The following is a 72,089-nucleotide window of genomic DNA, read 5'->3' as shown; positions in this document are numbered from 1 at the left end:
TGAGGAAGAGCCGCCACACCCCGGGGGCTGAGATGGGGAAAGGGCTGGAGCGCCCTGCGGGGCCCCGGGAGCAGCCGGTGGGTCAGGCCGGGTCTCTGGGGAGGGGCTGCACCTGCTGCCTTTGGGAGCCCACCCGGGAGCGCGATTCCAGCGGCGCAGGCCCCAGAGCCCAGGGCGCGGGGGGGCACAGCCCAGGATCCTGCGCTCCCCCCGGACAGGCAGAGGCGGGGAGGGCACAGGACAGCGAGGACGCTCCTGCTGCCGCAGCCCGAGCTGTGCAGATCAGCGCCCCCCCATCCCTGGAGCATCCAGGCCCCTGCGGACTGGGAGACAGCGGGTGGTTTCTGGGGGTGGTTACTGCGGGAGCTGACTCCAGAGCTGGAGACCTGGCCGCCGCCAGTGTGGTTGTTCCTCCTGGTGTCACCCTGTGCCTGGGAGGGGGGCCACCAGGGGACAGGGGCCTCACCGCGTAAACAGCTCCCACTGAGCCCGGCACCTGGCAGGAGGGCGGGGCAGCTCCCCAGGTGCACACACCTGAGAGTCAGCACAGCAGCCCCTCTCCCAGAACACCAGCTGGAAGGACAGGGGAAGAGCAAGTTCTTGACCAAGCAGCACTGGAAGGCTCCAGGGGAAGTCGAGGGATTTACAGTATATAGAACCAGACGGTACCCCTTAATTTTCTCCCTTTGTACAATACAAATCATTTTTATAGCAGACTAAAACTTTCCAATATTTTTTCTTTTCCCACCTTAACTACATTTTATCAGCTCTTCATTTTTAAGTTTTTTTCCTTTTTGACTTTCATATTTCTACAATTACATGTCTTAGATATATTTTCCACTTCTAGATTCCCTTCAACATAATTTAATTTTGGGAGATATACGAGGTATGTGTTTTTGTTTTGTGTTTTCTGTTTTCTCTTGTTCTACAATGGTGGAAGTTAATACCTTCTAAAACATGTCTAGCATGCACTGAGAACCGAGTGGGATACCATGCTGGTTCATTCTGTGAGATTATATTCTCTCTTCATTCCCATTATACCCCTCACATTCTTGTTTATGTTTTGGTGGTCAATGTTGGAGCCCTCTACAAGTATTGCTGGTTTATATAAATTTGGAACTAAGCATCTTTTAAAATACAGAACTTAATAAACTCAGAAACAAGAGGATCACCCACTAGGACACCTCAGGTATACTACATTCTCACTCCACTACAACTTCACCACCATCATCTCCCAGTCCTCCCCTCTTTCTGTTTTTTTTTTTTTTTCTGTTTTCTTTTTTTCCTCTTTACTTTTCCTTTTATTCTTCTCTTTTTTTCTTTTTTCTTTCTTTTTTTCTTCTTGGAATTTTTGGCCTTTTATTTCTTACTACTTTGTTTTTAAATTTGCTTTTCACTTTAGTGGTCCTTTTATTTTGGTCAGATTGTTGTTTTCATTTTCTGGTCTCTGACCTCCTCAGAATCATCTAGGGTGAAATTTACTGAGACTGTGGTTGATTTCCTCGACTCAGCCCACTCATACAACCAGTCTGCACTAAGCAAAATGACTAGAAGGAAGAACTCACCACAAAAGAAAGAATCAGAAAAAGTTCTCTCTGACACAGAGTTACAGAATATGAATTACAATTTGATGTCAAAAGCCAATTCAGAAGCACAATTATAAAGCTACTGATAGTTCTGGAAAAAAGCATAAAGGATTCAAGAGACTTCATAACTGCATAATTTACATATAATCAGGCCAATATTAAAAATCAATTAAATGAGATGCAATCCAAATTTGATGTCCTAATGACAAGGGTTAATGAGGTGGAAGAAAGAGTGAGTGACATAGAAGAACAAGTTGACGGCAAGGAAGAAAACTGAGGAAAAAAAAGAAAAACAAAAGACCAAGAGGAAAGGTTAAGGGAAATAAATGATAGCCTCCAAAGGAAGAATCTACATATAATTGGGGTTCCAGAGAACGCTGAGAGGAACAGAGGGTGAGAAAGCATATTTGAACAAATCAAAGCTGAAAACTTCCCTAATTTGGGGAGGGAAACAGGCATTCGGATCTAGGAGATAGAGAGGTCCCCCCCTTAAAATCAATAAAAACCATTCAACATCCCAACATTTCACATTGAAATTTGCAAATTCCAAAGATAAGGAGAAAATCCTTAAAGCAGTGAGAGAAAAAGAGATTCTTAACTTATATGGGGAGAAATATTAGATTAACAGCAAACCTCTCCACAGAGACCTGGCAGGCCAGAAAGGGCTGGCAGGATATATTCAGGGTCCTAAATGAGAAGAACCAGCAGCCAAGAATACTTTATCCAGCAAGGCTCTCATTCAGAATAGAAGGAGAGATATAGAGCTTCCAAGATAGGCAGAAACTGAAAGAATATGTGACTACCAAACCAGCTCTACAAGAACTATTAAGGGGGACTCTGTAAAAGAAAGAGGAAGCCCAAAGAAATAAGCCACAAAAACAGGGACTGAATAGGTATTATGATGACACTAAATTCATATCTTTCAATAGTAACTCTGAATGTGAGTGGGCTTAATGATCCCATCAAAATGCGCAGGGTTTGAGAATGGATAAAAAGCAAGACCCATCTATTTGCTGTCTACAAGAGACTCATTTTAGACCTAAGGACACCTACAGCCTGAACATGAAAGGTGGAGAACCATTTAACATTCATATGGTCCTCAAGAGAAAGTTGGAGTAGCAATCCTTATATCAGATAAATTAAAGTTTATCCCAAAGACTGTAGTAAACGATGAAGAAGGACACTATATCATATTTAAAGGGCCTATCCAACAAGAAGACCTAAGAATCATGAATATGTATGCCCTTAATGGGGGAGCTGCCAAGTATATCAGTCAATTAATAACCAAAGCAAAGACATATGTAGATAATAATACACTAATAGTAGGAGACTTCAACACGGCATTTTCTGCAAATGACAGATATTCTAAGCACAACATCAACAAAGAAACAAGGGCTTTAAATGATACACTGGACCAAATGGATTTCACAGATATATACAGAACTCTCCACCTGAACGCAACTGAATACACGTTCTTCTCAAGTGCACATGGAATTTTATCCACAATAGACCACATACTGGATCATAAATTAGGTCTCAACTGATACCAAAAGATTGGGATTGTCGTCTGTATATTTCCAGACTACAATGCTGTGAAACCAGAACTGAATAACAAGAAGAAATTGAAGGAAATTCAAACACGTGGAGGTTAAAGACCATCCTTCTAAAAGATGAAAGGGCTAACCAGTAAATTAGAGAATTAAAAACATTCATGGAAAAAAATAAAAATAAAAATAAAACATTCATGGAAATTAATGAGAATGAAGATACAACCGTTCAAAATCTTTGGGATACAGCTAAAGCAGTCCTAAGAAGGAAATACATCACAATACAAGCATCCATCAAAAAACTGGAAAAAACTCAGATACAAAAGCTAACCTTGTACCTAAAGGAACTGGAGAAAAAACAGCAAATAAAACCTACACCCAGCAGAAGAGAGTTAATAAAGATTCGAGCAGAACTCAATGAAATAGAGACGAGAAGAACTGTAGAACAGTCCAACAAAACCATGAATTGGTTAATTGAAAGAATTAATAAGATAGAAAAACCATTAGCCATCCTTATTAAAAAGAAAAAAGGACTAATATTAATAAAATCATGAATGAAAGAGGAGAGAAAACAACCAATACCAAGGAAATACAAACGATTTTAAAAACGTATTATGAGCAGCTATACGACAATAAATTAGGCAACTAGAAGAAATGGATGCATTTCTGGAAAAGCACAAATTACCAAAACTGGAACAGGAAGAAATAGAAAACCTGAACAGGACAATAACCAGGGAGGAAATTGAAGCAGTCATCAAAAACCTCCGAAGACACCAAAGTCCAGGACCAGATGGCTTCTCATGGGAATTCTATAAAATGTTTAAAGTAGAAATAAACCTACTCTACTAGGCTGTTCCGAAGGATAGAAAGGGACAGAATACTTCCAAACTCTTTTAATGAGGCCAGCATCACCTTAATTCCAAAACTAGACAAAGACCCCACCAAAGAGGAGAATTATAGACCAATATCCCTGATGAATACAGATGCAAAAATTCTCAACAAGATACTAGCCAATAGGATCCAACAGTACCATAAGAAGATTATTCATCATGACCAAGTGGGATTTATCTCCAGAATGCAAGGTTGGTTCAACACTCGTAAAACAATCAAAGTGATAGATGACATCACCAAGAGAAAAAAACATATGATCCTCTCAATAGATGCAGAGAAAGCATTTGAGAAAATACAGCATCCATTCCTGATCAAAACTCTTCAGAGTATAGCGATAGAGGGAACATTCCTCAATATCATAAAAGCCATCTATGAAAAGCCCACAGCAAATATCATTCTCAATGGGGAAACACTGAGAGTCTTTTCCCTAAGTTCAGGAACATGACACGGATGTCCACTTTCACCACTGCTATTCAACATAGTACAAGAAGTCATAGCCTCAGCAATCAGACAACAAAAAGAAATAAAATGCATTCAAACTGGCAAAGAAGAAGTCAAACTCCCCCTCTTCACAGATGCCAGGATATTGTACATCGAAAACCCAAAAGACTCCACCCCAAGATTGCTAGAACTCCTACAGCAATTTGGCAGTGTGACAGGATACAAAATCAATGCCCAGAAATCAATGACATTTCTATACACTAACAATGAGACTGAAGAAAGAGAAATTAAGGAGTCAATCCCATTTACAATTGCACCCAAAAGCATAAGATACCTAGGAATAAACCTCACCAAAGATGTAAAGGATCTATACCCAAAAGACTACAGAACACTTCTGAAAGAAATTGAGGAAGACAAAAAGAGATGGAAAAACATTCCATGCTCATGGATTGGAAGAATTAATATTGTGAAAATGTCTATGCTACCCAGGGCAATTTACACATTTAATGCAATCTCTATCAAAATACCATGGACTTTCTTCAGAGAGTTGGAACAAATAATCTTAAGATTTATGTGGAACCAGAAAAGACCTCAAATAGCCAGGGGAATATTGAAAAAAGAAAATCAGAGCTGGAGGCATCACAATGCCAGATTTCAAGTTGTACTGCAAATCTGTGATCATCAAGACAGTATGGTACTGGCACAAAAACAGACACATAGATCAATGGAACAGAATAGAGAATCCAGAAGTGGACCCTGAACTTTATGGTCAACTAATATTCGACAAAGGAGGAAAGACTATCCACTGGAAAAAAGACAGTCTCTTCAATAAATGGTGCTGGAAAAATTGGACATCCACATGCAGAAGAATGAAACTAGACCACTCTCTTTCACCATACACAAAGATAAACTCAAAAGGATGAAAGATCTAAATGTGAGAAGATTCCATCAAAATCCTAGAGGAGAACAGGTAACACTTTTTTTGAACTTGGCCACAGTAACTTCTTGCAAGATACATCCACGAAGGCAAAAGAAACAAAAGCAAAAATGAACTATTGGGACTTCATCAAGATAAAAACCTTCTTCACAGCAAAAGAAACAGTCAACAAAATTAAAGACAACCTATGGAATGGGAGAAGATATTTGCAAATGACATATCAGATAAAGGGCTAGTATCCAAGATCTATAAAGACCATTTTAACTCAACAGCAAAGAAACAAACAATCCAATCATGAAATGGGCAAAAGACATGAACAGAAATTTCACAGAGGAAGACATAGACAGAGCCAATAAGCACATGAGAAAATGCTCTACATCACTGGCCATCAAGGAAATACCAATCACAACCACAAAGAGATACCACCTCACACCAATGAGAATGGGGAAAATTAACAAGACAGGAAACAACAAATGTTGGAGGGGATGTGGAGAAAGGGGAACCCTCTTGCACTGTTGGTGAGAATGTGAACTGGTACTGCACTATGGCAAACTGTGTGGAGGTTCCTCAAAGAGTTAAAAATACAACTGCCCTATGACCCAGCAATTGCACTACCGGGGATTTTCCCCAATGATATAGAAGTAGTGAAAGTCCTAGACGCCTGCATCCCAATGTTTATAGCAGCAATGTCCACAATCACCAAACTTTGGAAGAAGCTTCAGTGTCCATCAAAAGATGAATTGATAAAGAAGATGTAGTATATATATAAATATATAAAATATATATATATATACACACACAATGGAATATTACTCAGCCATTAGAAATAACTAATACCCACCATTTGCTTTGACATGGATGGAACTGGAAGGTATTATGCTGAGTGAAGTGAGTAAGTCAGAGAACAATCATTATATGGTTTCACTCATATGGGGAATATAAAAAATAGTAAAAAGAGATTATAGAGGAAAGGAGAGAAAATGAGTGGGAAAAATCAAAGAGGGTAACTAAACATGAGAGACTCCTAACTTCGGGAAATGAACAAAGGGTAGTGGAAGGGGAGGTGGGCAGGACAATGGGGTGACTGGGTGATGGGCACTGGGGCACTCGATGGGATGAGTACTGGGTGTTATATGTTGGCAAATTGAATTACAACAAAAATATGCATAATAAAAAAATAAAAAATCAATACAAAGAAATAATCATGCCTATATTTATTAATCAGTGCAATCTATAGGAACTCATATGAAACATTAGAGGGGATGCTGAGATGAATAAGACATGATGCATGCCATCTAAGCACTTATATTTCAGTTAAAAAAAGTACAAGGCAGACTTTGAATAATATTGTCGAAAATGAGCAAAAGGGGATGCTAAGGAAAAAGAAAAAGAAGAGAAAATTATTGGTTGTTTGAGATCTTGAAATGGTCATGACAAGGCATCATTTGATCAGGGCTCATAAGGATAGGAAGGCTTTTGTTAAAGACATGGGAGAAGCAAATATTCCAGAAAATAGAGGCCTGGAAAGCTAATAGCATGTATCAAGAATGGTGAGAATTTCAGGGTTGTGTGACTTGGCAGAGGCAGTTGGTAATGTTACTGAAAACAGCTTTGCTCAATTGGAGCTAATATATGCATATTATTAATATATGCATTAATATATGCCCTGCATATGGACATTTGTCTTTATACCTGTGGATGCCTATGCTCCCTTCCTTAGGCAATAACAAAGTACTTGGCTAAGTACTACCTTGTAGTCCAGTTAGGATTATCAGTATTATCAATATTACCTTTCATCCTCCCCCACCCCCCACCAAAAGTTAGACCTGTAACCCAATATAGGTCAATCCATCTTATCACTTGGGATTTTGAGTATTGATCAAGGAGGCATATGAAGATGAGTCAGTTGCTTAGAGCACTTTCACACAAAGATTCATGAGTCTCACCATTAATCCACCCACTCTATTATTCCCCCCAAGGTCCAGCTCTTCAGTATCCTGCTAATAAACTTCCTGTGTGTGTAGTGTTTACAAAGTTTTGTTTTCATTTTGTTTTGCCTAACAATCAGAAACAGTTTCTACTGAGTACAAGCAAAGAACTCTAATTGAATAACCTGTCAAAGTAGTCTGTACATAATTTGCAAACAATGGGGACATTTTATTGAAGATTCATATGATAAAGATGTCATTTAGGAAATTTGAAGCAACGAGAAAGTAAAGAATCAGAGTGCAAGCAAGAGGAAATGTCATGTTGTGTGGATTTAAGAGGATAGAGGAGAAAAGGGATGTGAGACGTTATGGAAATAAAAGTGATATAGGTGGAATGAACACTAGACATTATTGATTTTACAATAAAAAAAAAACTGGGTTTGAACCCTAGGTCCTGCCCAGCCTCTGACTTATTTAGGTAGGTTACTTACACACACTGAACCCTTATTTCCAAATTTTTATAATGCAGACAATAATAACTCTTAACTGTCATGTTTTGAGGATTTAAGTCACAATATATGCAAAGTGCTCAAATTAATCTCTGTCATATAGTAGGTGCCAAATAAATGTTCTATATGACTATAATTTCAATAGAACTTGCAAGTTACTGAATCTGACACATAAGCTAAATGGTAAAGTCAACACTGACCTCAAGTTTTGACTTGGGGAGATGTAGTACATGATGGTAATGGGCAAGGAAGATAAATTTTTAGAAGTAGGTGGATGAGAAAACCACACAACATTCAAAAGAAATTTAATTTTTAGCATGTAGATTTTTGAGATAAAGAGGAAATAAATAATTTTCTCAAGATTTAAAAGAATACTGAAGCATGAAGAAAAAATTTTAGACTCATCCTCATAACTGTGGGAAATTGAAAGATGAAATATCCACGTGGACAACTACACAGGAAATACTGATGGTAAATTCTAGCATATGTTTCATAGAAAGGATGACTGAGTAAGGAGAGTCATGAAGTATATAGAAGGGAACATAACAGCATAGAAGCTAAAAGAAAAGACATCCAGACACAGGGTTTTCTTACTTCATTGCCTCAAATGTCTCATAGGCTGCAGAAAGGACACAAAAGATGGGGATTAAAAAGAATCGATTTAATTGTCTCATTAGTGAGACTTCTCAGATATTTGCTTCAGCAAAGTCATACAAGTGGAACTAGATGTAAGAGACTTTGAGAATAATGCCTCATTATGTTTAAGGATAGCTTTTATTTGTTTTAGAAGTTGTTTTGGGAGTGGCAGAGGGTATAATAAAAAAAGGAAAGCAAAGGAAAATTTTATACTAATAATTACTACTGGAATAATTAGAACTGATTTGAGAGTATAATAGCAATTATACAGTTTAATGTAGTCATCCAAATTAATGTGTGAACAAATCCTTTTACAAAAAGAAAGGGCATTTAGAAGCCACATACTCCAAGTGCCAACATGGTGATTCTATTATGTTTCTGCCAATTGTCACAATGTTGCAAATGTTTATAATATTTTTTATAATAAAAACATTTCATCTTAATAACAAATTCAAAATCAATCACAGAATCATAGTCTTTATTACTGGCATTTTCTGATTTTAATAAACACTGAAATTTAAAGATCTATTTTGACAGGATTTTCAAGACAGTTAATTTATTTCTCATGTCAGCTTTCTCTAGAAATAAATTCCTTTCTCTTTCCAAAGAACCCATCAGTATTTTTTTTTCATCACGCTAGCTCACTTTTTCTGAATATGTACTTTTAGTTTTCTGCTTGCAGTCATGATATATTTAATAATGAGAGTCATTTCCTAAAACTCTTATTAGATAAGATAAGGGATGCCTGGGTGGCTCAGTGGTTAAGTATCTGCCTTTGGCTCAGGGTGTGGTCCTAGAGTCCCTGGATCAAGTCCCACATCAGGCTCCCTGCAAGGAGCCTGCTTCTTCCTCTGCCTATGTCTCTGCCTCTTTCTAGGTGTGTCTCTCATGAATGAATGAATGAATAAATAAATAAAGCACTTTATATTTAGATCATTATAAACTTTCAAATAAGCTGAAATGTAAAGGCAGACACATTAGCAATCATCTCTTTTTGAACCCTGGGCAAACTGTAGCCACAATAACTCTCAATAACTCAACGAATAAGAATTCATTGGCATTCTTGCTGGGAAAGCTTGAACCAAACCCTGGCACTAGAGAAGAAAGTCTTAGATTGACTTGTATGTCTCTCCATGGATAAGCATGGACTGAATCCACAATTTATATTATATTATCTATATATCATCATTTCCCCATAAATATTCAAAAAAGACAGACACAGAGAAAACTATCCAACCTTATTTATCATCGTACTCATATCTAGGTATTTGCATTAGCAGTTACTAATTTTTTTCTGAAACAAAAGATGTGTTGGATTTTTGGAGATGTTGCACAATTTCCTAGAGAAAAGGATTATTTTAAATGAAGATCTAAATTAAAGATTTTCTATTTGTTTGCTTTCTTCTTTCACTTTCCTTCTTTCTTGTGGCTAAATCTCAAGACTCTTGGTGAGCCGAAATCTAAGGTATTGACAAGGAATGTGAAAGTTGACCTCTAAGGTCAAGTTTATACTAACAAAGCACATAATTATTAGCTCGTTCAAATATAAACAAAAGCTTCTGATTCTATCTCTGGGTATTTAGGGCTAGAATAAAATGTTTGTATTGGTGATAGTCAAGAAAATCAAATTAACAGGAAACCTACCTGATTGGATTAATTTTATTTTCTTGATGACATCTTTCCTCTTTCATTTATTTAACCTATTCACTGATGTAGCAAACACTTATTTTGCATTTAAGATATTCTAGGTAACTTGAAAGGTACAGGGAAACATGGCTCTATCCACAGGAGCATATTGTTAGGAATCATTTCACAGAGAAGGGCCTAGTGAAACTAGGTCTTTTTTTTTTTTTTTAAGATTTTATTTATTTATTCATGAGAGACACAGAGAGAGAGAGAGAGAGGCAGAGACACAGGCAGAGGGAGAAGCAGGCTCTATGCAGGGAGCTTGACGTGGGACTTGATTCCGGGACCCAAGGATCACGCCCTGGGCTGAAGGCGGTGCTAAGCAGCTGAGCCACCCGATTGCCTGAAACTTGGTCTTGAAGACATAAAATAATTGCAAATCCTCTTCCTAGCCAGTGAGGCTATCTCCTTAATTCTGATGGGAAAAAAAAAAAAAATGAACAAACAAAACAGTTAATTCTTCCTGAATACTTATAATACATGCCAACGTGTGGCTTGGTCTCTCTGGGATAAGGCACTAATGTTTTGTGGTAAAAATTTATAAGCAACATTTTGAACAAATAACTTTGGTGGAGAGTCTGTGCTTCTGCCAACTTGTGGTGACACCACACTTTTTGATTCATCAGGCATTTGGATTCCACAAAGAAACTATAATTATATGTGTGTTTAACCTCAGGCCCAGAAAATTGTCTTTTATCATTGAAAGGCTTTTAAAAGTTGAAATGTGAAATGAAGAGTTCCAGTTCTCCCAGGAGCTTCCTCTTGTCTGCTTACCTACCTCCCCATTTCTGCTTTACTTTTGGGACAATGGAAAAAAAAGAGTTTAAACCAGGTAAAAATAAAAAGAGATGAAAATGAAGGAGAAAGGGGGTTGGAGGGTACCGGTGTCCAACCCGAGGGCATGGTGTTGTGCAACCAAAGAAATGATTTTCAGAGGTACATGGCTCTCAGCTCTGTCAACGTCCTTCCCCAAGCAGCTTTGTCAAAGTGAGGTGCATGTAGGGACAGGCTCTCTGCACAACATCTGTGCTCTGTGAGTGGGCCCTGCTTACCACTTCCCATTATCTATGCAGTCTGAAGATGGTAGGCATTGACTCTAGATTTTCAGAATCAGAGTTCTGGGCTCCTCTGGCTTACCAATGTGTCCTCGTTGTTTCAGATTTTAGAAACACATTTGTATTCAGTTCTCCTTCAGGGAGAACAAAAGCTGTTGCTGGTGGAGATAAAGCATTGAAGAAGTTGTAGGTAAACTTTAGTCTTCCATCCTTCTGATATATCAGTGGAAATTCACAGTATGGACTTTTAATATAATCTTCTTTCTAAGCAACTGGGAATAGATGTACTTTTCATTTAATTCTTTAGTTTGCCTTAATTTTATATGGCTTTTGTTTCCTTAATCCAAGTATACATAAAAATGTATATTCTTAAAAAAAAAAATGAGAAGAAGAAACAAAGTTCACTGATTGAAATATTTTCAACTTTGGAAATTCCAGATGAGAAACATCTCCTTAGTATGAAGGCTCATGAGCTATTCAGCTGTTTAAGGAGTACAGGAATGAGTGGTATGTATGAAAGAGACAGTCCTTTCCTCTCCTTTTCCTGTGTGTTTCAGGATCCTTTCCTGACATGGAAGTAGATCAAAAAGTAGAAAAGGCATTAAAAATATATAACTCCATGAGATGGAATTACTTATTTCAAGCACATGAAGTACATTTTGAAAGCAAACCTCATTTCATCTCCAGGTGCATGCAAAGGATAAAGAAAAATATTTTCCATAGGATACTGGAGAAAATAAAATAACCTATAATATTACAGAAAATTGTATGTTTAGATATCTAGCCAATAACACCCAAGCTATGATTTTGCAAAATATAGAATAATGCTCATATCACTTGTGCTTTAAAAAAAATACTAATTCCTGGTAATCTGTTCAAATTCTCAGAAAAACAAGAATGGTGGCATGCTACTATTTAATCATCAAACAGTTACCATTAAGATCAAGGCAATAGGTAGGAAATTATCACTTCTCCTCTCTCATTTAATGTACTGAGTTCTTTAATAATTTCAAAAAAATGTGGATGTAATGAACGAGTAATTTCATTTGGATTGTAAGTGCAAGAGTGCTCTCATGTAAAAACATATCACAAGATCTTTCTCCAAAACCCCCTACTTTACTGTTTTTCAAACTACAGTTTGCAACTCAGTAGTGGATTTAGATATAAATCTAGTGAGGTAGAACACGTTTTTCTTTTTATGAAATAGACAAATTAGAATAGAAAGTAGAAGGGTGCATTACATGTAGAAAGATAAGTTTCCAGGATCTTCTGTTCTGACATTGTGTGCCTATGTGTGTGAATTGGACCTTAATGTAAAATACATGTCTCACTGTGAATCTCAAATTGCTTTGAAAGCTATTGCTTTCTACCACATATTAGCCCTTTAGGCAAGTAGCTAATTATGACTTTCATCTTAATATGAGGAAACTGAACCTCTTGAAGAAGAGGTGCATTGTTAAAGATCTTCCAGGCACATGGAAGAACAGAAATTCTGTTTTTATTGTTAAAATAAAGAATAATTGCTCTTTTTTCAACATAGACTTATCAGGTCCATCTCAGTTACACGAATCGAGGAATGTATTTGTGTATGTGTTTCTCTAACTAAAAAGAAACTCAGAATAAACCCTAAGCATTACTACCATAATTAGCTCCTAATTAATATTCTTATTCCTGATATTGATGTAAACCTACATGTCCATTGTTTTTCATTGATGTTATTTTACATTGCTGGCAGTCTAGTGACTCTTCAGAGAATCTCATCGATTATATTCACAAAGTTCTTAGTATCAATTGCTCTACAATTAAGAAACCCTGTGAAGATCATCAAGCCTCACTTTTGACAGTTCAGCTTTGGACCTTTTAGGAACTTAGCAAACCACTGTGATAAGTACGGCTCAAGTTGGTTATTCATATAAAACTCATGTTCCCATTTTGTTCTTGTTGAATGACTTAAACTGTTTTTGTATTCTTGCTTACCCATTCTAAGCTTCTCTTCTCTGAAGCCTTTTTTTCAATCACTTGAGTTTCCAAAAACTTCTAGTAAGCATTCCTTCCATAAAGGCATTGGGATCATCACTATACTGATACAAATAACTAAGACCTATTTTTGTAGAGCTCTTTGTCTAATGGTCAGAATATTCAGTTTCTGACAATGAAAACAAAGATCTGCAAATAAAAGTTCTGTGATCATTTTTTTTTCTATTTTAGAAAGGTCATTGATGACATGTATGCCTTGCAAGAATAGCCAGTATGTGCCCCATCATTCTTTTCTTCCTTTGAATGATAGGACAATCTCCAAAAAGTAGCAACAATTAAAATTGTTGAATCCTTATTAAGAATCTTCCAAACATAATAGAAAATATATTGCAAGAGTAAAATAATACAGAAGACATAACTAGAATAAAATCAAGGACACTTTTCTAGGAAACATATATATCATTATTAATTTGTAGGAACATTGTGCCTCCATGATAGATCCACAGTGGATGGATGACAAAAAGATTCATGTTATTTTATTATCACTTAATCTTTGGAAAACTGAAAGCCATTTATTTATTTAAGATCATCCCATGGCTTCATCCTCTCCTTCCACATGTGCAGTCTCCTAAAACCAAGAAAGAACTGAGCTGGTTGCTAAGTAACAACTAAGGTATTATGAATGGGTGCAGAGATGCAGCTCTTGAATCAAGTATTAATCAACAGGTTTTAAAAACAAAGAAGTATGATAGTAAAATCACCCATTAAGTCATATGTTTGAGGAAAGGGTCAAAGCTAAATTCTAGTTTAGATAGGGATGATTTTGTAGAAGAAGGATTTTTTTCCTTAAAATATTAGGTTTTTAAAAAAATAAATTCAACTTAATGAACCATTAGGGAAACACTAATGTTTTGTAAATGACTTGTAAACAGAAAGCATTTGAAGTAGATTTTTAATCCAGCCAAAAAGTCATAAGAAGAACAAAGAAAAAAATTCAATGAAGAATTAAATTGAAAATTGTGTGTGAAAGTTAAAGAAATTGGGAATGCATATTACAATTTTTTTGGTATCTCCAAGGGAGCATATTCTTGATTTTTGAGACTTGGAAGATTCCAGATAGCATATCTGAATAAACTATAAACTTATCCATCAAACTCATATTCAAAATTATGGGCAGATTGGACCTACTTTCCCATTTTAACGCTTGCGCCTCATACATTCTAGGTTTATAGGATTAAAATTAAAAATGCCCCAAATGGAAACACATGATTTGGTTGCCATCTGATGTATCAGTGGCATCAGGATAGAGCAGGAAAAGACTGAGAAGTTGGTTGGAACCCTCAGTCGAGGGTGCCTATGACTGACTCCAGAGAAATTGCTATGGTGATAGGAAAAGGAAAGAATGGGGAGGCCTGGGTGGCTCAGTGACTGAGCTCCTGTCTTTGGCTCACCACACGATCCCAGGGTCCTAGGATCCAGTCCCACATCAGGCTCCGCACAGGGAGCTTGCTTTTCACTCTGCCTATGTCTCTGCCTCTCTCTCTGTGTCTCTTGTGAATAAATAAATAAAATCTTTTTTAAAAGGACAAAGGAGAGAATGGGTGAGATTATGAAGTTTCTCACACATTTTTGTGTAGGAGTGCCAGTCCATCAATGGAGATCACATACTGGCTAAGAGGTCACTGGGTTTGGGGATCAGAGAAATCTGGATTCAAACCCTGGCTCTTTACTCTCTAGTTTTGTACATTTGTGTATTAGTTAAGCTTTCCTTAAAATTTAGCCATGTTTGGTGTGTTTATTATTATTTTGCAATTTTTAAGCTTTTTTTAAATTGAAGTGTAGGTGACACACAATGTTACTTTAACTTTAGGTGTGCAACATAGTGATTGGACAACTCTACCTTATGCTATGCTTACCCTCAAATGTAGCTACCTTCTGGCACCATACAACACTACTAAAACACCATTGACTGTGCTCATTTCCTTTCATTTCCCCTGACTTACTCATTCCATAACTGAAAGCCTGTACCTTCCACTCCCCTCACCCATTCTGCCAATCTCCCTACCTCCATCCCCTCTGGCACCCACCAGTTTGTTTGCCACATTTATGGGCTTGTTTCTGCTTTGCTTATTCTTTTTTTTTTTTTTTAATTCCACATATAAGTGAAATTGTATGGTATTTTCCTTTCTCTTTCTGAATTATTTCATTCAGCATAATACTTTCTAGGTCCATCCCTGTTGTCCCAAATCGTAAAATTTCATTTTTTTATGGCTTGTAACATCCATTGTGTATGCATGCCACAACTTCCTTATCCATTCATCAGTTGATGGACACTTGAATTGTTTCCATGTCTTAGCTATTGTAAATAATGCTGCAATAAACATAGGGGTACATGCACCTTTTCAAATGAGTGTTTTTATTTTTGTCAAGTAAGTACCTACAGTGGAATTACTGGCTCATACAGTAATTCTGTTTTTAATTTTTTGAGAAACCTTCATATTGTTTTCCATAGTGATCACACCAACTTATATTCCTACTAATAGTGTACAGGATTCCTTTTACTCCACATCCTTGTCAAAGCTTGGTATTTCTCGTTTTTTGGATTCTAGCCATTCTGATATCTCACTGCGGTTTTAATTTGCATTTCCCTGATGATTAGTAATGTTGACATCTTTTCATGTCTCTGTTGGCCATCTGTATTCTGTATGTCTTCTTTGAAAAATCTATTCAGGTCTTCTGCACATTTTTTCCTCAAGTTATTTTGGCTTTTGTGGTGTTGAGTTGTATAAGTTCTTTATGTATTTTGGATACTAACCTTTTATTGGATACATCTTTTACTAATATCTTCTCCCGTCCAGTAGTCACCTTTTTGTTTTGTTGATGGTTTTCTTTTTTTTTTTTCATTTTTCTTTTGATATAGTCCCAAATATTTACTTTTGCTTTTGTTTTGCTTGCCTAAGGAGACATATCTAGAAAAAATGTTGCTAAAACCAATGTTTAAGAGATCACTATGTTTTCTTCTAGGATTTATATAGTTTAGATCTCACATTTAGGTCTTTAATTCATTTTGAGTTTTTTTTCTCTTTACTTTTTGCATATGGTGTACAAGAGTAGTACAGTTTCATTTTTTTTTTTGCATGTAATTGTCTGGTTTTCCCAGCACCATTTACAGAGGAGACTATTTTTCTCCTATTGTATATTCCTGCCTTCTTTACCATAGACTAATTGACCATATAAGTGTAGGTTTATTATGGAATTCTCTATTCTGTTCTATTGATTTATGTGTATATTTTTCTGCCAGCACCATACTATTTTGACAAAACTTTGTAGCTTATCTAGAAATCTTGGGTTGTGATACCTCCAGCTTTGTTTTTTATCAAGATTGCTTTGGCTATTTGGAGTTTTTGTGGTTTCATACCAATATTAACATTTGTTCTACCTCTGTGAGAAATTATCCATATATATATATCTTGGATATATCCATATATCCAAAATATCCATATTTTGATAAAGATTGCATTGAATCTGTAGATTGTTTTAGGTAGTATGGAAATTTAACAATATTCTTCCAATTCATGAGCATGATAGGTCTCTCCATTTGTGGCATCATTTTTTTAAAGATTTTATTTATTTATTTATTTATTTATTTATTTATTTATTTATTTATTTATTTATTTATGAGAGACAGAGACAGAGAGAGAGAGGCAGAGACACAGGCAGAGGGAGAAGCAGGCTCCATGCAGGGAGCCTGACATGTGACTCGATCCTGGGTCTCCAAGATCACACCCTGTGCTGAAGGCGGTGCTAAACCGCTGAGCCACCCGGGCTGCCCATTTGTGGCATCTTTAATTCCTTTAATCTTTAATTCCTTTAATCTTTAATTCACCTCATTAGTTATTTCTAAGTATTTTATTCGTTGTGGTAAAATTATAAATGAAATTGTTTTCTTAATTTTTCTTTATGTTCCTTCATTATTAGTGTATAGAAACCCAAGTGATTTCTGTATATTTTGCATCCTACAACTTTACTGAGCTTATTTATTTTAATAGATTTTTGGTGAAGTTTTAGTGTTTTCTACGTATAGTATCATGTCATCTGCAAATAGTGGTGTTTTTACTTCTTTTTTGACAATGTGGTTGCATTTTATTTCTTTTTCTTAGCTGATGCTAGTGAGAGTGGACACCCTTGCCCTTTTCTTATTCATAGAGGAAAAGCTCTCAGCTTTTCACCCATGTTAGCTGTGGGTTTTCATATATGGCCTTTATTATGTTGAGGTATGTTCCCACTAACGTCACTTTGTTGAGAGTTTTTATCATGAATGGATGTTAAATTCTGCCAAATAGTTTTTTTGCATCTTTTGAAATGATACAATTTTTACCCTCATTTTGCTAATGTGGTGTATCAGATCGACAATTTGTGAATATTAACCCATCATACATGTCCAGAATAAATCCTACTTGATCATGGTGAATGATCCTTTTAATGATTTTTGAAATGTGGTTTGCTAGTATTTTGTTGGTAAATTTTGCATCTATGTTCATCAAGGTTATTAACCTGTAGTTTTCTTTTGTAGTATCTTTATCTGGTTTGGGGATCAGGGTAGTGCTGGAATTGTTGGATTTGTAGAATGATCTTGGAAGTATTCCTTTTTTTTTTTAAATAATAAATTTATTTTTTATTCCTAACCTTTCTTTCTTTCTTTCTTTCTCTTTCTTTCTTTCTTTCTTTCTTTCTTTCTTTCTTTCTTTCTTTCTTTCTTTCTTCTTTCTTTCTTTCTTTCTTTCTTTCTTTCTTTCTTTCTTTCTTTTTTCTTTCTTCCTCCCTCCCTCCCTCCCTCCCTCCCTCCCTCCCTTCCTTCCTTCCTTCCTTCCTTCCTTCCTTCCTTCCTTCCTTTCTCTTTCTTTCTTTCTTTTCTTTTTTTTCTTTCTTTCTTTTCTTTTCTTTTTTTTCTTTTGAAAATTTTGAAGACAACAGGTATTTACTCTTCTTTAAATGTTTGATAGAATTCACCTGTGAAGCCATCTGGTCCTAAACTTTTTTGCGTGTGGAGTTTTTTGATTACTCTTTCAATTTCATTGCAGTAGTTGGTCTATTCAAATTTTCTATTTCTTTCCACTTCAGTTCTGGTAGGTTATTTGTTTCTGGAATTTATCCATTTCTTATAGATTGTCTATTTTGTTAACATATAACTTTTCATAATATTTTGTTCTAATCCTTTGTATTTCTGTTCTGTGAGTAGTTATTTCTCTTTCATTTCTGATTTTATTTGAGCCCACTTTTTTTTTTTAATGAGTCTGGCTAAAGGTTTATCAATTTTTTCAACCTTTCAAAGAATCAGCTCTTGGTTTTATTGATTTATTGATCTATTCTATTGTCTTTTTTTGTTTGTTTTAAGTTTCTATGTCATTTATTTCTCTCTAACCTTCGTTATTCCCTTATATTGGCTTTAAGCTTCATTTATTGCTCTTTTTCTAGAGTTAGGTATGTTAATTTGTTTGAGATTTTTTTTTTTTGCTTCTTGAGGTAGACCTATATTGCTATAAACTTCCCTCTTAGAACCATCTCAAAGATTTTGAACTGTTATGTTTTCATTTTCATTTCTAGCCATGTAATTTTTTAAAAAATATTTTATTTATTTGAGAAAGAGTGCATAAGCGGGAGGAATAGCAGAGGGAAAGAGGCAAGCAGGCTCCTTGCTGAGCACAAAGCCCTACATGGGGCTCGATTTCACAACCCTGAGATCATGACCTGAGCAGGAATTAAGAGTCAGATGTTTAACTGCCTGAGCTACCCGAATGCCTCTCTCCATGTAATTTTTTTATTTCTTTGATATCTTGGCTGACCCATTCTTTTTTTTTTTTTTTTTTTTTTTCACTATCCTCCATGTATTTATGCTCTTTCAAGACTTTTTCTTGTGGTTGATTTCTAGTTTCATGATCAGAAAAAATCCATGCTATGACTTCAATCTTCTTAAATTTGTTGAGACTTATTTTGTGGCGTAAGATGTGATCTACTCTGGAGAATGTTCCATGTGCACTTGAAAAGAATGTGTATTCTACTATTTTAGGATGGAATGTTCTGAATATACTCGCTAAATCTGTCTAGTCCAGTGTGTCATTCAAAGTCACTATTTCCAGTTGATTTTCTGTTTGGATGATCTGTCCACTGATGGAAGTGGGTTGTTAAAGCTTCTTACTATTACTGCATTACTATCAATTAGTTCCTTTATGTTTGTTATTGTTTTATGCATTTGGGTGCTTTCATGTTGGGTGCATATTTACAATTGTTTTATCTTCTTGTTGGATTGTCATTTTTGTTATTATATACTGCCCTTCTTTGTCTCGTGTTACAGTCTTTTTTTTAAAGCCTACTTGTCTGATGTATAGGTATTGCTACCCAGCCTTTCTTTTCACATCCATTTGCATAATAAGTGTTTCTCCAACCCCTCACTTTCAATCTGCATGTGTCTTTGGGTCTCAAATGAGCCTCTTGTAAGCAGTGAACAAATAGGTCTTGTTTTTTAATCCACTCTGTCACTCTATGTGTCTTTTAATTGGAGCATTTACTCCATTTACTTCAAAGTGATTATTGATAGCTATGCATTTGCCATTTTTTAAAACTTGTTTTATAGTTGTATGTGTTGTTCTCCTCTCTTACCTTCTTCCCTTGCTCACTTTTCTCATGATAAGTTGGCTTTCTTTAGTGATATACTGGGATTCCTTTCTCTTCATTTTTGCGTATCTATTACTGATTTTTGATTTGTGATTACCACTAGGTTTGTACATAACATCTTGTGCTTTGTTAAAAGGATATTCCTCTGTCCTCATTTTGCTTGACTTTCTGTGTTTATTTCTATGAATTAGGCATAACAGCTGCTTCTAAACTTGAAGAAATATTTTGTTGACTGTTTCTTTTGCTATGCAGAAGTTTTTATCTTAATTAAGTCCCAATAGTTCATTTTTGCTTTTGTTTCCCTCGCCTTCATGGATGTATCTTGCAAGAAGTTGTTGTGGCCAAGTTTAAAAAGGGTGTTGCCTGTGTTCTCCTCGAGGATTTTGATGGATTCTTGTCTCATATTTAGATCTTTCATTCATTTTGAGTTTATCTTTGCGTATGGTGTAAGAGAATGGTCCAGTTTCATTCTTCTGCACGTGACTGTCCAATTTTCCCAGCACCATTTATTGAAGAGACTGTCCTTTTTCCAGTGGATAGTCTTTCCTGCTTTGTCGAATATTAGTTGACCATAAAGTTCAGGGTCCACTTCTGGATTCTCTATTCTGTTCCATTGATCTATGTGTCTGTTTTTGTGCCAGTACCACACTGTCTTGATGATCACAGTACAACCCGAAATCTGGCATTGTGATGCCCCCAGCTATGGTTTTCTTTTTTAATATCCCCTGGCTGGCTATTCAGGGTCTTCTCTGATTCCAAGCAAATCTTAAGATGATTTGTTCCAACTCTCTGAAGAAAGCCCATGGTATTTTGATAGAGATTGCAATAAATGTGTAAATTGCCGTGGGTAGCATAGACATTTTCACAATATTAATTCTTCTAATCCATGAGCATGGAATGTTTTTCCATCTATTTTTGTCTTCCCCTATTTCTTTCAGAAGTGTTCTGTAGTCTTTTGGGTATAGACCCTTTACCTCTTTGGTTAAGTTTATTCCTAGGTATCTTATGCCTTTGGGTGCAATTGTAAATGGGATTGACTCCTTAATTTCTCTTCCTTCAGTCTCATTGTTAGTGTATAGAAATGCCACTGATTTCTGGGCATTGATTTTGCATCCTGCCACACTGCCAAATTGCTGTATGAGTTCTAGCAATCTTAGGGTGGAGTCCTTTGGGTTTTCTATGTACAGTATCCTGTCATCTGTGAAGAGGGCGAGTTTGACTTCTTCTTTGCCAATTTGACTGCCTTATTTCTTTTTGTTGTCTTATTGCTGAGGCTAGGACTTCTAGTGCTATGTTGAATAGCAGTGGTGAGACTGGACATCCGTGTTGTGTTCCTTCCTAATCTAGGGGAAAGGCTCTCAGTGTTTCCCCATTGAGAATGATATTTGCTGTGGGCTTTTTATAGATGGCTTTTAAGATGCTGAGGAATGTTTCCTCTATCCCTACACTTTGAAGAGTTTTGATCAAGAATGGATGCTGTATTTTGTCAAATGCTTTCTCTGCATCTAATGAGAGGATCATAAGGCTCTTGTTTTTTTTTCTATTGATATGATCTATCACATTGATTGCTTTATGAGTGTTGAACCAGCCTTGCATCTTGGGGAGAAATCTCACTTGGTCATGGTGAATAATCTTCTTAATATACTGTTGGATCCTATTGGCTAGTATCTTGTTGAGAATTTTTGCATCCATGTTCATCAGGGATATTGGTCTATAATTCTCTGTCTGGTTTTGGAATTAAGGTGATGCTGGCTTCATAGAATGAGTTTGGAAGTATTTCGTCCTTTTCTATCTTTTGGAACAACTTTAGTAGAATAGGTATGGTTTCTTCTTTAAACGTTTGATAGAATTCCCCAGGGAAGCAATCTGGCCCTGGACTTTTGTGTCTTGGGAGGTTTTTGATGACTGCTACAATTTCCTCCCTGGTTATTGGCCTGTTCAGGTTTTCTATTTCTTCCTGTTCCAGTTTTGGTAGTTTGTGGTTTTCCAGAAATGCGTTTTTTTTTTTTCACACTCTTACGATTACTTTATTGAAATTTTATAAAAACTCAGCCAAGTAGAAGAAAAAGGTACAACCCAAGAGTACAATTCTCTTTGGTGCTTTTATTCTCCTTGCCCCTGTGGCACTGATGTTGACAGCCCCTTGCTCTCCACTAACCAGGCAGCATGGAAATATTCTTAAAGTGAGTTCATATGGATTTCAAGCTGGGGCCAGATCTCGCATTTCCTGAGGCTTCTCAGGCAGGCAAGTTATTGACTATGGAATACCTCTCTGTCAGAGGTAAAAGCTCAGTTTATTCAATCTCTAGAAAAGTTGCAATCTTCCCCTGGTCGGACACATTTCTTCTAGATTGCCTAATTTATTGGCGTATAGCTGCTCATAATATTGTTTTAAAACCATTTGTATTTCCTTGGTATTGGTTGTAATCTCTCTTTTTCATTCGTGATTTACTGAAAGACAACCTACGGAATGGAAGAAGGTATTTGCAAATGACATATCAGATAAAGGGTTAGTTTCCAAGATCTATAAATAACTTATTATAGTCATCAGCAAAGAAACAAACAATCCAATCATGAAACGGGCAAAAGCCATGAACAGAAATTTCACCAAAGATGACATACACATCGCCAACAAGCTCATGAGAAAATGTTTTGCATCACTTGCCATCAGGGAAATACAAATCAAAACCACAATGAGATACCACCTCACACCAGTGAGAATGGGAAAAATTAACAAGGCAGGAAAACACAAATATTGGAGAGGATGTGGAGAAAGGGGAACCCTCTTGCACTCTTGGTGGGAATGAGAACTGGTGCAGCCACCCTGGAAAATTATGTGGAGGTTCCTCAAAGAATTAAAAATAGAACTGCCCTACAGCCCAGCAATTGCACTGCTGGGGATTTACCCCAAAGATACAGACGCAGTGAAATGGCAGGACACCTGCACCCCAATGTTTATAGCAGCAATGTCCACAATAGCCAAAATGTGGAAGGAGCCTCAGTGTCCACTGAAAGATGAATGGATAAAGAAGCTGTGGTATATGCATATAATGGAATATTACTCAGCCATCAAAAGAGATGAATACCCACCATTTACTTCAACATGGATAGAACTGGATGGTATTATACTGAGTTAAGTAAGTCATTCGGAGAAAGACAAACATATGGTTTCATTCATTCAGGGAATATAAAAAATAGTGAAAGGGATTATAGGGGAAAGGAGAGAAAATGAGTGGGAAAAATCAGAGAGGGAGACAGAACATGAGAGTCTCCTAACTCTGAGAAATGAACAAGGGGTAGTGGAAGGGGAGGTGGGTGGGGGGTTGGGGTGACTGGGTGACGGGTACTGAGGGGGGCACTTGATGGGATGAGCACTGGGTGTTATGCTATGTTGGCAAATTGAACTCCAATAAAAAAATATACAAAAATAAATAAATAAATAAACTTGAAGAAATGTATTTGTCTATGGTCATTCCCTGTTAGATTGTGTGTACCTGGTGACTTTGGCTGGCTTGATCTGTGGCTGGAGTGGATTGAGGGTCCCAGGGCTCTCTGTGCAGATAGGACCCTGGTAGAGTAGCTGGAAATGAGGCTGATGTGCTCCAACTGGGGGGGAGGGGGTACTCTGACAGGGTTGCCAGAACCAAAACAGGAATGAGCCAGAAGGTCCCAGAGCAGTATGTGCTGGAATTGTCCTAACATGCCGTCTGGAGTCCAAGTGGCATGGGCCAGAGTGTTCTGGGTTGCTTTGTACCTATGTCACCTTGGCACAATGCCTGGAGTTCTGGTGAGCACTGACTGGGGGTGTACCAGTGTGCACTGCTCTAGGGATGTCTTAGTGGAAAGGCTTGGGCCGGTGTGAACTAAGGGCCTGGGATTCAGGTAAGTGGTAGGCCAGCTAGGATGCCTGGATCCTGCTCCCATTCATGCTATTAAGGTAAAGTAGAAACAAATTGTGGTATTCACCAGCTCCTCTGACCCAGAGAAAGTTACAACAGCTCCCTTAACATTTATCAGTGTTCTAGGGCTGACTCCTTTATAGTCTAGTTGCTCTTATAAATTGGCTTTTTCTTCCTGTGCCCAGGGCATCCTAGGCTAGTGTGAGCTAGAGGCCCAGGACTCATGGATGCAGCAGGCCAGCTATGGTATTCACACCTTGCTCCTGCCAGTTCTATCAAGGTGGAAGGAGGAAACTGTGGTATTTGCCAGCCAGCTCCTCTGATATGGAGAGAGTGCCAGCAACTCCTTTGCTGCTTGTCAGAGTTCTAGGCCTGGTTCCTTTACATTCTAGTTACCCTTCTAAACAGTGGCTTTCTTTCTGTGCCTCAAAGCAGACAAATCTGCTCTCAACCTCTCAGTACTATTGTTTCCCTCTGTGATGTTGGATGTGGGGATTCCCCGAATTACTGTGTCTCTGTCTCTTTTGCTTTTCTCTATGTGGTCTCTTTATCATTTGTTGTGCACAAGCTAGTCAGTCTGTCACTGGTTCTTCTTCAGAAGGAATTGCTCTAAGAATAGGTATAGATTTGGTATATTCATGGAGGAGGGGAGTTCTTGGGCCAAAACTGGATCATGTCCTGTTTCTCCACTTCACATGGCTCTTGGGAAAGTCATCACACATACTGAGTTTCCTCATGTATAAAATATAGATAATGTTTCCCATTCTAATATATTTTGAGAAATTTTGTGGGTTTTTTTTAATTGTGTCTTACAGTTCAAGTTTGTAGATTTCAATAAGCAACAATTTTTAAAGATGTGGTAATGTTCCAGTTAATATTTATCTGTCTTTCATGGCCCCACACACTGCATCTGCATCTTTAAATCCATAAATAAGTTTCCTTAAGTATCATACTTTCCTGGTCTTTCAAGCTTAATGATAAGGGGGAAGCACAAGAAAAATTTCAGTAGAATACAGTTTTTATTTTGTAAACACTAATGTATTAAATTTGCTATACATTGAAGCCAATAATATATAGTATTATTTGAATTGTATATATGAATTGGATGTTATAACTAGTTGATTTTTTTTCATTGTGTTAGAGGTATTTTACTGAACAAGGCCAAATGGTTACCTCAGTATTACAGCCAATATAGTCCAAGGGACCATTTCTCCCCAAGTCTGTGTTGTACTTTATTATGTGAAGTCTGCGTTTCTGTGACTCTTAAATCTGTTGATGAGGTGGGACGAGTGCACTTGCTTTCTGTGGCAATAAAGATTTTCTGTGCCTCACAAAAAAAGAAAAAAAAAAAGATAATGTTTCCCACTTCTTAGAGCTGTTGTGAGAAAATATATGTAAATCCCTTAATAAAATACCAACACATGGTAATTGCTCAATAAATGTTAAGGATTATTGCTTATTACTATTATTATTAGTAGTAGTAGTAGTATTATGCCCTGAGAAACTTGGATTGTAACTCATAGAAGTGGGCGGGTTACTATTCATACTATTAATTAAATAAAATGTCATAATCCTGCCATAATTTCAATGTACAGGAAGCCTATTCAAGGAGAGGGGTTGATTGAGCCACTGAAGTAAAATTCCAACAGAATTTTACTTGTTTATAATGTAGTTTGAAAGAAATCTTGACTCAAATTCTGCAGTGCAGAGGGAGGATGACAAAGGATTATAAAGATGTCCTGATGGTGCTTATGAATTCTATACATTATCTACTTCTTACTTACCTCTCAAAAGCCTCTTTGCTAAAGATAAGTGTCATTATGTATGCAAATTAGAGAAACTGCCATGAAAAATAATTCTTATTCTGCTCATAGTCTTAAGTGCTTTTAATAAATGAATCATTTGAAGTATTCACAAAGGCCTACTTTAAAGAAAAAAAAACATATGAAAACAATATAAAGAGAAAAAGTTACATACCTAGTAATTAAAGTCTTACTTTCTTAATACTCCCTTTGACTGAAATCAAAGCATTACTCAAAATGATAAAGAGGTATTACTGTGAGCTAAATTTTTGAAATGTAAAACTGTATTTTCTGTTCATTTTTGTTTTGTGTAAAAGATAATACTACTGAATGAATGCATTGCTTGTGTCCAAATACACGTCTGAAACAAGGCCTTTTCTTGGTTTATGTCCCATTGAGAGAATTGCAGCCTCATTTTCTCTTTCACATTATTTAATATTTGGCTGCAGCCACTCTTTGGCAGTAGGTAGGGTATTTGATAATCCTTCTGTGTTGCATAAACATTTTTACTTCAAAGAGATTGCCTGTCCGTATCCCACTGGAATTATTTCAAGCCAGATGTCTAATTCTGTCCAACATCTTCAATGTTTTCAAAATCATCTTGGGTGTTGTTAATGGAGTATCATTAGGTACAATTTGAAACTTTTTAATGGGCGGTACATGCATTCAGACATTTGTGCAACATGTGCTCTTGCTTCTTAAATCTTTGGGGTATTTTCTTTTATATACCATTCTTCTAACATCTTATTTTCTCTGCCAGTTGACTTAATTATGTAGTCATGGTAAATATTATCTTTTAATTTGACAAATATTTATTAAAACTACAATAGGATCCAAATATTGTACAAATCACTGGGATGAGATGGGAAGCCTGCATCACAGAAGCTATGGTCCATTTAGGAGGGAAAGAGAAATAGAGAAATTTAGAAACAAATTTTAGTGTGCCATGAAAGCCCAGATCTGGGACCTCTTAATATTGTTTGATGAGAGAAGGAGCATTTTGATCAAGGCCTCAACTTCCCAGAAGCATGAGGAAAATAACCTCCCAAAAGAGGCATACTTAAGTAAAGATACATGTGGATATGGTTTGTTCCAAAAACAAAGTAATTCTACACTAACCAAAGGAAGTTTGGGAGAGAACAACGTGTACGATGATAATAGAGCTGGCTTTCTCCTACAAAACCAGGAAACTATTAAAATAGTAAAACTGGGTGGAGCATGGTCAGATTTATATTTGAGAAAAATCTGAAGATCATGTGTTGGACAGATTATATGGGAGATAAACTTAAGTAGCCATGGCATTTAGGAAGTACTTGAGTCACTACCCATGAAGGATTGAACTAATACTAGAAATGGAGACAAGAAAAATAATTCAAGCATGTAATAATCAGAAGCATTGCAGTTTGAAATCTAACACCTCAAAAGGGCTCAATGAATGCCTTTTAAATGAAAGAACAAAAAATTAATGCATTAAAATTGATTTCACATATAAAATTCAGAACACTGAAAATGATGGGATCATTTCACACTTGTATATATTATTTTTTTCACTTTTTTCTCTGTATTGAAAGCAGGGATATTTCAAACCACACACAAAGGATTCCTATTTGTATATTTGTGACGGATTGGTGCATTTTCTGTTTTAAATGTTCATATTTAAGGAAAGGTCTCTCCAGATACCTCAGGATCATGTTATTTGGCTGGATTAGTAGTGGGCACAGGGTTTAAGTCTTCCCTTTCACTGCTGACCCCAAATATTCCAATTCAGTGAAGTTCTGAGAACATGTTTATATTCCAGGTTCAGGTCATAATATATGAACAGCATTCCATAGATTCCTCATTACCAAATGAAAACATATCAAGAAACTGCATTAAACCAGAATCTCTAGCCATTTTTAGCATATGTCTTCAAGAATGAGGACTGCCTCACTCTACTACCAAATCACCTCAACACTGCTCTTCTTTTAGTTTTCTTCACAGCTCTTCTTACCTTCAGAGATAGAATATCACTTATTTTTCAATTTCAGGTAATTTAATTTCAATATAGTACTTCTATCTAACCTACAGACCATTTCTTAGTTACCTCAATAATATCCTTTATAGTATTTGTTTTCCAGTTCAAGATAGATCCAGGAACTCATATTGCATTATATAATATATTTTAGTCTTCTTTAATCTGGAAATTATTCTTAGTCTTTATTTTTCATAACGTTGATATATTTCAAGAATAAGGGCAGTATTTTAGTGTGTCTCCCTCAATTAGAATTGGTCTTTAAGGTGTCACATTCCAAATACATGATATACATTGATACTTCATAAAGGGATTATCTAGTTTCTGCACAGTATAGTTTATATGCATTAATATAATTTAACTGTAGAAATTTTTATTAATTCTAAGACTGTTTCAATATCCTGCCCTCATCAAACCTGATCATCCTCCAGGATGCTAACTTTAATGAATAATTATTCCTGCATCAGTTTTTACTATGATAATTGTAAAACTGTAATTTTCTACATTATTTCTTTCATATTAGTTGACATTTCATCATAAGAAAGCTTTCCCTCACCTCATCTGTCTGCCTGACTATCATTTATCATAATATCTATCAATCTGAATATCTCTCAGTGTGGATTCATGGATTCTTATTATGCCTTAATATGGATATTCAAATCTGTTAACTCTTCCTTGTAAATCACGACTTTAAGCAATAAAAAGCATTCTTTATCTCACTGAATGTTTTCATTTTTTTTTTTTTCCTTTTTGGCTTACTTTTCCTTAGTCTATCTGGTTGCTTATTTTCAGTTTCCCAGCATACTTTTAACTATCTCTTAATTTTGTAGCCTTTTGACTCAATTGGCTTTAGACATGCCATATACATGGTTAGGTTTTTCTAACAGTTTAGAAATCCTTTTCTTTAGTCAGTTAAGCTCATTCATAATTACTGCTATGTCTGATATGCTTTGTCTCAAATCTATCGCTTTATATCATACTTACTCTGCATATTATATTTACTTTGTTTCTCCTCACTGTTATGTGTTTGCTTGGGTATTTAGGAAAGTTTGTACATTTTATTTAATTTTTTAAAGACTTATTTATTTTTTGGAGAGAGAGATGGGAGGGGGAGGGCAGAGGGAGTGATAAAGAGAATCTCCAGCAGAAATCCCTGCTGAGCCTGGAGCCAAAAACAGTGCTTGGCACATGACCCTGAAATCATGATTTGAGCCAAAATCAAGAGTCAGAAGATGGGGTGCCTGGGTGGCTGTCAGGTCAAGTTAAGGCACATGGCTCATGTGCCTTTGACCACAGTCAAAGGGTTCTGGGATCAAGCCTCACGTCAGGATCTCTGCTCAGTAGGGAGTTTGCTTCTCCCTCTACCTCTTCACCAACCTCCCACCCTTGTGCTCTCTGTCAGATAAGTAAGTGAATTCTTTTTTTTTTAAAGAGTCAGATGCTTAACTGACTAAGAAACTCAGGTGCCTCTGAAAATTTGTACATTTTAAAATAGCAATTACTTTTGGGCTTATTTAAAGATTTTATTTATTTATTTCACAGAGATGGAGCACAAGAAGGGGGAGTGACAGGCAGAGGGAGAGGGAGAAGCAAGCTCCACTGAGCAGGGAGCCAGACCCCAGGACCCTGAGATCATGAACTGAGCAGAAGAAGGCAGACACGTAACTGACTGAGCCACTCAGGGGCCTTAAAATAGGAAATATTTTTGTAGTCATACCTTTTATAGTGCCCTTAATACCCATTTTAAATGTGATCTTTTTTCTATATGCATTGCCAGTTTTAAATGGCATTATTTGGATCAAGCCCCGTTTCTGGCTTCGAACTCAGAGGAATCTGCTTGAGATTTTTTCTTCCTCTATCTCTCCCCCTCCCATCTTTCTCTTGCTCTCAAAATAAGTAAATAAATACATAAATAAATGGCATTCTTTAATATTCAACCCTTACATAAAAATTAATAAAAGTAGAAACAAACGTATTTCTACTTAACCCTTTTTCTCCTGCTTCTTAGTTGCATTCTTCCTACCTTTCAGAAATATATGTTTATATATTATTCATCCACCATGTCCTTGATCCTTTTTAAGTCTTACATCTAAAATTAAACATGTTACATACTTAACACTTGTTGAGTTTTCCAGGGTGGAGCTCATCCTTAAACAGACTTCTTCAGAAGATTTCATACTTTTGATACTTGAGGAACAGTATGGCTAGAGTAACATCATTGACTCACACTATATTTTCTTGAGTTTTTTGAAACTTTCTCTACCGTCAACCTTGCTAGAGTTGATGTGCCCTTGAAATTTTTGGTGTCCATCTTGCTTTCTTATTCCTACAAATAATTTACTCATTTTTCTGTTAGGCACAAAAAATATTTGTCTTTAAAGCCTGTAATTTTACCTTAGTATATCATGCAGTGCTTGCTCTGATCTAAGTTTTTCCAGGGGACACAGAGTCCTTTCAATATATTGATTTGGGCATTTGGCTTTTGTTTGAAAAATTTTAAACTATTGTTCTATTAGTTCCATTGTTTTTTTATTCTTCTTAATGGATTTCAGTTATATTTTCTTTGTATGCCTTCTATTTTAACCACATTTTTCCTAGCTTTTTTTTTGTCATGTTTATATTCCTTGTTATTTTCCTGCTTTCTTTTTAATGTCCCTCTTAGAGTTATCTTATTTCTAATACTTATTATTTTTTTCTTTAATTTCTTTCCTGAATTCTCTCAACTCTCATTGAACTTCACCTTGTTTGGTATTTGTATATTTTTATTCTTAATTATTGAATTCAGAGTCTATACTTTTTAAGGTACCTGATTGTGTAAGACTACTTAATTTATTTGAGACTGTTTTGTTCTCCTTTTGACCGGATACATAGGAAACTTTCTAACAGATGAACCATCTTCTGTTTTCTTTGTTGAGTGGTTTAATATGGAAGTGCTCTGATTTTGCTTTTGTATTTTGAGGCATTTGCGGACAGGGTATTTACAGTGTTCTCTTATGCCAGTATAGTGATGTGTAGTTTCACTACCGGTTGGTATTGATGATGCAGAAGGAGGGTAGACTGGCTTATTTCATGGCTCTATGATATTTTTGCAGGACTTATAGTTTCTTCTCTTACTTTTTTTTTTTCATCCCCCATTACTACCAAGTAGAGACAGGTTACCCCTTCTTTCCCAATAGTAATGATCAGGCCAGTGTGAGGAACTATACAAGTCCCTAATTTGTGTTTAGTGTTTTGGCACCTAGTGTTGGATTTTCTCTTTCTGGGATTGATTTTTATTTTTTTCCTGAACTTTGCCTTCTTCTCTTCACTAGCTGTGCTCCATTCAGACTCTTCCCTCTTTGCATTAATCTCTGCATTTATAAACTTGCAGTCTTGAAGGGAGTTCCATCACTTACTGTTGGAATTTTGTGTTTATTTCCCTACTCACAAGTAACCTGAAATTCATAGCATTCTCCAACTCCTATTAATAGTGACGACATTATTATTTTAGTTGCGATTGTCTTCCCAGTCATATATTTACTTTTATTTTTAAATATTTGAAACAGTAATGCATATTGAACTTTTATCAATTATATCAATTATAAATATCAATTATATCAATTATCCCATGTTTTCTTAGGCTTTATATTGCCTTTTTAAGTTTTAAACTTTTTATGTAATTTTCTAATTATGTAGTTTTCTACTTATGTAATTTTCTATTTATGTAAGTAATGCTGATTTAGAAGTCTTAGAAAGTACAAAAAATAACAATGAAACAGGAAAAGTAATTCCATATCCCAGAGGCAAACGTGGATAATATTAAAATTTTTCCCTTCCAGGATGTTTTTCTACACCTATTGACAGAGATACTGTACCTATAATTTGGTATCCCGCTTTTTTTTTACTTAACTGTGTTTCATAATCATTTTTCTATGTAATTTAAATTATTCATAAACATAATTTTCAATGTCTTCCTAGTGTTCCACCATATGGACATTCTCCTAACGTCGATTATAATGTTGATTATTAACAAAAATTCTAGGATGAACATTTTTGTGCATAAATTTGCATCCATATTTCAATTTATTTTCTTAGGATATATTTCTAGTAGGGGAGTCTAAAACTACAGCATCATCTTTACAGAATACTAAATTTTTATTCATTTTCAGCTACTTGGAAGCATGACTTCAAGTGTTCTCTTTTAAAGGTGGGGGTATAATACTTTTATCTTTTGTACATGTCTGGAATTGCTTATTCTTGCCTTCATATAGGATCATAATCTGGCATGTTATCAGTTATTGATCCTCAATGTATTTATTTCCATACTCTTACAGATACTGCTCTGTTAGATTCTGTTACTTAATAATGCAGATTCTTACAGTGTTTTACTCGATGGTAGATTGTGTATTTTTCCTGACTGAATTTTTATCTATTAAACTCACAAATCTATATTTCTGGTCTAGAGGGCTCCTTTAAACACTTAAGGCTTACATGCAATAGTTAATTGACTCTTTCTACTCTGATATCTCACAGGCATCTCAGTTTTAGCTTGGATCCCAAATGTAACCAGCCTCATAAACAGCACCCTTGGTCTCCATTCCCACTGGAAACAAACAAACAAACAAACAAACAACAAAACAAAACAAAACAAAACAAAAAAAAACACTCAAACCTACTAGACTCCAGCACTCATACTTGATCATCCATCTAGCAGCTTAGGACAAAAACATGGAACCTCAGTTTCTTATTTTTCCTTATATCCCACATCCAGTATATAAACATATGTTTGAATTGTCCCTTCAAAGCACAACCTAAATATGTTTACTTCTCTCTGTCTTCACTGCCAACACACTGGTATATTATATCTTACCTACAATGCTTCAGTAACTTCATTAAAAATCTCATAGGTATTCCCCCTATGTTCCGTTCTTCCACAGAAGCTTAACTGATCTTTTGCTAAAAATGTTTTCTTATTTTTGTCAATCCTGATATTTAAAAATCTTTCAGTAGTAATGACAAAAGTACTGGCAGTTAAATCCGAAGTCCTCATCCTGGCTAACAGAGTCCTAGATGATCTGCTTCTGCTTTCTCTTGCTTAGTGTAGTCAAAATATAGGGTCTTCTTTCAATTCCTAGAATATACCAGCTTTTCCAGTCTTAGTATCTTTTCAACAGCTATTGTTTCTTTCCAGAATGTTCCTCACTATTCCTGTCTCTGACCTTTTTTTGCTTATTGCTTTTGCCTTGGTTTAAAGGCTGTCTTCTCAGAGGGGCCTTCCCTGACCTCCCAACTTTAAGTGACATCTGGTCACTTTGTCCTGTATCACATCACTTGTATTGTCCTCATCATAGCACTTATTAATATTGATGATTTTCTTTTTTAAAAAATCTTTCATTTATTTTCTGTCCCTCTTATCATAAAAGAAAACATACCCATATTCTTTACCACTGTATCCCTGGAATCCAGAACACTACTCTATAAATAAATTTAAATACAGGAATGCATACTCTCTTTATATTGCAACGTTATTTATGTTGACAAAATTTATCTACATATATTCCCTGACTTCCATTTCTTAGCTGCTCCATCGATATTTCATCTCCTTGACTTTTTTGCCTTCCTTCTCAGGGACAGTTTTGTCTTCTGAAATGTCCCTGTCTGTAATGTCACTTTTAATCTTTCCTACTTCTTATACAGATAAGGATTTTGCAATTCCATTTTCAGGCTCCCTTCATCCTAACACTTCCTGTTCTCATTCCTCTCCTTTTCCTCTTATTGAGTTTAATTTCAGCTTGTTCACTCAATATTTATTTCTATCCCTGTTTAATCCAAATTATTATATTTTTCATCTGACTACCAAAAGAACATTTTTTTAGTCTTTGGAATAAGCTTGTTTTACAATATTTTTATAAGTCCTCATGATGATTATGATTGTTTATTCATTCCGAAATTAGGGAGAGATTTAGTTAATTCTTTGCTATCTGTGAGTTTATTAGTTGACTAGCAGATTAGCATGTGAAACTCCTTGCCCAATTCTCACTCACAAGCTTCCTCTAGTATAGATGAACTGAAGTCTAAAATGATGAAGATGGAAATCTTAATTTTCCAGTATATACAGATTTGCTTCCATAGCTCTTTCTCTTTCCATTTTCATCTTCAATGCCTGATTGTGAAGATTACTCCTCCCAACATGCACAGTATCACTGACCCTAACCCCTTTCTCCACTATCTGCCCACTCATTAGTCTTCTATATATTAAAATGTAATTATACAAAGTTAGAAGCTTGTATTCTGGCTACCTCAAAGTGTAGCATATGCTACCAGTATGGTGGCTGGTCATATTTCTTGCATGTGAAGACATTTACTTATTCTAGGGAAAAAAAAACAAGATAGAGGATGAGGAATAATAAAAATTGTCCTTAATATTGTCACATGAGGCAATCAGATGTGGGCTACTGGTAATGCACTCCAGTCTGTTCTTCCCTCAGCCCTATAGTTAGGGAGAAATCCTTCCAATTTTAGAAATGGGTTGCCTCTTTGTCCTAATTTTCAGTGCTGTCAGTTTGAATATTTTGTTTGTTCTCACATGTATTTTTTTTTTAATCTATCCTTCCTCCCTCCTCTCCTCTGGCAACCACCAGTTTGTTCTCTGTATTTAATAGTCTTGTTTTTGTATTTTTTCTTGGTCCATTTGTTTTGTTTCTTATATTATACATATGAGTAAAATCATATGGTATTTGTCTTTCCCTGACTGACGTATTTCACTTAGCATTATACACTGTAGGCCTATGCATGTTGTTACAAATGGCAAGATCTTATTCCTTTTTTATGGCTGAGTAATATTCTATAGGATATATATATATATATATATATATATATATATATATATATACCATATCCTCTTTATCCATTCATCCATCAATGGATACTTGGGCTGCTTCCATATCTTGGCTATTGTAAATAATGTTGCAATAAACATAGGGGTACATATAGCTTTTCAAATTACTGTTTTCATTTTTTGGGGGTAAATATCTAGTAGTGAATTACTGGATCATATGATGTTTCTATTTTTAAATTTTTGAAAACCTCCATACCATTTTCCACAGTGGCTATACCAATTGATATTGCCACCAATAGTGCACTGAGAGTTCTTTTTTCACCACATCATCACCAACTCTTGTTATTTCTTGTGGTTTTTTATTTTAGCCATTCTGACAGGTGTTAAGTGATATCTCATTGTCATTTTGATTTGCATTTCCCTGATAGTGATGTTAAGCATATTTTCATGTGTCTGTTTGTCTTCTTTGGAAAAAATGTCTATTTAGGTCCTCTGCCCATTTTTTTATTATTTTTTGGTGTTGAGTTGTATAAGTTCTTTATATATTTTAGATATTAACCCCTTATCAGATGTATCATTTGTGAATACCTTCTCCCATTCAATGGCCTGCCTTTCCATTATTTTGATGGTTTCCTTCACTGTGCAGAGTTTTTTTATTTTGGGGTAGTCCCAATAGTTTAATTTTGCCTTAATTTCCCTTGCCAATGGAGATATATCTAGGAAAATGTTTCTACGGCTGATGTCCTAGAAGGAAATATCGGTAGGAATCTCTTGGAGTTTAATGGTCTTAGATCTTATATTTAGGTCTTTAAACTGTCTTGAGATTATTTTTATGTATGGTTTAGGAAAGTGATCCAATTTTTCCAAAACCATTTATTGAAGATACTATTTTCCATTGTATATTCTTGCCTCCTCTGTGGATTAATTGAACATGGAAGTATGGGTTTATTTCTCAGCTCTTATTCTGTTGCATTGATCTATGAGTTTTTTTGCCAGTACCATATTGTTTGATGGCTGCAGCTTTGTAGTATATTATGAAATCTGGATTGTGATACCTCCAGCTTTGTTTTTCAAGATTGCTTTGGCTAATTCACAGTCTTCTATGGTTACATATAAATTTTAGGATTATTATAGTTCTGTGAAAAATGTTGGCATTAAATCTTTAGATTGTTCTGGATAGTAGGGATGTATTTTCACATGTATTTTAATAGAAAATTGAAAGAAGCTCCCATGGGGTCCGCCAGCCTGAGGAAATTTTAAAGATGAAGCCCTCTAGCTATTTCTTAGACAAAACAACATTGCTGTTGTTTGAATTCGGATAGTGCTTTACTATGATTTGGCTGTACGTTTTCATCAAGAAGAAAGATCTTCTTTAGGAAAGAAATGGGACAAAGAAAGGGAGTTGCAAATTGGCAAAACTAAAATAAATCCAGGGTAGCCAATAATAAATAATACCAATAACACCAATAACCAATTCATTTTGAATTTTTCAGTTTCCCAAAACATTTTAGAGATTTGCTTTTGAGTATCTTGTATTGCTCATATTTCAGACACAAGTAGTTCCTAGAAGAAAAAAATACATATTTGAGGAGTTTCACCCCAAGCACAAGTCATATATGTAATTTTTCACATCTGACCATAGGCAACTAATTACAAGGTTTTGCCTGGCAGGCATCATGGGGAAAAGTTGCCCTTCCCACATTAGACACATTGCATGGCTAAGGCATTACAGTTTTCTTGAGGAGTTGCAATGAAGGAGTCATGTTCTCTTTAGGCTAGCCTTGCTCATTCATATACCTGCATTCTTAACTCAGGCAGCTCCATTCAAAGGCTTCCTTACTGGGGCCTCAGTTGAAATACTTCCAATACCTCCACCAAGACCACTTTATTGGGGTGCCTTGGCTGTGGCACTTTCCCCCACTCTCAACTCATTACTGTTCCACTCCTAGCCCTTCCATCTCTCCCTCTCTCAGCACCCTGGCTCAATAAAAAGGTAGGTGCCTTTATTCAGAGCTCCTCTCCAATGAGATGATTCCCCAATCTATGGTGAATGTCATATGACCCCTTTCTTGTGCCATTCTTTGGGAAAATAAATGGAACACTAAGAACAATGCCTTTCTCTTTTGCCTTTTCGACATACTTACTACTGTGTAGTAAGTAAACAAAGACTTGACTGTTACATTTGCTTTACTTGTCGTTCTTAACCATCCCAACCCAGCAACTGACAGTTCAACAGTAATTAATGGTGATGCTTTTGTAAGAACATAAACACACAGCACAACTATTTGGTAACAGTTTTTGGAACTGGTCAGGTTGACTCACTTTTACGTCAAGTAATAAGCTGCACTACCCCATAGGTGACCACTAGCCACGTATGACTATATAAATTTAAATAATTAAAATTAAACAAAATTAAAAATTCAGTTCCTCAAATTAGCCATATTTCAAGTGCTTGCTTACTAACCAGAAGTAGTTAGTAACTACTATACAGGACAATGCAGTTATGGATCATTTCTATCATTACAGAAAGTGTTGTTAACTCTACTCCAGAATAAAAAATATATATATAGTTTCTAGGTTTCTGTGAAATGTAAAATCTGTAGGCCTTATCTAATTTTAATTTTTAAGCACACTTAATATGCCATTTCAATCAGAGGTTTGGAATTTCCTGGGATTATGTGTGGTAGATACCTTTGAAACAATTCTGTTTCTTGAAGAGATAAGAAAGGTGAATTTTTCTGTCTTATTTCTCCTGTGTGAACATCACCAGATTTTTCGATCATTCATGAAAATATTTGGTTTCTAAGTATAACCAAGTCATACTATGTTGAACACAAATCAGTACTCCAGAAATATGCTGTTTAGTGCAAAGTCATAGCTAACTCAATAAATCTCACACTAAGACAAAGATACTATAAACTTAGTAATGCAGCATCATATTAATTTAGCTGATTATAAGGGAAAAACTGAAATCTAGTACAAGTTTTATTGATTGCTGGATGTCCTGTGAAGGTGAATTTAAGAGTAGGCCTGAAAGTGACCTGAGCTATTTCAATGAAATATGAAATGTAGCTGCATAGCACTGACTCTTGATCAAGGCTTAAAACAGACTAATAGTGTTGTTTGGTAATCATGGATCCAAGAAGTTTCCAGAGGGGTTGTATCAGCTTGTCAGCATTGTTTTTGGTTATAGTGAGATTGATGTCTTACACCCCATCTCAGTGAGACCCCTGAAAGGTTCTGCCCTTGGAACAGGTTCTATAGCAAGAAATTTACCCTGCTGTTCATGTAGGCCTAAGACACCACCACTGAAACTCTATATTTATCATCCTAGTTCTAAGGTATTCCTGTGCACACATTTCTGATCCAAATAAAAGATTCATTCCAGTAAAGTCTTTATAAGGAAGATAACTGAAGTCTGTCATTGCTTTCTCTAGACAGCCTGCTGGAGGCTGCCTTTGTCACATCCTTACCTTTTGATGTTGTTGGTGTTGTTGCTTATGGTTGTAGTTTATTCATTTTTGTTGCTAAATAATATTTCCTATTATAATCACACCACTGTTTATCCATTTCATAATTGAAGGATATTTGGGTTGTTTTTAGTTTTTAGCTATTGTGCATAATGTTGCTACAAACATTCTTTAACTTTTACTACACAGAAATACACATTTCTGTTGGGAATATACCCAGGAATGAAATGATGAATCTTAGCTTTAGGTTAGTACTGTCTAATAGAAATATAGTTAAGTAAAGTCACATAGGTAATTTAAAATTTTCTAGTAGCCACATTAAAAAAGTATTTAAAAAGGTGAAAATAATAATTGATCATGCATTTTACTAATCCAGTATATCCAAAATATTATCATTTCAGCATGTCATCAATAGGAAAATTATTGATAAGATATTTTACATTCTTGTTTACATATTAAGTCTTCAAAATTCAATGTGCATTTTATATTCACAGGAATTTGGACTAAGCATATTCCAAGTATTCAATAATCAAATATGATCACTAACTACTATTGGGCAGTGCAGCATTAAGGAATATTACCAGTTTTCCAAAGTAGCTATGCCAATTTACATTCCTGAGCATTACAGTTATTCCACATCTTCATCAAAATTGGATACATATCCTTACTTTAATGCTGTTGCTGTATTTATTGTATCTTTATCCTGCTATAAACCATAACTTCATAACCATTGTTACTTTAGATGCTATAAGTCTTCTTTAGCAATCAAGCCCTGTCTGTCACCATAATTACACTAGCTGTGTAACCTTGGCAAGTTATACAGTCCCTTCATGTATAAATGGCCATGATAACAATATTTATAAAGTTGCTGTGAAGAATATCAGTACCTGGAAAAATGAATTACTCAATAAACAAATACTTTTTTGTAGGGGTTCTGCTGACCATGATGCCCCTCAATTTTTAAAATCTAATTGATTATTACATCTTATCAGTCCAAACTTGTACATCTGATTTTTAAATTTTTAATTTCCTGTAGGTCTGGAAATCTATACTTTTTGAGAAGCTCAGGGATTTTTAACCACATTCACCATTTTTTCTTCTACACTTGGTAGTCAATCCCATTCCTGGAATTCTCAAAATCATATACAGTATAAGTATCATGCTTTCTTTCTTTCATTGGGATTAGAGACAGCCATTTTTTCACTGTCTATTATACTCTGAGATTCTAAAGAATCTCTACACACTACAGCACAATTGATACTCTGAAAATTAGGGTCATTCCTCAACGCAGAACCTCCTCAAATTTTCTACCTCCATTGATGCTATGTTTCTGTGCTTCTATGTGCTCTCATCCAAAGACTTTTTGTATGCCTGTGTCTGTTTTGAAAGCTGCTTATAAGAGGACCACATTTGACATGCTGTCCTGCACCTCTCACATTCCAGCTCAGTTTGCTAAGATGCAGGTTGTAAACCCATTTGTGCATGTTGAAGCCCTCAGTGGTGTGTTTACACCACCATTTATGTTGTACAACAAAATACAATAGGATAGATTAAAATAGAAACTATCACAGCAGATCATAATTAGTAAATATTGTTTGGAGAATCATTTAGGCTATGCTGTTTATGTAAGTGCATACATGTGTGCCCACACAGGTATGTGTATGTGCCTTTATGTATGTATTCTTTTTAATGAAGTCAAATAACTTTTTTTTGTTTTGGATAATTTTCTTACTGTAGGTCATAGTTATCAAATTTGAAAATAGTGCTCTAGGGACCATGTATGCAAGGAGGTGAAGGAAGCATTAATCTAGGTGTCATTTGCCATTTTTATCCTACTTCATTCACCTCCTAAGCAAAATCCCTTCATTTGTTAAAACCCGTATGGTTTCCTACTGATGTACCAATACTTTACCCATATCCATGAGGGACATTAGTACTATCTCTGTCCATACTCCAACTCCAGCTCTCATTTTGGGGAACATCTAACAAATTTTTCCTTAGAATATTTAACTTACATGATTTTAGCCTCTAGTATTGCTTATCTGACCATTTCCAGGATCCTTCTTTTTGTCCATTCTTGAGTTCTTTAGCTCTGTTTCATTCTCTAACACAGTCTTTTATTTTTGAGTTCCTCACTCTCTTGTTCTCATTGAACGTACTCTATTCTCCAGTGCTTCAATTTCCTAAGTGTATAATTGTCCTCCAAACTTCTTGTCCTTATTTAGCCAGCCCAGACTCCACTATCATCACTTCCATTTATCACTTGTCAATATCATCAACATTCTCACCTCTCTGGCCATTTGCCTCATCTTTTTGCAAAACCTACACACTTTCCCATTCCCTTGTGCCCAAACTGGTGAGTGCTGCTAAAGCAAGTTAAAAACAACAACAACAAAAATAAAATAAAATAAAACTGTAACTGTACTAGCTGAAATCACTGAAGTTTAAGTGTATTCCATCTAAGCAGTGACCGCCAAATCAAATGCTATTCCTATAACCCATCAGTAGTCAGCTCCTTCACTTTTCCACAGGATAATATTGAGACCTCTATTCTTACCACAGTTCTGGCTCACTGGTGGTGGCCACCTGGATGGACTAAGGGTAGACAAAGACTTCAAAGATGAAGTTGAGCTCAGTTGAGAAAGTGCTGACTGAACAATGATGTCTATCATGTGGAAAGGGAGATAGTGATGGCCTTTTGTCAGATTTTTCCTTTTTATATTATATTAATGCTGATTCCAAAGTTGCATTTCAAGCCAATAATCCTACCCCTACAGTAATTCTCCTAAGGGAAAGCCTTTGGTTTCTATCAAAAAATGAACTTGAGTTCTGTCAATTTCCTACTTAGTGATGCAATGTGCTCAAAACCCAATGCATGTATTTCTTACTTGATGAGGCAAAAAGATACTTTGCCCCTCCCTAAAAATTTTATCTGCATCCCTACCCTCTGTTCCATCTCCTCTGCCTAAGAAAAATTTCCATTTGCAGTAACCCTTAGTTTACCGTATATGTCTTTCTGCATCATATAACTATGTTCAAGTTTACCACATCTTTAAAAATTAAAAAAAAAAAAACCATAAGACATCTTTTCCTTTAAAGTCTAAGCTGGTTTCAACACTCAACTGATATATTCCTCATTTAGATCACTAAATAATTTCAAATTTGTCATGCCCAGGAAACTTTTCAGTTATCATCCTTGATGATAACAGCTCAGAAATCTGACAAAGGGAGCTGTACATCTTCTTGAGACTGGCTACTACCTCCCAGATTTCTCTAACTCCATGGTTTTCCATGTTTTCCTTCCATACCTATAGATACTCACTTTCAGTGTATTTTCAGGATTCCTTTTTATATATACCTAAGAATTGAAATAATTCAGTATTCCAATAGGTTTTATTTTCAGGCTTTATTTCTACATCAAAATGGTAACTATGGATTTTTTTCAATCATATTCCTGGAGTCCATAATTTATATTCCCAGCCCAGACATCTCTCCTGAGCTTCAGAATCATGAGTAGAGGAAATTAATTTGAATAATATGGAATTTCTGTTGATTCTTTTAAGTTAAACATGGCAATCTAACTTGGTTCTCTCCAAAACCTAGATGTTATATAGGTACCTCAATTTTAACAACTATAAAAAATATTTATAATCTTTCTTTCTTCAAATATCTGTCTTTATATCTTGGTGAACATATATTTATTTCCCAAGCCAAAACCCAATAATGTACTTTATTTTTTTAAGATTTATTTATTTATTCATGAGAGACAGAGAGAGAGAGAGAGGCAGAGACACAGGCAGAGGGAGAAGCAGTTCCTTGCAGGGAGCCTGATGTGGGACTCGAATTAGATCCCTGTATCACACCCTAAGCCAAAGGCAGATGCCCAACCACTGGCCACCCAGGCATCCCCCCAATAATGTACTTTAAAATACTTCCTCTACTGACAATACACAATTAATTACCAAATTCTGATTATTTTCCTCCTATAGGATTCTTATTTATATTCTCCCTTCTCCATTTCCAAGAAACTTTCTTAGTTCAGGCTCTCAGTATTTCAAGACAAAGGTCTCATTTCTCACCAAGATCTACTTTTGGTCATGTTCAGTGTTTACCACAAGTGTTTTGGTAATTTTTCTTGTATTATGCAAAAATTATCCAGAATTCTTCCTTTGTTTGGCATGTAATAATCTTCACATTTGATCCCTGCAAAGCCTCCAAACTTATTACTTCTCTTGATACAAAAAAAGAGAACTACTTTTTCTATTTCATATATACCATGCTCAGTAATGACATTATACCTTTATATATTCTGTTCCCTCTCCCTGGAATACATGCCTTAGATTGCAAAAGGATAACTCCTGCTTCAAGTATCTTCTTAAAGCCTACCTCTTTGAAAGTCATCTTTTTGACCTTTACCATCAGATTTGGGCTGCCTTTATTATATTCTCTTCTTGGAGTTTTTACATCACTCCACTGTAGCAATTTTATTGTAGTACCTGAAATCTCTCTTGGCATATAATGGATACTTAGTTGACTATAGGTTAAAAGAACAAATGAATGATTCTCAAGTATAACACAGATAGAAATCAACTGGGCTAGAGTAGTCTTTATTTTCTGTCATCTCTTACTATTATATTATGTGCCTAAGTTTTCTAAGTTCTAGCTGTGAATATATATTTTAAAGTATACTTATATTTGTAGTATTTTATAAAGGTTTATGTTTTTTTTAACTGGGAAAGGAGGAAGCACATTTACTGAGTTATTTAGTATCCAGTTTTGGCAGAGGAATGGACAAAAATATATAAGACAATACTTATGAGCACTTGGAAATGAACAAGAACAATTCTGTGAAATAACTTCTTAAGATAGTTAAAAGCATAAGGTAAAATAATCATTTAGTACATGTATACAAGTTATATAATGCATGTTAACAATGATAATCATTCATAAAAGTGGAAAGCTATTATAGCATGGAAAGATATTTGGGTAAGTGATTTTTTTAATAGACATTTTTCAAGCTAAATGTAGTCAGAAGAGCAAATCAATGATTAGTTCACTTGATTTAAAGGGCAGCTGTCTGGTTCAAGGGAGGATGGCCTCAGGACTCAGCTTTTCCTTAAAGAAGGCAGCCAGTTGGAAATGCCTGGATATTACAAAGTTTTGGCTGAAAGCAAAAATGACGGTTTCCAAATAATGTAGTTTGCTAGTATGTACCAGAGAAACATGATGTTATTACTTGTACTTCCACAGCAATTTGTTTCCCAGTGCAAGAGAGATCTCTTCCCTCATGCTTACCAAAAAAGAGATAAGAGAAATAAAGATGGCTTCTGCTTTCTACACAGAGTATTGATTGTAGAACAAACCAGTAAGGACGAGTAAGTACTAAATGGAAATCATAATAACACTATGATGATCTCTGTGGACAAAAATCAATAGAAAGGGAATGGTTTTATAAGAGATATACAATGTTATTATTTTAATATCTCAGGTCATAAAGCTGAGGCATTTGAGTATGACATGACATAATAGCTGAACTGACTGGGAAACTATAGTGACCAAAATAATCTCAGCCATCTCTGGGTTGTGCATATCTCATGCCTCCTCACCCACATACACACAGCAATGAGCTCTAGCTACACTTCCTTTCAATTCCTGAAATTCCTTTTTCCCTCAGGGCCTTTAACCTTGCTCTTTCTTCTGCCTGAAACATTCTTCAACCAGATCTATTGGTGACTGGTTCTTTCTCAACCTTCAGGTCTCTGTTCAAAAACACTGCCTATGAGAGGACTTGCCAAACCATCGTATCTAAAGAAACTTATGCTTTACCTCATGCCATTGTCAAGCCCATTACCTTCTTTGCATTTGCAACCTAACTCTACCCCTCTCTGCCATTGTTTCTGTCTTTATTTTTTGTCTTGTTCAGTATTGTCTTTCCCCAGATGCTAAACCATTATTTGGAATATAGTCGGTAAAAAATACATGTTAAATGAATAGATGAATATCTTCTAATAACTGATTTTTCTAGTGTGTATATCTTGTCACTTTTCACCATGAGATTGCTAATTACTTGATGGCAGAACTAGGATAATGTTTCCTTTTCTTGCCTATTCTTCCTACAGAAAGCTACACACAGTCTAGTTCATTCCTTTAGATCTTTTCCATTTTTGACTCCTTGAATAAATATTAACACTTTATAGAGGAAGAGCCTTGCTATTTAAAAGTGTTTATTGTTAACATTTTTGTTTGCTTAGCCCCTGGTTGGCCACATTTCTCTGTTGGTATAATAATACAGATGTAAGGCATTGTTAAACTATTTCTCTTTCCTATCTGCTGTTCTAGGAATAGTTACCGTGTGAAAGCTATCTGCCTCCCCTCTCCCCCCAACTCCACAGAAAACACTCTATTTTCTCTTCATCTGAACAGAGAAATCAGGAGAAGGGAGAAAAAGTAAGTCAGCCTTTTGAAGGTTTTTGAGATGCATGATATTCAATTGACTAACTGGTTCTTATACTTTAGTTACTGCCTCATTAGCTATAAAAGAGAAATTATCTTGCATTCAAAGAAAAAGATAAACCATAGCTTTTATCCCATAAGGGAAAATCTAATTATAGCTTAAAGAGTTTATGTGAGTAATATTGATATCAAGTGTAAAAGAGAACTATTAAATTGCTTCACTAAAGTATTAGTAATAGATTTCTTCTAGGTCAGTAAGACTTTGTCCATTTTTCTAGAGAATTAATTATTTATTCATTAGGTTCTATTGGCAACTATGAAATGATTCCCTATTAGCTCAATATGTATATTCTCTTTCTTTTTTAAAGATTTTTATTTATTTATTTGAGAGAGCATGAGCAAGGGCAGAGGCAGAGAGAGGGGGAGAACCACTGAGCAGCGAGCCTGACATGGGGCTCAATTCCAGGACCCTGGGATGATAACCTGAGCTCAAGGAGGATGCTTTACCAAATGAGCCACCCAGGTGCCCCAATCTGTACATTTTCTATATTTTCTATCCCTATCTCATTTTAGAACATTTTTCTGAAAAAAAAATTGCCATCTAGTACTTGAGTGTATTTGTGGGTTCAAGATTAAAATTTAGATGCTACATACATACACCTGAGAACCCAACATCTAAATTATGGCTTGCAAGAAAACTTATTAGCATTTTAAACAATTTTCCCAAGTGTAAATTCAGAGAAAAATCAATTTACTTTCTCTTTTTTTAATCTAAGGCTTAGGTTGTAATTTTGTAGTACCCAATATCTCTCTGAAGTGCAAGGTATATATTCTCCTTCTTTTCTAACTATGCATTTCATACCTATCCTTTCGAGTTGATCTTGAAAGAAAATTAATGGGCTTCTTATTCAGTATTGCAGTGTTTCAGGTAGCAAATGCATGACAGGTACTTAACCAATTCCTGAGTAGCCAACCAGTGAGTGTGGCATTAATGATTTTGGAGAAAGTTAACTAAGTACATCTATCACTTTGTCATGTGTGGTAAAAGACCGCATCAATCAGAGCATAAGAGGGAACTGTCTTTGCTTCTGTCTGTGGGTACTACTGAAATCTGCTACAGAAATCAATAGAATAGGTATGGTAAGCTGCATTTATGTTGATTAAATAAAACAAATGGAAAAATAGAAGTTAGGAGACTGGTAATATAGCTCCTGGAACAAAGCAGAGGTCAGTTTCCTGAGATAGGAACCATCTTTATGAATTTGACATTCCTGAGAAGATTTTTCCAACAACAGTGTCTTATAAACATGATCTAATTGATTGAACTATTAATTTTTTTCCAAAGTCTGATTTAACCTGATACATAGAAGAGACAAACTGTTAGTCCAGCCATGGGTGTTTTACTCCATCATATAATTCTAGTCTGTATAGAATTCATTTGGGAGATTCTCAGTGCACTTGCACCCTAACATTAAGCCTAATGGCTATCTTTACAGCAGGGTCCCTCTTACATCTTTTCACTATTGAACTTTCTCCATCTCAGTACATCATCCTGCCATCTGAAATTGTATTAGCAAAAGGAGATGAGGAGAAAAGGGCCTAATAAGTGAGGAAGAAAATAACCATTTGCTGAATGAATAACATAAATAAAGGAATTGAGGTAGCAGATAAGAAGTCCAAGATGACAGTGTTTAAGGCACACATGGAAATTATATGAGCAAGGAAACAATATAATTTTGAAATAAAGCTGGGAGTTATTAAAATCTAATAATAAAGAAAGGAATAAGTTACCTTCTTCACAGAAAGATTAAAAATGAGTGAATCGGTTATGAGAATGAGAATTGAGAACTACCTTCAAATAATTTACACATATATACAAAATTTCCCCCCTAAAAAAATTATGACATACTTTCATGAATATCTAATAAAGTAAAAATAACACAATATTCTTAGGAAAACAAATAGTAATATTTTCAAATAGCCTTAAAGTTGTTAATATCCTTGGACTCAGCAATTCCCATTCAACAACAATATCTGAAGTAAATATTCTGAAATTAAGGAACCATACATGAAACACAATAATGGTGTTATTTATAATAGTCAAAATATCAAGCCAACTCAAAATATTTCTCTATTGTTGAAATGTGACATAGTCATTCAAATATTTTGAAGAATAAGACCTAAAAGATGATTCATTATAAAATGTTAGGTTAATAAAACAAAAACTGCACATAATCCCCTATATATAATTACTACCATTTTTTATAAGTAAACATAAATATACATATACTTATTTTTATGAGATAGAAGTTTTTATTTCTATCTCACTTCTGTCTCATTTCTGTTACAGAAATCCTAAAAATAACTGCATTAAGAAACCATAGTGTAAAAACAAAAAAAGAAACCATAGTATATTATGAAAAGAGCTTTGAAATTTTAATAACCTGAATTCAACTTATTCCATTGCATGGCAAAAACATTTAGTGCTTATTGAAGTTTCCATAGGTCCAACCTCCCTTTGGCCTAGTTTGGAGTTTAGAAGTAGTTCTAGCTGCCTGATCAAAGGCCTATGAAGTGCATTGCTTCCCCGTCAAGAAGTTAAGCACCTATGTACCTCTACCATCTTTCTCTTCCTTTGCCATGTTGTCCTTCCAGACTATATGGTCCAGATAGTAGATAGTGTAGCCATAAGATGGAGGAGGACAGTCTAAGTTGGAAAGAGTGAGAAATAGTTTTCCTGTTTTAAGCCAGTGAGATTTCAGGGTTCGTCTGTTCCTGCAACAGAACCTAACCTATCCCAACTAATGCATGTTACTTAATAGCTCGCATGAACTCAAGATATGGACTCGGAAGGATTTATTAACTATTTCCTCATTTGTAAATCTAGGATTAAGTATACTGAAACATATCTCATGGGGCTGCTTTAAGGATAAAAAATTTTACTCATGCAAGATGAGGAAGTTCTAGAGATCTACCATACAGTATGGTGTCTAGAGTTGATACTGTATTATATATGTAAAAAATTGAAGTTCAGGGAAGATGACAGAGTAGGAGGATCCTGAGCTCACCTCATCCCATGGAAATACTGAGATAGTAGCTATACATATGCAACTGATTCTGAAAACTACCTGAAGAGTGGCATAACAGACTTTCAACAATTAATTGTAGACAGGAAGCTATACTGATAATGGTAAGATGGACAGTGATGTGGTTGGGAAACAACTCCTGGTAAGATTAACCACAAAAGGGAGGGACACCACAAGCAAGGAGAAGCAAAACCCCAGCACTGGGATCTGCACTGGGAAGACAAATTCCCATAACATCTGAACATAACATTTGAAAATCAGCGGGCCTTAACTCCAGCAGAGCCAGAATGTGATAGGAAACTGAGATCCTACCCTTAAAAAGTCATCATAATAATTAACTCAGCCTGAGAAACAGGAGAAAAGCAGCAGTTAAAAAATGCCTGGAGTAAACATGAAGATTTCTCCAAGAATAAAAGTACTGGCAGATATTCTTTCCTTCTCCAAGCCGATATAGCTGGATGCTTCTGGAAGCTAGTGCTAACACTCCAAGGCTCCCCTGCAGACCCACCTGCCTAATCAAGTACTTCTCCAAAGCAGCTCTGGCCCTGCCACATACCATAGGCAGCCTCAGAAGGGACAAGTACCATTACAGATTCTTGCCCCAGGGAAAGGGGAAGACAATACCACTCACCAGTATGTCCACAGTTTCAGCAACCCAGCCATTTAGCTGGCCAGACAGGGAGAAAGCTTTGCCATTTGGTGAGCCCACAACTATAGCGAAGAGACTACTTTCATACAACTAGCCTGACTGCAGGCCTTTAGCCCATACAGCTCCCCCCGCCCCCCTAAGGAGCCTCCAGTGGCCTCATACAGGCCTCTCAACAGCATAGGGAACAAACCCTGCCCAGCACACCCACAATAGGCAAAGCAAATCCCTGCAGCTGGCTGGGTTGAAGGTAAATAGAGCTCAGCCATAACAGTAGGGTACACTTGGCCCACAACAGATGTGCCCTTGGAGGACCTGGATCTCATCACCAGAGAGTATTGTACTATAGGACACTACAGGACCTCTTCTATATAAGGCCTCTACTTTCAAGACCAGGAGATATAGCTGACCTCCTTAATACATGAAAACAAACATGGGGAGTTAGACAAAATGAGGAGACAAAGGAATATGTTCCAAATGAAAGAACAAGCCAAAATCACAGTAAAAAACCTAAATGAAATGGAGATAAATAATATGCCTGATAATTCAAAGTCATGGTCATAAATATAAAAACTTAGAAATGTAAAAAGAACCAGTCAGATGAAAAATTCAATAACTAAAATACAAAATACACCAGAGGGAATCAACAGCAGAGGGATGGATCAGGGATCTGGAAGACAGGGAAATGGAAAGCAACTAAGTTGCAAAGAAAAAAGAAAAAAGAGAAACATAAATGAGAATAGGCTAAGGGAACTTCGCAACATTATCTAGTGCATACTTGAACTATAAAACAACCAAAAAGAAATGAATAAACTGGTGAAAAGAACATACCTATCAGTAATTACTTTATTTTTTTTTAAGATTTTATTTTTATTTGTTCATGAGAAACACAGAGAGGAGAGAGAGAGAGGCAGAGACACAGGCAGAGGGAGAAGCAGGCTTCATGCAGGGAGCCAGACATGGGACTTGATCCCGGGTCCTCAGGATCACGCCCCAGGCAGAAGGCAGCACCAAACCGCTGAGCCACCCAGGCTGCCCTACTTTATTTCTTTAAGATTTTATTTATTTATTTATTCATGAAAAACTCCATCCCAGGACCACAAGGTCATGACCTGAGGCAAAAGCAGAAGCTCAACCACTAAGCCACCCAGGTGCCCCCAGTAATTACTTTAAATTGACTAAATGCTCCCATCAAAAGACATAGGTTGAGTGAATGGGTAAAGAAACAAGATCCATCTATATGCTGCCTGCAAGAGACTTACTTCAGCACCAAGACACATACAAAGTGAAATGTATGGCAAAATATACATCATGCAAATGGAAGAGAGAGAGACAAAAAAAGCCAGAGTAGCATATTTAAATAAAAAATTATAGTAGGAAACAAAGAGGGCACTACATAATGATTAAAGGAATCAGTCCAACAAGAGGATATAACAATTGTAAATATCTATGTTCTCAATATAGAAGCACCTCAAATACAGAAATCAAGTATTAACAGACATAAAAGGAGAAATTGACAGTAATACAATAATAGTATGGGACTTTTAACATCCCACTCAATCAATTGAAAGATCATCCAGACAGAAAATCAACGAAGAAATAGTAGCTTCCAACAACACATTACACCAGATTGACCTAATAGATATATACAAAACATTCCACCCACACACAACAGAATACACATTCTTTTCAAGTGCATTTGGAAGAATCTCTGGAATAGATCATGTTAGACTACAAGCAATTCTCAATAAATTTAAGAAGATTTGAAATTATATCAAGCATCTTTTCTCTCCACAAAAGTTTGAAACTAAAAATCAATTATAAGAAAACACTGGAAAAAACACAAATATATGGAGGCTAAATAGCATACTACTAAACAGTGAATGGGATAACCAAGAAATCAGAGGAAATTAAAAATATATGGAAAGAAATAAAAACACAATGGTCCAAAGTCTCAGAAACAGAGCACGAACAGTTCTAGGAGGGAATTTTATAGCTATACAGGCCTACCTCAAGAAACAAGAATAATCTCAAATAAACAACTTAACCTTATATCTAAAGGAGCTAGAAGAAGAATAAACAAAACCCAAAGCTAGTAGCTGGAAGAAAATAATAAAGCTACATGCAAAAGAATGAAAGAGCTACATGCAGGAGCTATATGCAAAAGAATGAAACTGGATTACTTTCTTACACCATGCACAAAAACAAACTCAAAATGGATGAAAGACCTAAATGTGTGACTTAAAGCCATAAACTTTCTAGAAGGAAACATATACAAAAATCTCTTGGACATTAGCTGTAGGAACATTTTTCTAGATATGCCTCCTCTGGCAAGGGAAACTAAAGGAAAATTAAACTATTGGGACTACAACAAAGGAAAAAGCTTTTGCACAGCAATGGAAACCATCAACAAAACAAAAGGACAATCTACTGAATGGGAGAAGATATGAATCACAAAGTGATCCATCTGATAAGGGGCTAATATCCAAAATATACATTGAATTTATATAACTCAATGTCAAAAGCAATCTGATTTTAAAATGGGCAGAGAACCTGAATAGACATTTTTCAAAGAATACATGCAAATGGACAACAGACATGTGAAAAGATGCTCAACAACACTAATCATCAGGGAAATGTAATTCAACACCACAATGAGATATCATCTAACACCTGTACTATTTTAGAATGGCTAAAATCAAAAGAACAAGAAAGAAGTGTTGGTGACCACGTGAAGAAAAAGAAACCCTCATGCACTGTTGGTGGGAATGTAAATAGGTGCAGTCACTATTGAAAACAGTTTAGAGATTCCTCAAAAAATTAAAAACAGAAATACCATATGATCCAGTAATTCCACTAATATGTATTTACCCAACAACAGGGAAAACACTAACTCAAAAAAGATATATGCATACTTATGTTTATTGCAGCATCATTTACAATATCTACAATATGAAAGCAACCCAGGTGTTCACTGACAGATGAGTAGATAAAGAAGATGTGGTATATATGCACAATGGATAACTCAGCCATATAAAAGAATGACCAAGGGGGATCCCCGGGTGGCGCAGCGGTTTAGCGCCTGCCTTTGGCCCAGGGTGCAATCCTGGAGACCCAGGATCGAATCCCACGTTGGGTTCCCGGTGCACGGAGCCTGCTTCTCCCTCTGCCTATGTCTCTGCCTCTCTCTCTCTCTCTCTCTCTCTCTCTGTGACTATCATAAAAAAAAAAAAAAAAAAAAAAAAAAAAAAAAAAAAAAAAAGAATGACCAGGGATCCCTGGGTGGCGCAGCGGTTTGGCGCCCGCTTTTGGCCCAGGGCACGATCCTGGAGACCCGGAATCGAATCCCACGTCAGGCTCCCGGTGCATGGAGCCTGCTTTCCCTCTGCCTATGTCTCTGCCTCTCTCTCTCTCTCTCTCTCTCTCTCTCTGTGACGATCATAAATAAATAAAAATTTTTAAAAAATTAAAAAAAAAAAAGAATGACCATACAATTTCACTTACATGTGGAATCTAAAAAAACAAAACAAAATCAGACTCTTAAATACAGAGAACAAATAGGTGTTTGCCACCAGGGAGGGGTGTGGTGGAGGAAAGGCAAAAAAAAAAAAAGGGAATTAAATGGTACAAACTTTCTGTGAAAAATAAGTCACAGAGATGAAAATAAGGTATAAGGAACATAGTCAAAATATTGTAATAACATTGTATGGTGACAGATGGTGACTTCACTTATTGTGGTAAGCGCTTAGTATAGAATTTTCAAGTCAATATTTTGCATACCTGAAACTAACATTGTATATTAATTATACCTCAAAAATTTGCTAAGAGGTTAAATCTTATGTAAAATATTCTTTCTCTCATATATACATACTCAATACTAAGCAGGGCAAGAGGCAACATTTATCACATAGATTGTGGTGATAGTTTCATGGATATATACTTATCTCCAGTTGCATATAACAAATATGGATAACTTTTTATATGTCAATCATACTTTGATAAAGTATTTTTTAATAAAAAGTTTAGTGAAAAATACATTAAAAATGATTATACAATAATTTTGTCTGTTTGAATTTCACTCAGGCAAAATTATTAAATCTCATATTTTAACTGTTTTTTTACTGTATTTTATTCCCCTATACACATGATCCTTTACAATAGATAGCAATCATTATATGTTCAAGGATTTGTTAAGGAATTCTTCAGAATATAGAAAAAGCATAGAATAAGGAATGTCTCAGACTCAGGAATAGACTAAGATGAGGAAAGGGGACAGAAAGAGATAAGGATAGAAGTAAAAGTTATGTGACCTCTGAAAGCAGAATTTATTTTCATATTAACATAAAAAATGAAATCTCACATTGTTTCAAAGTTCATCTAAAAATAATGATTGTATACTTTAAATGGAGCTAGAAACATGACTTCTTGTATGTCAAAGTTATTAAATGAATCAACTCACAAATTATACATTGAAAAAAACAATGCTTTTTGTTTTCTAAGAAAAAATTTTCTTGTGTGGTAGCAGTGTGAATTAGCAAACCTAACTTAAAGAAAGCAAGGAAAAGATAAAGAATTGTATGATTTAGAGAGAAGAAAAACAACCACCACCATAGCCACAGAACTCATTACAGCACTCATGAAAGCTTGCCCAAACTGTTTTAATAGTACGTTTTTCTCTAGGGTTATAAGCTCCATTAACAGAAACTATGATATAACTTTCAAACTATCTATTTTAGGTCCCCAAACTGCACTGCATAAAGCAACGAACCCCTGGGTGGTTAAGTAAGCACTAAAATTTTGGAAATGTAATAAATGCATCTGTAAGATTTCCAAGATTCCAACAATAATCCCAAAGGGAAAATATACTGATCCAATCACTTCGGTACTGCATCACAAGGCACTGAATAGAAAAGTCAATAAAAGCATCCGAGCACAGAGAGGCAAGCTGTAGTCAATATATGATTTTGAAGGGAACTGTCAGATAAAAAAATCGTTTAGATTTACCAAAATTTACTTCCGAGTATTTGGAGTTTGGGCTGCATGGAATTCAAAGCATACATCCCTTCTTATTTTAGTCCCTTTTCCTTTATCCTCTCCTCAAGCTCTTCCATTCACAATAAGCATGCATGTACTTGTGCTTCCCCTACCTTCCCCCTTCTCTCCTCTTCCAAGAAAAAGTTTGCCAGTCTTGAGTTTTCTCTGGCCACTTCATAACATATCAAAAATTTGTAGAAGAAAATTATCACCAAATCCATGTCAGGCTTAAACAAAAATATTTTATAGAAAAAAAGTAAGAGTAAGCAGAAATTATTTATTGTTTTTGCCATTAATTTTATATTCCTAACTATAATTCTTACCTGAAAAGTCTAATGCTTCCCAATATGTATCCAAAAAACTAGACTAATTAACCCCACCATGGATGTACAGCTGATCTTATCTAAACCAGAAACCCCAGCCCTTCAATCATGGTAAGATTGTGGTTGGCCATGGCCTTTGAATCAGGTGGAGCTTTAGACTGAGGCTTTACTGAGTTCCTGTAAGCAAGTCCCTTTACTACTATTCATGATACAGACATGATTGTTCTGAAACATGGCTCTTGAGACACAGTTAATACAAATAACTTAGAATAATTGTTATTATCAAAAAAATGTATAGTTCTTTCTCTCAATTATCTCCCTCTAGATATAGAATGCCACTTCTACAGAGGTTAGCTCAGATCTTCACTGTATGTCATAGGTCATTTAAGAAAAGACATGGATCTTTTTATTCCTTTAGATAGTCTTATATTTACTGGTCTTATATTTACTGAAAGATCGTTTTTTGAAAGCATAATATTGTGGATGTGTAAATATGCAAAAATATTTATAGTAACCCTTCCGCACAAATATATACACGGAGTATACATGAGATGACAAGCCAAAGACAAATTCCTGTGCCATATTATTTGAGCTAACCCTAAGCTTCTAATTGCTTCATACTAAACACTAAATATCAAAGCAGAAATTAAATGTGGATGCTAGAAAGCACACTTTTCTAAAATATAAGAACTATCAGAAATATTTAATGGGAATAATGAGAAAGAAAATGTTGACCATGGTGAGATGCTTAGAGGAAAAAAAAAAAGCTGAAAAGAAAAATAGGAAAGGAAAAATAACCAGAAAAATATGTTCACAAAAAAAAATGAGCCATAAATAGATGACATATAACAAAAGTCAAAGGAAAAAAATGCAAAAACAATAATAGCTTAAGAAGTAGTTTAACATTTTAATCCTTGAAGTGAAAAATAAACATATTCCTTAAAATTAGCATTTGTGAATCTACATCACTAAAACCTCTAAGTGCTCTATGGAAAAAAGTTACCATAGACTTATAGGTGCTTGCTTTCTTAACTGTAGCACTTCTCAGAACCCTTAGCTAATATCCACTTGTAAATATTTGAATATTGAGATAGTATAAAGAGTTTCCAGTGGTTATTCGGCCACAGAATTCTCTTCTACCCCAAAGAAAATATTTAGAAACATCTTGAGGAACAACAGTGTTCTTTGGAACATGTTTTAGGAAGTACACCACTTAACACATGAGCAGTCAAAGCCTATCAATAGAGCAAATTTATGCTGTTTAAAGTAGCAGAAAAGCGTTCTTCGTTTGCATATTGAAGATCACATAACTGAATTGTTATATATCCAGATAATTTTCTTTAAATGTGCTTTCCATGAAGAATACAATTAAACTTCTCCTAAACCCCTATCCACTTTTGCAGCTTCTGTGTAACATAGTGTATTCAGTAACACTGCAACAAGCACACTTTGCTGTTTTTTTTTTTTTTAAGATTTTATTTATATATTCATGAGAGACACAGAGCGCGGGCACGAGAGAGGCAGAGACATAGGCAGAGGGAGAAGTAGGCTCCATGCAGGGAGCACGATGTGGGACTTGATCCCGGGTCTCCAGGATCACAATCTGGACCGAAGGCAGTGCTAAACCGCTGAGCCACCCGGCTGCCCAACAAGCACACTTTGAATAAGTACTGACCAACCCCTGATGATGTGATTGCTCTCATAATAAAATTGATGTGTTTGTAGAAGGGATAAAAAGCACAGGTAGGGTTATAGAATTTGAGAGGCAACAATCACCTTAGTGATCATCTAGTCAAACTCTCATTTTACAAATGAATAAACTTAAGACAAGAGGTAAAATGACTTTTCCAGAGTCTGACAGTCAATTGGTGGAAAACTTTCCTTCATCCAGTCTAATCCATGCCTTGAGCAAGAGAAAATCAAAATGACTTTTTTTGAAGAAAAAAGAAGACAATACTGAATCTGTTTTGAATTTATTTTTAAACTGGTTTTTAATAAACCTAAAAAGGAAAAATGAATGCACTGAGTGTGATTAATTCCATTTTTCTCATCTCCTATCCCCAAACCATACCAACATCTAGCAAATTCCTATATGTCCAATAGCTTTCTCATGAAATGTCTCTTAATTAAATGGCTGTGAACATCTGAACTCAGAGACTACAAATGAATAAAGTAGTTCTTTATAAAATGATTCTACCCATAACCAGACTTGCACCCTGAATGTCTTATCTTCACCTTGCCTAATGCGCTGAAAGCTAATCACTGGGGCCACAGCTGGACCAGGGCAGCACTTCCCCTAACTACTGCATAAAAACCTCTAGGCAGGACTTAACTACAAACCCCCACCACTGGATGAGTAGAAGTAATTTGCACTTGAGCCTAAAAGAGAGAATGCAATTGATGAGAAACGTTTACTGCTGGTAAGCAATTTTTAGATTGCAGGAACTCTTAAAAAATAAGTTAGAAGAGGACTAGATTTTGAGCATATACAAAAAGGATATGAGCTTGACAGATAGGTTTTGTTTGGCTTGTTTTTTTATTTTTTTTTTAGCTGCTAAATTTAGTATTGTAAGACTGTCTTTAACGTTTGAAAGCTGAAGATTGAATATATGTCATGTGAACATTGTTCAACACTTACAACTTTTTGTGCTAAAACTGAAAATGCCTTTTTCCACTTGGGTACATTTTTCTAAATGGATTTTCTGTTCCAATGTTCTAGAAATATTCATCCACATATTGAAAGATCTGCCATAACTTTACATCAAGACAAAAAGCTCAAGTAAATGACAAGACAATGAAATGGAAATTGGCTTGTTAATTTGAATTTAGCATGTTTTGGGTATAATGTGATTAAATCAATTCTTTCAATGCCATAGTTATTAAAAGACTGGCCTCAACAAAATTGGAAACTCCTGGAAATTCAACAAATATTTATCGAACAACTTTTCTGCTATGTTCTGCATATACTATTTTGCTGGAACTATGGTGTAATACAAGTGTGGGATGTGTTTTCTGGCTCCAAAAACAATTATTTTCAGCACATACACATGTAAATTATGTAATATGAAATGATATAAAAGTGATACAAAAATGAATGAGATGAAATAGAAGTCATCAATCATATGAATAATACAAACTATTATGTGGTAGGGATTCTTGAAAGAGGGCAAATTAAAGATATGGCTGGAAAGGTGGATAAAATTTAATTTGGTGAAGTGAATGAAGTAGCAAGAACTAGAGTTAGGAACAGTCCAACAAGAAATTGAGAGCAATAAAAATTGTTTTTACATGCAAAAATCAACTCATATCATGCACTATTGTTAAAAGAACAAAAATCACATTATCATTTCAATGATGCAGAAAAAGTTTTTGAAAAAAATCTAAAAATATTTCATGCTAAAAATATTCACCAAAGAGGAGTAAAGAAAACCACCTCATTCGATAAAAGATCTGCTTCTGCCACTTCTATTCTATATTGTACTTGAGATTCTAGCCAGAGTGATTTGCAGAAAAAAACAAGAAAGAAAGAAACAAGAGGCATCTAGATTGGAAAGGAAGAAATCTATTTGCAAATAACACAATCTAGTATGTAAAAAATTCCAAAATATCTTCCAAAAAAATTAGAACTAATGGTTATTAGAATAAACAAGTTCAGTATGGTTGCAAGATACAAGATCAATATACAAAAATATATTTCTATACACTGCCAATGAAAAGAATTCTGTTTACAATGGCATCCAAAAAGGATACAATATACTTGGGAATAGATTTGTTTTTAAAAAGTGCAAAAGTTGTACATTGAAAAATTTAAAATATCATTGAAAGAAATTTAAAAAGATAGTTAACTTGTAAAAAAGAAAAGATCATTAACTTCTGATCACAGGTGTTGTAATAATGATATTAAATTGGCCTGTTAAGGTGTTAACATTCTGCATATTAAACACAATTCATATCACACACCAGCTGGCTTTTTTTTTTTTCAGTTTTTGCAGATACTGACCAGCTAATCCTAAAATCTATAAGAAAATGCAAAGGATCCAGAATAGCAAAATAATATAGAGCAAATGCACTCACATTTACTGTTTTCAAAACCCACTACAAGGCACAGGAATCAACACAGTGTATTGCTGATGTAAGAAAAGACACAGACTCATGGAATAGAATTGAAAAGGAACAAAATAATTCAATGGGATAAAGAACAGTCTTTTCAACAAAGGGTACTGGGACAACTGGGTATTCACATGTAAAAAAATAAAATAAAATAAAAAATAAAATAAATTAAAATAAAAACAAAAAAGGAAGAAGAAGTTGGATCCCTTCCTTGACCCAGGCATAGAAATTAACTCAAAACATATCAGAGTTAAATGGAAGAGCTAAAACTAGAAAATCCTTATCAAAAAACCCATAGAAGTAAATCTTTGTAACCTTAGATTAGGTTAGGTAATGATATCTTAGCAGAAGTAATCAAGGAGAAGACTGATATGTTGTATTTCATCAAAATGAAAAACAATATGTATTTTAAAGGACACCATCAAGAAAGTAAAAAAACAACCCACAGACTGGGAGAAAATATATGCAGATCATATATCAGATAAGGAACTTGCATTGAGAATTTACAAAAACTCTTAAAACTCAACAGTAAAAGTATAAATAACACAATTTTAAAATGATGAAAGGATTTATATAGACATTTTCCAAAGATTATATATAAATGGTTAATAACTGCATTAAAATATGCTCGACATTATTATCTATTTGGGAAACATAATTGAAGACCACAAGTGAGACTACTTCACATTTGCAAAAATGTCTAAAATTAAAAATAAAAAGTGATAATAAGTGCCAGTAAACTTGTAATGAAATTGGAATCCTCATCTATTGCTGAAATTGGGATCCTCATCTATTGTAATGAAATTGGAATCCTTATCTATTGCTGATGTAAGATGGTATAGCCATTTTGGAAAAGTTTGTTCCTCAAAATGTTAAATATAGAATTACCATATTTGAGCAGTTCCACTCCTACTTAGCCAAGAGAAATGAAAATATATGTCCACAAAAAAATGCACACAAATGTTCATAGCAGTACTATTCATAATAGCTAAAAAGTGGAAATAATTACATTGCTGATCAACTGATAAATGGACAAACAGAATATAATACATCTATACAGTGGAATATAATTGAGCCATAAAAAAGAATCAAGTGCTGATATGTGGCACAACGTGGAAAAACCTAAAAACACTATGGTGGTAATCAAAGTAGTAAAAGAAACCAGTGTCAAAATCACATATTTTATGATATTGCCTATATAAAATGTCCAGAATAGACAAATTCATAGAGACAGAAACTGAATTAGTGTTGGTCTGTGACTGGGAATTAAGGGAACAGAGGAAGAGATGAAGAATAATTATTAAAAGGTACAAAGTTTAAGGGGGTTTTGCATTTGATAAAATGTTCTAAAATTAGAATATAATGATGGATGCACAGTTCTGTAAATACACTAAAAACTAATTATGCACTTTAAGTGGATGAGCTTTATAGTATGTAAATTACACTTTAGTAGAGGGTTAAAGAAAAGTAGAGGTTTAATTTAAATCTCACTTTCACCAGTTACTAGTATGTGACTGTAAGTCATATCCTCTCTGATCTACAATTTTCTTATGTGATAAATTGGGATAGAAATACCTATATTACAGATCTACTGAGAAGACTGAAATAAAAAGCATAAAATCTTTAAAAACTTTAAGAAATGTAAAGGTTGGAAAGTGGGGCAGTTTCCTCTGGGTAATCAATCCACTGTAGCTGGAATGTAGATGATTAAAGACACAATGACAAATTTGATTGATCCTGTATTATGTGCTAGGGCTCTGTTAATGCTGGGCAAAAGCTAATGGTCAGAAAAGAAGGTATAGTTGCTGTATTCTTACAGCTTATAATTTAGTAGAAGAAACAGACATTTTCCAAATAATGGTAAAAACAGAAAATTTCATATCAATGCTTCTGAATTAGGTCAGAAAAACTTTCCCCTAAATGTGTGACTTTGGCATGTGGACTATTCCTTTTTAAGGATTTATTTATTTTGAGAAAGAGAGAAATAGACCATGACAGCACAAGTGGGGGGGTGGGGGGGCAGAGAGAGAGAGAAACTCAAGCAGACTCTTGGCAGAGGACAGAGCCTGAAGCAGGGCTCATCACAGGGCTTGATGCCACAACCCATGAGATCATAACCTGAGCTGAAACCAAGACTCAGATGCTTACCCAACTGAGCCACCCAGGCATCCCCAGCATGTGGACTGTTTTGAGCTGAAGTCTGTCAAGACCCAGTAGATTCAAGAAAAACTTTGATCTACTCCCCCCTTAAATTATCTAAAAGAATTTAGATAGGAGGTCTGGCCCAGAAAGAGAGCTATTATGAGATAACTTAGAAAAAAAATCTGTATGACAGGACAAATATCTAATTACCAAACATTTGCTCTTCTTATCATCCTGTAAATCACCCATCTGACCTCTGAAGCCCCAGATCCCTATCCTGCCTCCTTATCTTAAAATGGCATATAAGCCTCAATTGCCCAACTTGTCTTTTGGTCTTTTTTAATGATAATTTGATTACTGGACCAGACAAAGAACCATGAGGTGTCTAAGAAAAGTTTTTTCCCCCCTCTCCACACTTCAGTTGAGATCTGAAGCATAAATAAAAGCTATCCAGGTAAAGGAAGAGGAGGCTTTTCCAGGAAGAACTGTTTATTCAAAGCCCTGAGATGGAAGAAAGCATGGAGCAGTCAAAGACCTGAATAAAATTAGGGTGGTGGGGATAGACACAATAAACTAGTAAAAAACAATGAAAAGGAATAGTTAGAGGAGAAACAAATAGCCAAGAGAATTTGATATCATGGAAATGAGAAATAGTGTTCAGTAATATGAATGGTTTCAATATTTATTTCTTTTAGGAGTTCTATTAGGTGGGAGCCTGAAAAAATACCCAGATTTAACAATATAGAAAACATACTTGATTCTAGCCATTTCTATTTCTATGAATTTTGTGGGTCAGAAATCAGAATGAATAGATTGAAGACATAAGAAATGAGCTTAGTTTATACAGTATTGATTACTCTGGTTGTGACAGAAGAGAGATAAAAAAGTTAGCTGAGGGAGCCCCGGTGGCCCACAGTTTAGCGCCGCCTTCGGCCCAGGGCCTGATCCTGGAGACCCAGAATCGAGTCCCACATCAGACTCCCTACATGGAGCCTGCTTCTTCCTCTGCCTGTGTCTCTGCCTGTGTCTTTGCCTCTCTCTGTCTCCATAAGTAAATTAAAAAAAAAAAAAAAGTTAGCTCCAAGAAATTTTGTAATACTAAAGATAGAAGACCCATGAGCATATATAAATGATAATGGAAAAGATCCAATAGAGAGGTAGAGATTGAAGATACACAATAGTGTGGGTTCCTGAAATGTGGAGAAACAAGCAGGAGATAAGAGAATCAGAGCAGATGAAAACATGTATGTGGTTTGGCATCAGGAATTTTGGTAACTCCTTGTTTAAAGGCTTCTATTTAATTTGGTTCAAAAAGGGTAACATCCCATATCAAGAATGAGGTAGAAGTAATAGGTTAGAAATTTGAGAAGAATCAAATAGAATAAAAATAATCATTGTAGGAAAACATGGTAAGAATTCTGTGCAGGGGATCCCTGGGTGGCTCAGCGGTTTAGTGTCTGCCTTCTGCCCAGGGTGTGATCCTGGAGTTCCCGGATCAAGTCCCGCATCGGGCTCCCTGCATGGAGCCTGCTTCTCCCTCTGCCTGTGTCTCTGCCTCTCTCTCTCTCTCTGTCTCTCATGAACAAATAAATAAAATTAAAAAAAAAAAAAAAGAATTCTATGCAATGTTGAGTTCCCATTAGAGTGCAGTCATTCTAAATTCATAGTGCTGGCTTTCCTGATAGTTGTGAGAGAGGAAAAATTATTTGCCTTCTGACTTTCTAGATGCTTGGCTGAGACAACCCTGTAATAAGAGACAGATAAACAAAAGAAAAATATACAGAAGTTTAATAACAGGTATATCTCCTATACATATGGGAAGTATCCAGGAAAACTGAGCAATTCCTCAAAATGGCCCAAGCCACCACCTTAACCAACATCTTCAGCTAAAAACAAAAGATGTTTGGGGGCAATGGGAAGACCCTTATGGGATTTTACCAGGGAAGTACATAAACAAAGGCACTTTTGTTATGCAGATTTAAATTGCCACCTTCTCCACAGACAAAAGTTTCTAGAGATTTAGAATCACTCTTTTCTTCCTAGAACAAGAAAATGACATTCTAACAAATGGACATTTCCCTTCTAAATGTAAATTTTCTTAGAAAAGGGTAACTTATCCTCAGGTCTTCAGTTTTCCTAGGTCTGGTGTTTCTTAAAAATGCTCAGCTTAAAATCATCCTCATGGCAGAGACATATTTTGGCATAGTATATTCTGCTCCCCTTCATAGTACATTTCTTCAGCACTGCTCACCTGCTGCAGTGATGCAGGCAAAGTAAACTGATATACTTGGTGTATTATAAGATGGAAGTGTTAAAAATATTGAGTAACAGGGGAATTTAGATTTCTAAGAGAGATATAAAAATGATGAGCCATAGATTCAAATCTGCAAGGTGAGCACAGTGGAGAGGGGAATATAGAGAAAGAAAGTAGATGGTCATGATGATGTAGAAGAGTTACCAGAGTAGGTAACCAGCACATTGTAGAAGTAGAAGATGGTGATCACAGTATGAGACAACCAACCATAATCACAAAAAGAAAATTTAGAATTGCTTTACAATCATAAGATCCCTCCCCACCCCTACACATCCCATTTTTAACCATGTTTTTTTTTTTTCCCCTCCTTATTCTCTTTATCCTTTCTTCTGGCTCTAAAGATTAGCTCTGTTACTCAGTTACTTCTGTTGCTAATTGAAATATCCAAAGATTGCTAAAGGGTAACATGGAAGGAGGAAATACAACTGCAACCAGAGACAGAAGCCTCATCTGGAGCAACCTGTAAGCAGATGGGCTGTAAGGCTTCATTTGTGCCTTTGTATTCCTTAGCTAGTAGTAGATACTGCAAATTAATTTAAAACTTAGCAGGCTGAGTCTTATAGGCTCAATGATAAAGAGAAAATCAAGTCACCATTCACTGAAGATTGCCAGTAATGTCAACAACAATAACAGTAGTGATGGCAGCTACCATTTATTGAGAGTCTTGCATCTAATCATTTTCACAATTTTATGTAATTCCTCTAGTTTATTACAATATTTCTAAAAGGCAGATGTTATTCATATCTTACACTAAGAAAGCCAAAGGCCAAAAAAGTTAAATTTGTCCAGGTTGCATAACTACTGACAAACTAGTTTTTAAACACAAGTCCATTAGAATCCAAAGCCTGTCTTCTTTATACTGTAAATTGTTAGTTTTCACATAGAAAATTGTAGAACTTAACATCTTTATACTTGTGAATATATGCTCATGTGAATCTTCCCCACACAATAAACATTACGGATAAGAAAACTACTAGTTATTCATTCTTCTGATATATGAAGAGACAAAGCCACAAAGATGTTGAAGCAATATTAATTGATATTTCATTATAACTCTCTCCAAACAAGAGAGTTGAATTAAAAATTTTTATTACATACAATGAATGACTTTATTCTAAAATTATATGACTAAAATCTCAGTATAGTAATCTACCATTACAGATGGAAAGAAGAGAAGTAAGCTGAATGCAAAGATTTGGCCAGAGATGTGCAGTCCTAGAATACAAAATATCACTGCAAAACCCACTGAATAAATTTCACACATAAGAAAATGAGTGTATGAATAGTCTTTGCTTTAGATTTGTAATTATGCCAAGCCATACGTTTTCTTAAACCCTCTTCAGATTTGTTTAATTTTTAAATGTGTTCTTCCAAGAATTGCTTCAGGGAGAAATAGCTAATAAAGGCATTAAAAAGAGATTCCTCATGACATTGCAATTTATATTGCATGTTTTACAAAGTCAGCTATAAAATTTGAAGATGCCACCAGAAAACCTGAAAACTGTAGGCCTCACATTAGCTATTGGGAGATCAAGTATTGGTTTCCCAGACAGAGACAGATAAGATCTTCCTTATGTGAGGTCACAAAAATAAATGTCTATGCCCTGACTCCCCAAAGGTAGATTCCGGGCAGTATCAGTATCGCTACATTGACTAATCTCTGTTATTTTGAAATTCAATTGGGAGCAATAATTTCTAACATAGTGACAATTGCAAACACTTAGAGGTTTTATTTTTCTATTTTTTTCACTTACAGGTTTTAAAGCAATGTCAGTACTTTAAATTATATTCAAGAACAAGGTAATGGCCAATGAAATCTGGCTTACTATGTATTATGGGATGCAATTATTCACGTAAATCTTTTATCAAACACTGAAGAACAGAAAATCAATGAATAATTCTTTCAAAGAAGTATAAGTGCAATGAGACAACTGAGGAATATCAGCTTTAAACACTTAGAGAACTATAATTTTTAAAAATTATTAGTCAATGAAGCATTAATTTAAAAATAGTGCAATTATTTAATTAATCAACATTTCAGGCTATAATATGTACACACATTCTCTAGCAAATTCAAGTGTTTTGGAAGAATGTAGGACATATATTATAAATCAATTAGTTTAAAAATGTTTCTGTATTCCATTTACCTTATTAACCAGTTCTCATATAAGAATAGAACCCTAACAAAGCAATTTTATGATATAGTCTTTATAGAGAATATTATGTCCAATGGCCATCCAATCTGCAGACATTATACAAACACATTTCATAGAGTAGTTGTGATATCTGGTCCCACTAGTTTTGAATAAAAACAATATCACTCAATATTGACACCTTAAAGACCATATTCTAATGTTCACTATACAATTTAACAATAAACTCAGCGACTTCCCTACACTCCCATTATGCCCTCCTTCCTGAGTATATAATCCTGGCTAAGATTATTCTTATCAGTGCAAGAGGAAGCCTAGAATGCCACTTAATGAAAGAAATTCTCAGGAAACTAGGATTAGAAGGGAAATTACTTTATCTAAAAACCTGTTTCAAAATAAAATACACTTTTAGCCTACATACTTAATTGTGAAAGACTGGATATATTTCTTTTGAAGCTAAGAACAAAAGAAGGATATTCATTCTCAATGTATCAATTCAATATTGTGCTGGAAGTACAAGCCAGTGTAATAAGGGAAGAAAAACAAAGGGAATACAGATTGGAAAGCATGAAATGGCACTGTTCATATCCATAGTCCTGACTGTCTCTGTAACAAATCCCAAGGAATCTTGAAAAATATGCTAGAATAAGTGAGTTGACCATGTTTGCAGGATATATCAGTATGTATTTGCACCAAAAATAAGGGAATACATGTGATTATAACAAAACATGCAACATCTATTTGCTAAAAATACTAATAAAAAAATGGGAACCTAAATAAAGGGAAAGATATACCATGTTCTCTGAATTGGAAGACACACATAGTTAACATGTTAATTCTGCCCAAATTGATCTATAGATTTATTTTTTTTTTTAATTTTTTTTTTATTTATTTTTTTTTTTATTTATGATAGTTACAGAGAGACAGAGAGAGGCAGAGACACAGGCAGAGGGAGAAGCAGACTCCATGCACCGGGAGCCCGATGTGGGATTCGATCCCGGGTCTCCAGGATCGCGCCCTGGGCCAAAGGCGGGCGCCAAACCGCTGCGCCACCCAGGGATCCCGATCTATAGATTTAATATAATTCTAAACAAAATCCTTAGAGTGTTTTTTGTACATTTTTTCAATTTGATTCTGAGGTTTTTATGTAAAATCAATGAAAGTAAAATATTAAAATGATTTTGCAAACAATAAAATTGGAAGATTAATACCACCTGGTTTTATTATAAAGCTTTAGTAGTCAACACAATGGCACTGGAGAAGAGAGGCCCATAAATCAATGGAACAGAATAAAGAGTCCAGACCCACACAAATATGATTGATTGCTCTTTGGCAAGATTCAAAGGTAATTCAATACAAGGAGGGTGTTGTTTTTTTCCCCTCCAACAAATAGAATAATTGGTCATATATATGACAAATCAATCAACAATCAATCTCAACCCAAACTTCACATTTCAAAGAAAAATTAATTCAAAATAGATCTCAGGTAGATATATAAAGATAAAACTATAGAATGAAGTCATAGGATAAAATCTGTATGATCTAAACTTTGGTAAAAGCTCTTACATTTGACATAAAACAACATGTTCTATAAAGAAAAAGTTGATAAATTAAACTTCAAAATGAAAACAAACAAATGGGGCACCTGGCTGGCTCAGTTGGGAGAGTATGTAACTCTCAATCTCATGGTCAAAAGTTCAAGCCCCACATTGGGCATGGTACCTACTTAAATTAAAAAAAAAAAAAGTTTGCTATATGCAGTTTCATAGAGAATGAAAATGCAAGCTACAGAGGAAAGAAAAAGTTTGGGCAAGTCACATCATCACAAAAGGCTTCTATATAGTGTATATGAAAAATTCTCATAACTCAACAGTAAATAAGCAGCCCAATTAAAAATGAACAAAAAATTGAATAGGTACTTTACACACAATAAATGAACACATTAAAAGATGCTCAGCATCATCAGCCATTAGAAACATGCAAATTGGGGTGCCTGGGTGGCTCAGCGGTTGAGCAGTCTGCCTTCAGTTCAGGAAGTGATCCTGTAGTCCTGGGATCGAGTCCCATGTCAGGCTCCCTGCATGGAGCCTGCTTCTTCCTCTGCCTCTGTCTCTGCCTCTCTCTCTCTCTGTGTGTGTCTCTCATGAATGAATAAATAAAATCTTAAAAAAAAAAAAAGAAAAGAAACATGCAAATTAAAACTATAATAAGATTCTCCTATATACTTATTTAGAAAGGGACAGGAAGAAAAACAAAAATAAAACAACTGTTGACAGTTCCCAGGGCTGACACCAACACAGGACAACTGGAACACTCACATAAAAATGCAGACTGGTGCATTTCTTATAAAGATACATAGTTGATCGATCCTTGAACAACAGGAGTTTGAACTGTGTAGGTCCACTTATAATGTGGATTTTTTACAGTATAGTACTGTAAATGTATTTTCTATTCCCTATGGTTTTCTTAATAACATTTTCTCTAGCTTTATTGTAAGAATCTGGTATATAATACATATACAAAATATGTGCTAGTCAACTATGTTTTTGGTAGGCTTCAGGTCAACAAGGGACAAGTAGTAACTATGTTGTGGAGGAGTCAAAAGTTATATGCAGATTTCCCACTATGTGGAATGTGTGTCAGTGCTCCTAATTCTCATATTATTCAAGGGCCAACTGTATATCTTAACAGATAACTTTTATAATAAATGTGTACATTATATGTAATTTAAAGTCATATATATAAATTATATAATACATTATATGCTATTATATATTATATAATAATATATTTATAAATATGTAAAAATATATAATTATTTTAATTTATAAATACCTAAATTTTGTACAAAGTTAAAGACATGACATTGGGCAGCCTGGGTGGCTTAGCGGTTTAGCACCGCCTTCTGCCCAGGGCATGATCCTGGAGTCCCAGGATCGAGTCCCAGAATCGAGTGCCACATCAGGCTCCCTGCATGAAGCCTGCTTCTCCCTCTGCCTGTGTTTCTGCCCCCCCCCTCTCTCTCTGTTTCTCATGAATGAATAAATAAAATCTTAAAAAAAAAGACATGACATGACCCAGCAATTTTACTGCTAAATATCTTCCCTAGAAAATGGAAACTTAAATTTACACAAACCCTCCCATACAAATGTTTACTATACCTACTCCCAGTAGTCCCAAATAAGATATAACACAAATGACATTTAATGGCTGAGTGAATAAACAAAATACACTATATTCATACAATGGAATAATGTCCAGCAATAAAAAGAAAGGAAATATGGACACACACAATAACATGGATACATCTCAAAAGCATTAAGCTGAATGAAAGAGGCCAGTCTCAAAAGATTATATATAGGGATCCCTGGGTGGTGCAGCAGTTTGGCGCCTGCCTTTGGCCCAGGGCGCGATCCTGGAGATCCGGGATCGAATCCCACATCAGGCTCCCGGTGCATGGAGCCTGCTTCTCCCTCTGCCTGTGTCTCTGCCTCTCTCTCTCTCTCTCTGTGACTATCATAAATAAATAAAAAAAAAATTTAAAAAAAAGATTATATATAAACTGGTTTCATTCATTCAACTTTCTGGAGAAACAAAACTATATGGATAGAAAACAGCATAGATTAAGAGTGGGGGAAGAATTTGACCACAAAGGGCAAATTGAAGGAGTTTTGGAGACCACAGAGCTGTTCAGCATCCTAATTGTGGTAACCAGTTAACAAAGTCTCTGTAGGTCTTAAACTCACAGTACTGTGTACTAATAAAAGTAATAAGAATATTAATGATAATAATAAACAACTTGTAAAAAAAGGAAAAGAAAAGAAATACTATAATACATGCTTGCTTCTTAAAGAGACAAGAAATTATTTCTTTGTTTCAGTCTCTTAGGTTCACCAAATGGTTTTTAAGACCATTAGAAAAATAAGTTTTCAAGCTAAGAAAAGAAGAAAAATGCCCTTTAGGTGCTTCATGGCAGACGCCTAGCATTCTGGTGGCCCAGGAACAAAGAAGTTTTGGCCCAAAAGTAGTGTTGCCCTAGAGTGAAACAGCCTTTGCTCTGGCCATGATGCCTTAATGCCATCTAAGTTCTCTAAACACAACTTTGAGAATATTATCTTTACTGAATGCAGACCTGAGATTCAGTGCTGGAATCCTAGCATCCCAAGGTCCAGGTCATTGTCGGCATCCCCTAGTTGAGTCATCCCTGCAGCCATTAACACCCCTGACACTACTATATTATAGTTACTGTTCCCAACAAAGTGTTTCCCAGCATCTGAGTGACTCAGTTGGTTAAGCCTCTGCCTTTGGCTTGGGTCGTGCTCCCAGGAGTAGTGGGACCCAGTCCTGCCTTCAGGTCCCTGTTCCACAGGGAGTCTGCTTCTCCCTCTCCCTCTGCCCCTCCTCCCTGCTCCTGCTTTCACTCACTTACTCACTGTCTCTAAAATAAATTTTAAAGTCTTAAAAACAAAAAAAACCAAAGTATTTCCTCGAAGTCAAATATAGAATCTCCCATCCTCAGAAAAAGTTTACTCAGGTAGGTACACATTAAATTAGCCATATTCTCAGTGTCTGAACTCCTGGTTTCAGTTAGACAAGACAATTCTACCATGAAGGCTAGGAGGAACAGAAACTAATCTTAAAGACATTTAAGAATTGAAACAAATGTTCCTTTCCTCTGCCAGTCTTGGTGCAGAGAACAAGCTCTATGATAAATTCTCTTTCAGGTTTCCCTTATCTCTTGGACACCTGGCCATGGCCAAAATTATATGTACGTGTGTAAACAGGGAAAAAGGCTTTGCCCAAACACTCCTGACAGTATCCAAAAATAATAGATATATCAATTGGGGAATGGCTACATACCATATGACTAAAACTCTGAATGCAAGTCTTGGATCTGTCAATCCACATTGTTACACCAGTAGCATGAATTTATTAGTTGGGAAGAACATTAGACATCATTTAACTATCAAACAGAATATTCCAGAAAGAGGATCATCTATGTTCTGTTTAAATACTTGTGTTCCTACATTACAAGGCTAATTCACTCCGAGTTAGCTTTGTTAGAAAGCATTCAACATGATTTGTTTTTCAGAATTAAACCCAGAGTTTTTATTTATCTGTGTAAATTACTGTTGGTTTTGCCACATTCTTCTGGCTTATTGACATTATATGGGACCTTAGTTCCATTATATATATTAGCCAATCATTCAAATTTGTCCCATATCATGAGAATAAGTCTTTTTATTCAATTCAGTTATAACAATTTTTGGGACAGCAGTCTAGCCTTGGATATTCTCTTTCCAAATGTATTTTCCCATTTCTTTCTTCCTATGATAAAGTTTCCATTGAAACTCACTTAGAGGATTCCTTTTTGTTTAATCATTATTTAGTTATCCACTGTCTTTTAACTCCAAAGAAATACTATTAGTAAATTAGTAGTAGATAATTTCCTTTCCCTAGAACAGTAGATGCAAGTTGAAATTTACATAGAAACATACTGTCCATTCAGGAGTGACAAATACAATGCTTATTTTTTCAAAGGCTAGAATATTTTCAGATGCTAAGACATTTTTCCTGCATCATGACCATTGAGAGTGTCAGAATGCATATCATTGCTCCTTTAAATGGAGAAAAACTATAGAGCCTATAGAGCATGTGATTAGAAGAATGATTAATTTAAGTAAATGATAGTGTTTAGAATATTGTATTACTAACCATGTCTTCTTTTTTTTTTTTTTTTAATTTAAGGGCTTTCATTTATTCCCTTTGGAAATTTCTTTGAAATTTCTTCCAAATGAAGCCAATTAAAGTGGCTTTTAAATGACTCTCAGGAATACAGTGTAAATATACTGGCTGTAGGGTCAGAGAGTCTAGATTCAGGTCTTAATTCTACCATCTACCTGAGGTGTAAACTTGGGCTTAGTTTGTCCTCTGCAAAATGGGAATAACAATACACTAAACTTTACAAAGTTCCAGTGAAGATTACATTAGTTACATGTAATGTGCTTACTGAGAGCTCCCCAGAAGAGCAAAGCTGTTTATAAGCCAAAGCTGTTTATAAGGCAAAGCTGAGTTTATGGCTTAACTGGGAGAACAAACCCCTACACTGTCTGATTAACATGCTGGAGTTCAATTTATTGAAATTCTTGTCTATGTAAAGCAGGTTTTTCAATGCACATCTTAATGAGGATTAGGTAAAGACCCTGGTAATTTGGGATTGGTGGAAATAGCAAGGAGAGTATTTTGAGGTAAAAGAGTCAAGGAGTCTTAGGTAGTATACCACTGTTGCTTTCTACTGAGGAAGTAATGGGTCTTGGGAATTCCTGTAATGAGCAATGCAGTTATTTGCAAATTTTATCTTCCTGGGCAAGAGTGTTTTGTAACAGGAAAATTATGCTAATGAAGATTATGGAACAGTAAAATCATGCTAAGATTGTTACAGTTTTTAGTGTCCAAGTGATGTGGAGGTATCTTAAAAGAGTACCTGGTACATAATAAACACATTTGTTGTTTTTATGTTTGTTGATATCTACTAATATTAAAATAGATTGTCAAATTTTCTATAAGCCCTTTCAAACTACTAACATGGTACATACCCTCCCCCCCACTCTAGGTTCTGATAGGTATTTGTTTCTAGATAAGCTTCCATTCTTTTGTGTTCACTTGTTGTCCACAAGAATTTTCCCTCACCCAGTTTTACTTGTGGTAAACAACTGTCACTCTGTACCAAAGATGCCACAAAGTGATGAGATACACATTCTACTGAGGGAGAAAGACACACATAGCCATGAAAATTTATAATATAATAAATTAAGTGTCTTAAAAGAGGTATGATTAAAGGATATAAAAATAACAAAGGACAATGAGGCCTACTGTGCATGAGGGAGAGCACTTCACAAAATGAATAGCTACAAGAGGAGACCACGTCTTGAGTGAACTAAAAATTTATAGGTGACAGTTTCACTAAGTTTGGTTTCTCAGAGAGCACTCAAGGTATTCTTAGGAATTTTTGCACCAGCTCTATCTTGGAATACCTTGTACCCCAGCTTTTATTTTAACTGCTACAATGCACTTCTTAGAGAGATACCTTTTTCTTAAAACAGTTATACTACATACTGGCAAGAGCACTTTAGTTGTCGTGTTCAAAATCTAACTTAAAGACACGTGATGAGAATCTCCCAGACCTTTCTTATCTTGTCCTTTATGTCTTATTGTGAGAGAATAGTCTTGGTTTATGCCTACAGTCCAGGGTATCTATGCATAGTGTCTCATTTCTCTCTTTAAATGATCCAGATTTATCAATTGATTATAAGCCACCCTATTTTGCTACTATTCCAGTGAAAAATGGACTGGGAACTAGAAAGCAAGTGCCACTTATCTTGGACACATGACATAATCTATCTGAAATCATAATGATAATTAAATATAAGAGAAGTGAAAATATTGAGTACATAAAATGATCGACAAATTTTTGGCTAATCTAATAATGTTATCTATCATTAACATCATAAGGTTTGGAGGTAGGAAATATTTTAAGATAAATGCAAATGTGCTTTCAGAAATGTTGTCTTCCTGATACAAATAGTTAACATTGATTGAGTTACCAATGCTTACGCTTGTGTGTCAGGATCCATTTGTCTTTCTATCCAATGGGAAATAAAGAACTTTAAGAACCAGAGCATCCTGGGATGCCTGGGTGGCTCAGCAGCGAAGGCTCTGCCTTCATCTCAGGGCGTGAACCCAGAGTCCCAGGACTGAGTCCCCCATCAGGCTCCTCACAGGGAGCCTGCATTTCCCTCTGCCTTTGTCTCTTCCTATCTCTGTGTCTCTCATGAATTAAAAATAATAATAATAATAAAGAAAGAAAGAAAGAACCAGACCATCCTGGTCCAGAATTAATTCACTGTGTAATTGGGGATAAATCTTAACTTAGAGGTACAATGTCCTTATCTCAAATAATATGA

At 35.4% G+C, this 72,089-nt stretch overlaps 1 long non-coding RNA gene across 1 annotated transcript; it reads left to right on the top strand.

The window, feature by feature from the left end:
• The first annotated feature begins 27,423 nt into the window (after positions 1-27,423).
• On the top strand, positions 27,424-64,789 carry LOC118351129 (uncharacterized). Its single transcript, XR_007402864.1, has 5 exons — positions 27,424-27,593; positions 43,115-43,239; positions 44,204-44,311; positions 62,314-62,434; positions 63,729-64,789. It is a non-coding gene; the product is annotated as an uncharacterized LOC118351129 (long non-coding RNA).
• The last annotated feature ends 7,300 nt before the right edge of the window (positions 64,790-72,089 follow it).

The sequence above is a fragment of the Canis lupus genome, chromosome 17 (genome assembly GCF_003254725.2).
Source record: "Canis lupus dingo isolate Sandy chromosome 17, ASM325472v2, whole genome shotgun sequence".
Lineage (NCBI taxonomy): Eukaryota > Metazoa > Chordata > Mammalia > Carnivora > Canidae > Canis > Canis lupus.
This window is presented reverse-complemented; position numbering and strand designations above follow the sequence as displayed.